This window comes from Pongo pygmaeus, chromosome 18, assembly GCF_028885625.2.
Source record: "Pongo pygmaeus isolate AG05252 chromosome 18, NHGRI_mPonPyg2-v2.0_pri, whole genome shotgun sequence".
Lineage (NCBI taxonomy): Eukaryota > Metazoa > Chordata > Mammalia > Primates > Hominidae > Pongo > Pongo pygmaeus.
The window spans coordinates 43,907,435-43,978,658 of NC_072391.2; the positions used below are offsets into that span (position 1 = coordinate 43,907,435).

At 50.4% G+C, this 71,224-nt stretch overlaps 1 protein-coding gene across 2 annotated transcripts; it reads left to right on the top strand.

The window, feature by feature from the left end:
* Positions 1-8,660: 8,660 nt before the first annotated feature.
* Positions 8,661-57,884, top strand: GPT2 (glutamic--pyruvic transaminase 2). 2 transcript variants are annotated; one of them, XM_054452890.2, is made up of 12 exons: positions 8,661-9,800; positions 10,027-10,291; positions 22,980-23,069; positions 25,922-26,030; positions 32,106-32,239; positions 34,892-35,135; positions 43,244-43,323; positions 45,217-45,353; positions 48,849-49,023; positions 50,990-51,145; positions 53,502-53,614; positions 55,483-57,884. In XM_054452890.2, the coding sequence occupies exons 2-12, from the start codon at positions 10,049-10,051 to the stop codon at positions 55,571-55,573; spliced, it is 1,572 nt and encodes a 523-aa protein (XP_054308865.1). In that variant the 5' UTR covers positions 8,661-9,800; positions 10,027-10,048; the 3' UTR covers positions 55,574-57,884. The 2 variants fall into 2 exon arrangements, with proteins under 2 accessions (XP_054308865.1, XP_054308868.1); XM_054452893.2 differs by lacking the exon at positions 8,661-9,800 and adding an exon at positions 10,799-10,909 and having other exon boundaries at positions 10,159-10,291.
* The last annotated feature ends 13,340 nt before the right edge of the window (positions 57,885-71,224 follow it).

Sequence of the window (71,224 nt, forward strand, 5' to 3'; positions counted from 1 at the left end):
TGTAATCCCAGCACTTTGGGAGGCCAAGGCAGGAGGATGGCTTAAAGCTCAGGAGTTTGACACCAGCTTGGGCAACATGGCAAAACCCCATTTCTATTAAGAAAATTTATTTTAAAAGTCTAATAAATATTACCTATAAATGTTATATAATATTATTATTAATAAAGCTGGGGGTGGGGTGGAAAGAGAGCATAAGGAGGAATAGCTAATGGATTAACACCTAGGCTTAACACCTAGGTGATGGGTTGATCTGTGCAGCGAACAACCATGGCACATGTTTACCTATATAACAAATCTGCACGTCCTGCACATGTACCCCGGAACTTAAAATAAAAGTTGAAGGAAGAAAAAAAAGAAAGCTTTGTGCCAGGACTACCTGGTGCTAAACCCAAATCATAGATAATACTCTAGGTAAATATTTCTGCCTGTTTCTCCTGAAGAATGAATAAGAACTAGAATTCACACTTTAGGAGACTGAGGTGGGAGTATCACTTGAGCCCAGGAGTTTGAGACCAACCTGGGCAACATGGCAAGACCCTGTCTCTAAAAATTAAACATAAAAAAATCAGCCAGGTATGGTGGCAAACTCCTATAGTGCCAGCTACTCAGGAGGCTGAGATAGGAGAATTGCTTGGGCCCAGGAGTTCAAGGCTGCAGTGAGCCAGGATCATGTCACTGCTCCAGCCTGGGCAACAGAGCAAGACCCTACCTCTAAAAAAACAAACAAAAAAAGAGGCCAGGTGCGGTGGTTCATGCCTGTAATCCCAGCACTTTGGGCAGCCGAGGCAGGTGGATCACGAGGTCAGGAATTCAAGACCAGCCTGGCCAACATGGTGAAACCCTGTCTCTACTAAAAATACAAAAATTAGCTGGATGTGGTGGTGCGTGCCTGTAATCCCAGCTACTCAGGAGGCTGAGGCGGGAGAATTGCTTGAACCCGGGAGGTGGAGGTTGCAGTGAGCCGAGATCATGCCACTGCACTCCAGCCTGGACAACAGAGCGAGACTCCATCTAAAACAAAAAGAAAAAAAAAAGAAAAGAAAAGAAAAGATACCAAAAAACTAGAATTCAAAAAAATAAAAGTATAGGCTGGGCGCAATGGCTCACGCCTATAATCCCAGCACTTTGGGAGGCCGAGGTGGGTGGATCACCTAAGGTCAGGAGTTCGAGACCAGCCTGGCCAACATGGTGAAACCCCGTCTCTATTGAAAAAACACAAAAATTAGCTGGACATGGTGGTGGGCACCTGTAATCCCAACTACTCGGAGGCTGAGGCAGGAGAATCACTTGAATCCAGGAGGCAGATGTTGCAGTGAGCTGAGATTGCACCATCGCACTCCAACCTGAGCGACACAGTGAGACTATGTCTCAAAAATAACAAAAACAAAAAAATAAAAGAATAAATGAGAACTACAAAGCATAGGGCTTATGGTATTGTATGATTATTTTTTTCTCCTGTTTCTAGGTCCCAAAACTATTTTGTGAGCTTCTCTAGTTGAAAAATTCTGTGGCTTTATGAAAATATCTAGGAAAACTAGATAAGTAAACCTTTTGGAAATACTGATTTGAGCCATTGCTTAGTATTTTGTCCGTGTTTTAGCACATTCAACAGCTGAAATCACTGAGTTTGCAGATAAGGATTCTATTAGTCCCTTGGGGTGTTTCTGAAATTGTTTCCACATGTCTTCCATGGTGCAAATAAGAGTCCTCAGATCCCTAAAGATCAGGAAGCAAGAAATCAAGGAATATGGAACAACAAACATCCTCTGAATGAAAGGTTTTATGTGCTCATGAAGCTTATACAATTGTTCATTCGCTACAGCTCTTCCAGCCTCTCCTCATTCTCCGAAACCACCTGGATTTGGTTGAGCGCACTGCCAAGACCGAAACGTGCCTGCCAGTGCTTTGAAATGTTATCAATGCAGTACTGAATTGTAAATACCACTTTTGTAAAATGTCTTTACTCAGTTTTAACCTCTGTAAGTTACATAAGAATGTGTCCCTTGTTTGTGTATAGCTTAGCTTAGTATCATAAGTTTATCTTTAATCCACTTTGAACGTCATGGTGAGAGAGTTGGGATACATGTGTCCTGGCTATTAGCTCACCTAAACTAATATTTGCTTGTTAGAGGCAATGATTTGCTTCAAAGAGACTCAGAGCAAGTAGGATCTCAACGAAATTTCCCTGACCATCCCCTAAAAACTTGAGCCTGACTTAAATTAAAAAAAAAAAAGAAGGCCGGGCGCAATGGCTCACACCTGTAATCTCAGCACTTTGGGAGGCCAAGGCGGGTGGATCCCTTGAGTCCAGGAGTTCAAGACCAGCCTGGGCAACATGGCAAAAACTTGTCTCTATGTAAAAACAAACAAACAAAAAAAAATGAGGCCTTCATTTAGAAAGAAGAACATGGGCCGGGCCCGGTGGCTCACGCCTGTCATCCCAGCACTTCGGGAGGCCGAGGCAGGCAGATCATGAGGTCAGGAGATCAAGACCATCCTGGCTAACATGATGAAACCCCATCTCTACTAAAAATACAACAAATTAACTGGGTGTGTTGGTGGTGCCTGTAGTCCCAGCTACTTGGGAGGCTAAGGCAGGAGAATGGCATGAACCCGGGAGGCGGAGCTTGCAGTGAGCCAAGATCAGGCCACTGTACTCCAGCCTGGGCGACAGAGCGAGACGCCGTCTCAAAAAAAAGAAAAACACGAAGGGCAAGGATTAAAGCTGACTAAAATGTAGGAGTTGGAGGGAGATTCCAAGTAAATACCCAAATACCTTCTAACACCCCCAGAAACTGCTCAGTCGCCATCTCTGAAATAAGGCCATAAACACTCTAAGATTTACACTCTTTCCCTTTTTAAATTATCTTCCATCACACAGGAAATCCTTGTTCATATTATAATATGGTAAGATGTACATTATATACATCCACATTATATACATCCACATTATTATGCAACCATAACCACTGTTCATCTCCAGAACGTTTTCATGTTGCAAACAAACTATGTACCCATTAAACAATAACTCCCAGCAGGGTGCGGTGGCTGATGCCTGTGATACCAGCACTTTGGGAGGCCGAGGCAGGCGGATCACAAGGTCAGGAGATGGAGACCATCCTGGCTAACACGGTGAAACCCCGTCTCTACTAAAAATACAAAAAATTAGCCAGGCATGGTGGCATGCACCTGTAGTCCCATTTACTTCAGAGGGAGGAGAATCACTTGAACCCAGGAGGCGGAGGTTGCAGTGAGCCCAGATTTTGCCACTGCACTCCAGCCTGGGCGACAGAGAGAGACTCTGTCTCAAAAAAAAAAAAAAAAACAAGAAACAGTAACTCCCCATTCCCCCTCCCCCCAGCCCTTGGTAACCTCTATTTTAATTTATTATTTATTTACTTTATTTTTAGTAGAGATAGGTTCTTACTATTTTGCCCAGGCTGATATCAAACTCCTGGGCTCAAGGGATCTGTCTGCTGTGGCCTCCCTAAGTGTTGGGATTACAGGCGTGAGTCACCACACCTGGCTGGTAACCTATATTTAAATTTCTGTCTCTATGTATTTGCCTATTCTGGGTACCTCAAATAAGTGGAATCACACATATTTATCCTTTTATATCTGGTGTATTTCACTTTATATAATGTCTTTAAGTTTCATCTGTGTTGTAGCATGTGTCACAATTTTCTTCCTTTTTAAGGCTGATTAATACTTCTTTTCCTTTTTTCTTTTTGAGACAGAGTCTCGCTCTGTCGCCCAGGCTGGAGTGCAGTGGCACAATCTCGGCTCACTGCAACCTCCACCTCACGAGTTCAAGCAATTCTCCTGCCTCAGCCTCCCGAGTAGCTGGGATTACAGGCACGCGCTACCATGCCTAGCTAATTTTTGTATTTTTAGTAGAGACGGGGTTTCACCATGTTGGCCAGGCTGGTCTTGAACTTCTGACCTCGTGATCCGCCTGCCTCGGCCTCCCAAAGTACTGGTATTACAGGTGTGAGCCACCACATCAGGCCTGACTAATATTTCTTGTGTATATATACCACATTTTGTTCACCCATTCATCTGTCAATGGACATTTGGGTTGTTTCCACCTTTTAGCAGTTGCCATAATGCCATGATGAGCATTAGTTTATAATGATCTGTTCAAATCTCAGCTTTCAATTCTTTCGTGATATACCCAGAAATGGAATTGCTAGGTCATATGACAATTCTAGGTTTCTTTTTTAAAATTTACTTTTATTTATTATTTTAAAAATTTCTTAAAACTTTGAAAGCACATTAAACAAAAAGAAAAATTAGTTACCAATAATCCCACCACTCAAAGATAACCACCATTAACAACAGTCAGGCATGGTGGCATGCAGCTGTAGACCCAGCTACTTGGGAGGCTGAGGAGGGTTAATGGCTTGAGTCCAGGAGTTCGAGGATCTAGTAAGATGATCATGCCACTGCACTTTAGCCTGGGTAACAGAGGGAGACCCCATCTCAAAACACACACACAAACACACACACACAACAATAGAGTGTTGATGCTTTCAGACTTCCTAATCTAGCCAAACATCCATAAGAAAAATAAAAATTTAAAATATCATCTCTAATTTTCTCAGCAACACTTTGAGGCATGTACTGTGGTCACTCTCACTGGCAGGTGAGGAAACAGAGGCTCAATGAATAGAGGCAGGGGCTGTGACTCAAGGAGTCAGTTGAGTTGGAAGGGGAGGCTGTAACATCTTCAAGCTTCTCAGAAGAGCAAGTGACTAGAAGTCGGGCAGAAGTGTAGGCAGTGCTGCAGAAGAAGCAAAGGCTACAAGGCAGGGGCTGTGACTCGAGGAGTCAGTTGAGTTGGAAGGGGAGGCTGTAACATCTTCAAGCTTCTCAGAAGAGCAAGTGACTAGAAGTCGGGCAGAAGTGTAGGCAGTGCTGCAGAAGAAGCAAAGGCTACAAGGTGAGGATAGAACTCGCTCCAGGTCATACCGGAGATTATTAACAAATTTGGAATCAGAATTCAGACCTCCCTGATCTGGATTTTTCCCAAAGAGACACACCCTGCACCTGGTCCTGCACCTGGATTTCTCAAACTTTAGTGCATATTATAATCCTAATTATAGGAAAATTCCTGGGCCAACCCACCCCTGGAATTTCAGAATCAGCAAGTCTGGGGCAAGACTCTGGAATCCACATTTTAAGCAAATGCTCAGGTGATCCTTGGACACTTTAGAATCACTACCCTGGACCATGAGCCAAAGCATTTGATTAATTACACGCTAATTTTTTTTTTTTTTTTGGAGACAAGTTCTTGCTCTGTTACTCAGGCTAAAGTGCAGTGGCAAAATCATGCTCACTGCAGCCTAGAACTTCTGGGTAGAAGCGATTCCCCTGCCTCAGCATAGCTAGTCCTCAGTATAGCTAGGACTATAGGTGCACACCACCACACCCAGCTAATTTTTTAATTTGTAGAGATGGGTCTTGTTATGTTGCCCAGGCTGATCTCCAACTCCTGGCTTCAGTGATCCTCCTGCCTGGGCATCCCAAAGCACTGGGATTACAGGTGTGAGCCACCACAACTGGCTGAGAGCACTAACTTCCATCAGGCTCCCTTGAGAGCAAGAGACTAAGAGTTACCTTTGAAAGAGTTCCCCAAGCCTCCAGACCAGGCATGATCTGGCATTCTGGGAGATTAGCTGTCCCTCCTTGCAGCCCCACAGTGCCCACCTGATCTCAGAAGATTCTCTCACTTTCTGTTCTGCTCTGTGGTTATTTATGAACAGACCTCCCTGCCTCCAAGGATGGGGTAGCCTGCATTCTTGGGGGCTGCCCTTAGGATACTTACCTACGCCACTCAGGTCCTGCTGGACTGCAGATATCTGGAGAGCATGGACCTTACAGAATCTACTTCAACATCCATTCAACATTTTACTGAAGACCTGTGTGTCAGGTAATATGCTGGGTGTTGGGGATACAGAAGAATCTAGCCACTTCCCATCCCCCACACCCTGGTCCAGGCCAACGATGGACCTTGTTGGAGCCACAATTAATCCTCCTGCAACCTCCCTTGCACACCTCCAATCCATCCTCCATGCAACAGAATTTAAAATAGAAATCTGATCATGTCACTCCCCTGCTTTAGGCCTTCCAGACGCTTCCATTTATTCTTAGGATGAAGACCAAAATTCTTACATTCAGGACCTGGCCTGCCTGTCCTGACACAGCTCACCTCACTGATTCCCATTTTGCTTAATTGTTTGCCCTGCAGTCACTATGGCCTTCTTAGAGTTCCTCAGGGTCTTCAGTGGTCCCAGACCGGGAAGCTGTCCATCTCACCACTGACACTGAGATGGGGTATAAGGTGCAAGATGGGTATTAGGGATCAACTCTTGCAAGAGGAAGTGGGAGAATGTAGGATTGGGCAGGGAATGAAAAATAGGCCTGACAAAGCCTCAGGTAACCTGCTGGGGAAGCCCCGAAGCTATGGAAACGGCTGGATCCTTACATGCTGAGTACCTGCCTCTTCACTTAGAGTGCCACGGCAATCCCAGGCTAGGCGCATCTCCACACTGGCCAGGAGTAATGTCTCTTATCAACCTTCCAGGGCTGGGGTGGGAGCAGCTCATGGGCCACCTCATTTGGGAAATCTTTGCGCAGACCTCTGAACTCTCAGAAAACCCCATCCTTTTTATCCCCAGGGGTTATCACAGTTTGTAATCGCGTGTGATGACCTCTGCCTTCCCTAAGAAACTGTATGTTCTACACAGATAGGAACAGTCAGCTTGACTCTTTGTAGTCCCAGAACTCAGCCTCATGCCTGGCACAGGGTAAGTGCCCAAGAAGAATCTGTTAAACTATGGAATAAAGACGGGTATTATGTCTTGCAAACATATGACTCTCCAGCTATGTGGGTTGATAGGAGCTTGCTGTGTATTTGAAGCTCTCATTTGGCTTATAGGGAGGGCTTTAATGATCATTTCAATCAGGTTTTAGCTTTAATATTTAGGAGCCAGCTCCTATCCATCCTCACCTGGTCTATAGGGCAAAATAAAAGCAAATCATTAGGCCAGGTGAGGTGACTCACCCCTGTAATCCCAGCATTTTGGAAGGCTGAGGTGGGTGGATCACTTGAGGTCACGAGTTCGAGACCAGCCTGGCCAATACGGGAAACCCTGTCTCTACTAAAAATACGCCCCCCTCTCCCCTCAAAAAAAATTAGCCAGGCCTAGTGATGCATGTCTGTAGTCTCAGCTACTCAGGAGGCTGAGGCAGAAGAATCGCTTGAACCCAGGAGGCAGAGGTTGCAATGACATGAGATCATGCCACTGCATTCTAGCCTTGGTGACAGAAACAAGACTCTGTCTCAAAAAATAAAAATAAAAATAAAATTAAAAAATCAGATGAGAACAACAAAACAAAATGAACACACACACACACACACAAGCTCTTGGACTGGGTTAGCTGTGTACAAAAATAAAAAATCAAAGCAAAGTTCATGCTATTGCTACCATCGTCATCACAACCACCACGCAGGAACTTTTCAAAGGCTCTGTGCATTGTAACAGCAAGCTCGAATTTCCAAACCCAGAGAGCTACACAAGACTGGTCCCTGCATGCATGGGCTGTAGCACTGGGTTAGAAATCACAATTCCTGCTCTCCTTTTAGCTGTACCACCTGAACAAGTCACCTAACCTCTCTGAGCCTCATCTATAAAGTGGGAATAATACTGCCTGTGCTTTTGGGTAAGAAAGTGCTTTGCAAATTGTACAGTGGTTCGCAAGAAATCAAGGAAGCTTTTTTCCTCACGCAATCTCAGAGAGAAGGGTTGGCAGAGGGCATATTAGGCACTCGACTTGTTTTTCACAGTGATGACGTGGGAGCACACATAAGAAGGCTGTGTGCTTGTTGTTCTCAGTTGTGGAAATAGATTTGTGATCACCTCTCTAAGCCCCTCCTCCCCTGTCCCTACTGATCAGAGACAGAGATAACATAAGAGCATAGTACACTGACCCGTGAGTGGGCAGCAAGGGACCGCATGGACATCACATGCAAGTCAAGGTCAAGCGTGTTTTGGAGGTGGAGGGTTATGTTTGTGTCTCAACTGGGCAGTTGATAACGACGACACTGGAGGAGCTAAGCTCACTGGGGAAGACTCTTACCTGGAGACTGAATACCTGGCCATCAAGACCTAGTGTAGACAAAGGTGCGGGGGTGGAACCAGTACATGAGAAGCCCAAATAACTTTCCAGCTCCTTTGGTGGACCAAACCAGTTTGCAGACATAGGAATACTCAAAGATATCTTCGGTTTCTGTTGTTCTCCCCACCTCCTTTCCTCTTTTATTGGCAACCAATGTATTTAATCACAGTATGAGGTAGGTGTTACCCTGACTTTACGCATGGGGAAACTAGGCTTTACGAAGACGAGGTAGTGCAAACTCGGTTAAGCAGTGCACGGCTGTATGCAACTGTGGATATTCCGACTCAGGTCTACCTTCTCCCCTACACCGCTGCCCCAACCTTCATAAACCTAATGTGAGTGTGTGTGTGTTGGGATGTGGGAGCTCTGGGCTGTTTTTCTGCTTGAAAACACTCAGACTCACAGAATTTCCAAGGGGGAGGACCTTAGAGGGTATTTAACCCATTTTGCCCATGGAGAATCTGGGACTGAGACCGGATTTTGTAGATTCTGTATTTGTATTTTTTGATTTTGTAGATTTTGGTGTCTCCATTAGACCTCAAGTCTTCCAGAACTCCCTTTGCGCCACCCTACGCCACCTCCTAGTCTTGCCCTGTTCTTGCTCTGGGCAAGCCAGGAAGCTTTTCGCCAGCAGACACCGTTACTAAACATAATAGCCCCCTTGTGCTGAACATTCATTCTTCAACAAATATTTACTGAGTGGCTCCTCTGTGGCGGGAACTGTTAGAGGTGCTGCGAATGCCATGAACAAGAAAGACACTGCCCCTGCCCCTCTGGAGTTCGCACGGTTAGTCGGGGGAGGTAAACCATATGCCAGTAAAAAGTAACCGAAGATAATTTCAGATGGTAGGCAGAAAATAAAACGGAAGTGATGGAGGTCGGGGGTCAGATGGAGTGGTCGGGAAAAGCTGACCGCTTGGCAGATGGTCCTTGAAGTCTCACAACAACCCTAGAGGCCGTGGGCAGATCCCCGTTTTGCTGAGAAGGAAGCTGGCGTTCGGGAGTCAGGGCGGCGTGGCCAAATCCCAGACTCCTCACCCGCCTTCCTGCCAGCTCCGGTGGGCAGCCGCAGGCACCGTGTGGCCTTGGATGATGAAACTCGGGGCGATGACTGCACCATCCAGCAGCCCGCGTCCTCGCAGGTGCTGGCAGTGAGGGCGGTGGGGGGCGGACGCGCCACTGGGGAGAGGCTGCCAACAGCTCTCTTCGTCTCTTCGTCTCTGTCGTCTCTTCGCAGACGCGACAGAGAGCACGGCCCCTACCCGGCCCCTCCGGGCTCTCCAGCCCCTCAACTGGGACAAAGAGCCCGCCCAGCCCCGGCCACGTTCGGACTAGCGCTCCCGCCTACTGTCCGGTCCCCGTCCGGCCCGGCGCGGGGCGCTGTGGGACTTGTAGTTCGCTTCGCTCTCCGCAGCCGCTCCGGAGCGGCCAGGAGAACTACAGGGCCCAGGAGGCAGCGCGCAGGCCCGGGGCGGCCCCGACGGCGGTGGGTGTGCGAGCGCAGGGGCCGGGCGGCGCGGGCGCCGGGCGCGGGGATGCGGCTGCGGGCGCCGGGGTCGGGTAGCTGCTCCAGGCGCGCGAGCTAACCGGGCGCGGCGAGGGCCTACCAGGGGCGACAGGCACGTTGCATGCATGCCTTGGGCGCAGCCTTTGCGAAAGCCGGTTGGGTGCGCGTTGGTGCTTCAGCGGCGCGGTGGAGGGTCCGGGTCGCCGGGGGATGGGCACCAGCGCCGAAGCCAGGCTGGCACCGCTCGCTGAAAGAGCCCTTGGCTGGGCTTGTGTGGGGGAGTGCTGCACGCCTGGGCAGTGCGCGACGTGTTTGTTCTCTTTATCTTTTTGTGCCAGGGTTTCCCTCCGCAAGCGCGCGATGCAGCGGGCGGCGGCGCTGGTCCGGCGGGGCTGTGGTCCCCGGACCCCCAGCTCCTGGGGCCGCAGCCAGAGCAGCGCGGCCGCCGAGGCCTCGGCGGTGCTCAAGGTGCGGCCCGAGCGCAGCAGGCGCGAGCGCATCCTCACGCTGGAGTCCATGAACCCGCAGGTGAAGGCGGTGGAGTACGCCGTGCGGGGACCCATCGTGCTCAAGGCCGGCGAGATCGAGCTCGAGCTGCAGCGGGTGAGCGCGCGCCGGGCCCCGGGGAGGCTGGGGCCGCTGAGCAAGGGAAAAACCGCAGCAGCCCCAGCTGGGGTCCTTCCCACGACGTCCACCCCCGTGGCCAGCTTCTCAGTCAGCCAAGCCTGGCTAAAACGAGAGAATGCCCCCTCCCGCCCCTTCACTTACTGGTGCCCAGCACCCGGCACTCAGTGAGGCCTTGCAATATGGTTCACTTGTTGAATTGAATTCGTCAATTGTTGAGCGGGCCGTGCTGCCAGGCACCGCACGTTGTGTGTCTGCCCTGCCCTCGTGGAACCAAGGTCCAGTGGAGGGAGGAACATAAGCGAATGAAGAAAGAAGCAATAGAGTCTCAGTGATAAGTTCTTGGAAGAAAGTAAAACGGAAGAGAGTTGGGATGGGGGTGGTGGGAGGGAAACCATTTTAGGTAGGAGGGAAGACGGGGGGCGGGGGCTCTGCGGAAACCTGGGTCTGTTCCCCAGTCTCTTTCTCCGTGTCTTTGGCCTTTAGGGTCTTTGCCAATCCTGATTCCCGGAAGAGAGTCGGCAGAATTCCTTCCTTTAGGCCTCTCTGGAGCCTTGGCCGACCAGCCACTTCTGTGGTCTGGGGACAGTCACCGAGGTGGGGAACCAGAGAGTTGGGCCTGTCGGGCTTTGGTAAGGGGGCCCTGGGACTTTCTTCATCTTGGTGGTCGGCCGGCTGGCTAGGATCTTGGCTTGAGTTTATAGCTTCATGTAAGGTGACCCCACAGCCAGGAAGGATTTCTGCCTCCCCAAAACCAGGATGTCTGGGGTGGGTGATAGAGGAGTCCCTAGGACCTAGGAGAGAGTTCTAGCCTGGGTGGAATTCAGGAAGCAGAGCCAGGAGGGGTTATCTTAAAAAGTAAATACACCTAAGATTTGTAAGAAGCTAATAATCACCCAGCTGCTTGCTAGAGAGAGTCTGACTGAGAATAGAAGTGGGAGGGAGGGTTCCTTGATCTTGCCCTCACCCGGGTCACTAGTGTCCCATGAATGCATGGCAGTAAGCTTCAGGGGGATCATGACACTTGATCCAATTCCAGTGGGGACTTGGGGGTTTTAATGAGCTCCTGGGCCTCCTGAGACCTTGTTGAGACACTCAGTTCTGCTGACTCAAAACAGTGAGCTGGACAAGTCAGAGTCCAGTCTCCTGCGGACTCCTTGCAGGGCTAAGTTTAAAGCTGGTGGGGAGGAGGCTGGCTTTGTTTCTGTGCCTCCCTGGCCCAGAGGTGGGCCGGGCAGAGAACATAGGCTGTTGCTGTCTGGCAGGCTGGAGCTGTCCCTCCTTGACGCAACAGCCTCCCTGCTAAAACACAGCTGGGATTAACGCGTTCCTGGTTTATCACGTTACAGCTGATTTCTCTGGTTCCTGAGCTGGCGGGGGTTCCAGGAATTACCTCTGCCTTTTGCTATATAGCAACTCCTGTGCTGGCTCCATGAGGCTTGAGGATGATGACAGAGGGACACTGTCTTTGCTTTGAGGAATCTGACTGCCACGTTGTTCTCTGAGCCTGAGTCCCCTTCCCCCGAGTCTTTAAGAACGTGTTGGGATTTTTTAGCAGGCAGAATATGTGAGAGCCTTCCAAGTGGGAGCAGTGCTGTGAGCAACCGCAGGAAGTTGGGGAGTTCTGGGCATTTGGGGAAGGGGGGCTGGTGCTGTAGTGGAACACTAACAGAGGGATGTGGGAGGTGAATGAGACAGAAAAGGTGGACTGGAGTCTTGTGTGCTGGGATGAGGACGTCATGGTGCATTTTGGCTGGAGGTGGGAACCAGGAAGGGTTTCCAGCAGGGGTGTGTATTGATGATTGCAGGTGGGCAAATTTCTTGGTCACTGGGCCAGGGACATCTCTGATTTCTGAGACAGAAGCTCCACACCCCCATATCCTACTCCTGAGTTAGTTGAGTTTTTTTGGCCACCTACATTCTGTGGTAGTTTCATTCAAGCGCATCCCTTCTCATTCTCTTCTCACTGTGAGTCTCAGTTCCCCGGCTGTGGGTGCTGGCCAGACCAGCTTAGATAGCCTCATTGAAACCCTTCCTTCTTGGGAGACAGCCTTGCTTCCCCTTGCCAGCTTAAACAGTGCCCTTCTTGCGAGAGCCACATTTCCCCAGTCCTTTCTTTTTATTTGTTTCTGGCTTGCCTTCTCCTTGTGCAGCCTTGGTTTTTCGGCTTCTGTTTTGAACTGTCGTGATCAAAACTGGTTGGTTAGAGGCCGGCCATGGTGGCTCACGCCTGTAATCCCAGCGCTTTGGGAAGCCAAGGTGGGTGGATCACCTGAGGTCAGGAGTTTGAGACCAGCCTGGCCAACATGGGGAAACCCTGGCTCTACTAAAAGCACAAAAATTAGCCGGGTATGGTGGTACACACTTGTAACCCCAGCTACTCGGCAGGCTGAGGCAGGAGAATCGCTTGAACCCGGAAGGTGGAGGTAGCAGTGAGCCGAGATGCACTCCAGCCTCGGCAACAGAGCTCAGAGCGAGACTCCGTCTCAGAAAACAAACAAAAACTGATTGGTTAGAGATGGGATGGGCTAGGATTTGTAGGGAGTAGGGTGACTTGGGGTGAATCCTATATTCATTCTGGGCCTCAGGTTCCCTAGAGTATAAACAGATGTGGCCTGGCTGGGCCAGGGTTCCCCCTGCCCTCAGTTTTATACCTCCTTGTCCATTCAAAACTGCCCTTGGGGACTCAGGGTGACTCTTGGTGGTACCAAGGCCTTCATGCTGTCTATGGAATTCTTTCACCAGGTGTTCTGCAAACAATGCGGGCCGTTTGGCTGGACATGTGGCTCTGGTGTTTGACTTTGGGTGGCTGGCCGAGCTGAGTCCCTATCCTTTTTGCTTCTCTGGTAGTGGAGCCTGAAGGAGGTGGGGAGGTGGGCTAAGGGCTGTGAAAGGGGCCATTCTCCTGCAGCCCCAGCTCTGTGCTCTTAGAGGGGCCCTGCTTCTCCCTGACAGCAGCTCCAAAGGGGAGAACCTGTCTTAGCTTTTCAGATCCTGGTGTTCACTGTGAGCAGCACTTAAAAATAAGCTGCAATTAAAAGGAGTTTTGAAAAGATCTGACAGTTCTTCCTCAACCTACTTTTCCCCTTGCTTTATTGGGGGATGGGGGTTGGGGATTGGTGCAAGTGGAGACAGGAATGGCTTTGCTTCTAGTCATAAGGCAACAGTCAGGGCAGACATTCAGAACTGAGGGGAAGACTGACAATTACTGGTTACATCAGTGTGTGTTGCATCCAAACAAAGGTGAAAGCAGAGGGTGCTAAGGCACGCGGCTATAGGTAGCTAAGAACTAAGATTGGAAATCCTGTATGTGCCAAGCACATGTGGTGAATCTCACTCGTTGTTTTCTGTGGCATTTAGATGCTACTTTATTTATTTATTTATTTATTGAGACTGAGTCTAATTCTGTCACCCAGGCTGGAGTGCAGTGATGCGATCTTATCTCACTGCAACCTCCGCCTCCTGGGTTGAAGTGATCCTCCTTCCTCAGTCTCCCTAGTAGCTGGGATTACAGGTGCCCGCCACCACACCCAGCTAAATATTTTGTATTTTTAGTAGAGACGGGGTTTCACTGTGTTGGCCAGGCTGGTCTTGAACTCCTGACTTTGTGATCTGTCCGCCTCAGCCTCCCAAAGTGCTGGGATTACAAGCGTGAGCCACTGCGCCCGGCCAGATGCTGCTTTATTTTTTTAAAGACAGGGTCTCGCTCTATTGCCTAGGCTGGAATGCAGTGGCACAGTCATGACTCACTGCAGCCTTGAACTCCTGGGCTCAAGCCATCCTCCTATCTCAGCTTCCTGAGCAGCTTGGACTACAGGTGTGCACCACCATGCCCAGCTAATTTTTAAATTTTTTATAGAGACCAGGTCTTCTTATGTTGCCCAGGGTGGTCTCAAACTCCTGGCTTCAAGTAATCCTCCCACCTTGGCCTCCCAAAGTGCTGGGTGGGTAGGTATGAGCCACCACACCCAGCTACTTTTTATTTTGTAATTATTATTAAATAATAATACTAATTGTTAATTATAGCTATTCAGCCAAACAGCCCATACTGTTTGCAGAGCACCTGGCGAAAGGATTCCATAGGTCTGTCACCCAGGCAGGAGTGCAGTGGCGCAATCTCAGCTCACTGCAGCCTCGACTTCCTGGGCTCAAGCGACCCTCACACCTCAGCCTCTTGAGTAGCTGGGACCACAAGGCGTATGCCACCACGCCTGGCTGATTTTTGCATTTTTTTGTAGAGACAGGGTTTGCCATGTTGCCCAGGCTGTTAATTTTTTTTTTTAAGAGACAGGGCCTTGCTCTTTCTCCTAGGCTGGAGTGCAGTGGTGCAGTCATAGCTCACTGTGGCCTCAAATTCCTGGGCTCAAGTGATCCTCCTGCCTCAGCCTCTTCAGAAGCTAGGACTACAGGTGTGTGCCACCATGCTGGCTAATTTCCTTTTTTGTACAGGTGGGATCTCGCTTATGTTGTCCAGGCTGGTCTCAAACTGCTAGCCTCGGGTGATCCTCCCACCTCAGCCTCCCAAAGCGCCAGGATTACCTGTATGAGCCACTGTGCTTGGCCTAGATGCTACTTTAAAATTTGTAGTGCAGGCTTCCAATAGGATGAACCCTCCGCCTACCCAGCCTGCCTGAGTCAGTCACCACACATATGCTGGGCTCTGCCTTTGTGTGTTATGGGCCTTAGACAAGTCATTTAGCCTTGGTTTACTCTTCTGCAAAATGTGACCAGTTTATTTCTCTGAAAGACTAGTTTGAGATGTTAATGATAATGCTTTGAACAGCTGTGAAGCTAATTAGAACTGCCAAGTCTTCCTTCTCAAGCTAATGAGAGTGGTCTGGGGATAAGAAGTGCTGAGGGTCCCTTGTCTTTCCCACTTACTGAGGCTCTGGGTCTGGGAAGTGCTCTGTGGGGCTTACTCTTTCCTCCTGGGCCTCTGCCTTGCTGTTTTGAGCAACTCCCACTATCCTGTTTGGAGTTTATTCAGCTTTTGCCCCTGCTTCTGCCTTGGAATCTGGGCTTCTATAGTTGACCACCCCATGGATGCCCAGAGTTCAGGGGCCTACACCCTGCCTTCCCTGCTTCAGTGATCTGGCAGCTCAGCCCTGGAGGCTCTCGCCTGCGCTCTCAGTCACAGACATGTGTAGCTGCAGCTCCAGTTTCTTCTGGTTTCACTTGTCTTTCTGTTTTGGGACCAGATCTTGTGCTGAGCCTCAGCTGTGAAATGGACCTATTTTCTGGGACTGTGGGGTCTAGTTGATGTTTGTCTTTGGGGCCTCTTGCTGGAGCTCTCTGTAGGACTTTCTGCCTGCCCTAGCCCCAGTCAGTGCCCTTTTTGGGATCAGGAGCCTGGGAGCATTTTCACATCGTGCTCCTAGGCCTGGGGCCTGCGGGTCCTCTCTCCCACACCCTGTCATTCTCCTTCACTGCACCCCGTTCTTATTCTTAACCAGCCTGGGCTCAGGAGGGCGGCAGTCTCATCTGTGCTGCTCATGGCTGTCACTGGGGCATGGGTGACCAGTATTTGTTGAATTGGAGGAAAGTTCTCTGCCATCCTTTCTGCCCACAGGCCATGTGAAGTGACCAGAGCCATCCCTTGCATAAGGAAACAGCCTTGGGCCTGTTTTTTTCTCCCCATTTTTATTGAGGGGCAGACAAATATAATTGACAAATAAAAATTGTATATATTCAAGGGACATAGTGTGGTGGTTTAACATTTATATACATTCTATATGTAATATGACATGGAAATGATTACCACAGTCAATTATTAATACTCCATCCTTTACCACACATAGTCACCATCTGTGAGTGTGCGCATGAGACACTTAAGTCCTGTTCTCAGCAAATTTCAAGTAAAAAATACAGGTTTTTTGTTTTGGCTTTTTTTGTTGTTGTTGTTTGTTTTGTTTTTGAGATGGAGTTTCGCTCTTGTTGCCCAGGCTGGAGTGCAATGGTGTGATCTCGGCTCACCCCAACCTCTGCTTCCCGGGTTCAAGCAATTCTCCTGCCTCAGCCTCCCGAGTAGCTGGGATTACAGGCATGCGCCACCACACCCAGCTAATTTTGTATTTTTAGTAGAGATGGGGTTTCTCCATGTGGGTCAGGCTGGTCTCGACCTCCCAACCTCAGGTGATCCACCCGCCATGGCCTCCTAAAGTGCTGGGATTACAGGCATGAGCCACTGTGCATGGCCGAAAATACAGTATTATTAATTATAGTCACCATGCTGTACATTAGATCCCCATAACTTATTCATATTTTTTAAAATTATTATTTTTTGAGACGGAGTCTCGCTCTGTTGCCCAGGCTGGAGTGCAATGGCACAATCTTGGCTCACTGCAACCTCCGTCTCCCAGGTTCAGGTGATTCTCTTGCCTCAGCTTCCTGAGTAGCTGGGATTACAGGCACCTGCCACCACAGCGCGCTAATTTTTTTTTTTGAGATGGAGTTTCGCGCTTGTTGCCCAGGCTGGAGTGCAGTGGTGCAATCTCAGCTCACTGCAATCTCCGCCTCCTGACTTCAAGGGATTCCCCTGCCTCAGCCTCCCAAGTAGCTGGGATGACAGGCGCACGCCACCACGCCCGGCTAATATCTCCTGACCTTGTGATCCGCCTGTCTCAGCCTCCCAAAGTGCTGGGATTACAGGCGTGAGCCACCGCGCCCGGGCAGTAGATGTATTATTTATGGGGTACACGAGATATTTTGGTACAGGCATGTAGTGTGTAATAATCACATCAGGGTGAATGAGGTATCCATCTCCTCCAGCATTTGTCCTTTGTCTTACAAACAATCCAATTATATATACTCTTTTAGCTTTTTTTTTAATGTACAATTATTATTGACTATAGTCACCCTGTTGTGGTGTCAAATACTAGATAATTCCTTCTACTTTTTGGTACCCATTAACCATCCTCACTTCCCCCGACCTACCCCTACTGCCCTTCCCAGACTCTGGGAACCATCCTTCTACTCTCCATCTTCATGAGTTCAGTTTTTAAAATTTTTTAGCTCCCACAAATAAGTTAGAACTTGCAAAATGTGTCATCTTACAACTGAAAGTTTGTACCCCTTTGCCCAACATTGCCACATATGCACTCCCCCAACCCCGCTGCTGGCAGCTATCACCTCTGCTTTTATTAGTTCAACTTTTTTAGATTAGTTTAACTTTTTTAGATTCCACATATGAGTGAGATCATACAGTGTTTGTCTTTCTGTGTCTGGCTTTTTTCACTTCACATAGTGTCCTCCAGGTTCATCCATATTTTTGCAAATGGCTGGATTTTCTTACTTTTTAAATGGCTGAATAATAGTCCATTGTGTATATGTACCATATCTTTATCCATTCATCTGCTGATGGACACTTAGGTTGGTTCCATATCTTGGCTCTTAGGAATAGTGCTGCAATGAACAAGGGAGTGCGGACATCTCTTCAAGATAATGATTTCATTTCCTTCAGATCTCTACCCAGCAGTGGGATTGCTGGATCCTAGGGTAGTTCTATTTTTAATTTTTCGAGGAACCTCCATACTGTTTTCCATAATGGCTATACCAGTTTACATTCCCACCAGTGGTGTGCAGGGTTCCCTTTCCCCACACCCTCACCAACACTGATCTTTGAACTTTTTATAATAACCATGCTAACAAGTATGAGATGATATCTCATTGTGGCTTTGAATTGTGTTTGATTAGATGTTTTGCATCTTTTTCATGTATCTGTTGACCATTTATGTGTCTTTTGTGGAAAGTCTCTTCACATCCTTTGTCTATTTTTAAATCAGGTTTAATCAGTTTTTTTCTTGAGTTGTATGAATTCCTTATTTGCATATATTGGATATTTGGATATAAGGATCCTATTATCAGATATTTTGTTTACAAATACAGTTGTCTCTCATTATCCAAGGAGGACCTCCCTCGGATACCTAAATCCAAGGATGCTCATATAAATGGCGTAGTATTTGCATATGACCTATGCACATCCTCCTGTATAATTAAATCATCTTTACAGCCTCTATAGAGTACATATAATACGTAGTACATATTGTGTAAATAATGGTTCAACTCTATTGTTTAGGGAACAATGACAAGAAAAGTCTGTATGTGTTTAGTACAGGTGCAGGGTTTTTCCTGAAATTTTTTTTTTTTTTTTTTTTTTGAGAGGGAGTCTTGCTCTGTCATCCAGGCTGGAGTGCAGTGGCGTGATCTCGGCTCACTGCAGGCTCCACCTCCCGGGTTTACACCATTCTCCTACCTCAGCCTCCCAAATAGCTGGGACTACAGGCGCGTGCCACCACGCCTGGGAAATTTTTTTGTATTTTTAGTAGAGACGGGGTTTCACCGTGTTAGCCAGGATGGTCTCAATCTCCTGACCTCGTGATCTGCCCACCTCAGCCTCCCAAAGTGCTGGGAATACAGGCTTGAATCACCGTGCCCGGCCCTTTCCTGAATATTTTTGATCCACGGTTGGTTGAGTCCGCAGATGCTGGAGCCACGGATGCGGAGGCCGATGGTGTTCCCTGCCGTGGGCTGCCTTTTTGTTGATTGTTTCCTTTGCTGTGCCTTGTTAGAATATCCATCCGCCTGTGACCCTCATGCTGGTGCGAGGCCTGTGGGCTGGGGAGGACAGTTATTCTCCCTGCTAAAACCCTATGAAATATGCCGTCCCTAGAGCTGGGGGGGTGGTGCCCTCCCCTGATCCCTGCTTGAGCCAAAGTGGCGGGAGGGGAGCCCTCCCTGGGAAGGACCTTCCGTGCATCTGTGCCACACAGGGGAGGTGGCTCTGGGCGGGATGTGTGCAGGCGGATTCGAAGGTGGCTCTAGAGTGCCGTGAGAGGAATCAGGATGCTGCGGCTCCTTAGTCCCTCTGAGCTGGCAGAGCCCTGAGGGCAGGGCAGGCGCGAGGTTCCCATGGGTGCTGTGCCTGTGGGCTCTGGACCAGTCACTCTGGGAGTCTACCCCAGGGCTCTTGGTATTTCCCGTCCCATGTAGACCTTGAGTTCCCGGATGCAGGAGTGTGCTCAGAACAGTCTCTTCTGCATGGTGGCCCTTGGCTGGGTGGGCTGGTTTCTTCACCCATTCAGGGTAGCCAGTGTCCTGACCCCCAGCTCATCCATCATAGCAAAGTGTCCGGGATCTGCAGGCACCAAGACCCAAGAATGGAGATGCTGTGTTCCCAGGCTTCGCGGCAGCTGCCCTGCATTGGTCGAGCAGTGCGGGGGGAGGGCACGGGAAAGGAACATTCAGGGCTCTGTTCCAGGCGTTATTCTCTCCCTGTGTTGGGCTGGCCCAGGGCCCACAGCTGTGTGTTGGTTCCTGTGCCTCACAACTGTGACAGATTTACTCCCTGTGAAGAATGGGCTGTATCCACACCCCAGAAATCACCCAGGTTCAGAGAGCTAGGCCTGGGGTCTGCAACAATTCAGTCAGGCTGAGCAAGGACCCCATGCCAGGAGCCCAGGCCAGTGCCAAGCAGTGGATCGGGCCCGCCCCTTTGCACACAGAGGCTTGGGTAACTGCCCACACCCTCAACCTTTTGGGATCCTGGCTGTGGGATCAGCGCGGGGGCTGCACACTCCTGCAGCCAGAGCCTCTCCAGAGTGCCTGTACCCCCATGCAGTGGGCAGTGCTGCCCTGGCTCTCCAGACACAGTGGCTGCGTCTGGATGCCACTGGGAATCTTTTTTTTTTTTTTTTTTGAGACGGAGTCTCGCTCTGTCCCCCAGGCTGGAGTCCCAGGCTGGAGTGCAGTGGCGGAATCTCTGCTCACTGCAAGCTCAGCCTCCCGGGTTCACGCCATTCTCCTGCCTGAGCCTTCCGAGTAGCTGGGACTACAGGTGCCCGCCACCATGCCCGGCTAATTTTTTGTATTTTTAGTAGAGACGGGGTTTCACCGTGTTAGCCAGGATGGTCTCGATCTGCTGACCTTGTGATCCGCTCGCCTCAGCCTCCCAAAGTGCTGGGATTACAGGTATGAGCCGCTGCACCCGGCCGCCACTGCAAATCCTTATCCATGTTGGCCAGACACTGAAGAACTCAGCAGATGGGCTGCAAGGGGCTTAGAGGACCCCCTTCCCCGAGAAACATAGCTTGTAGGACTTAGGCCCTGTTTATGATGGTCCAGAGCCACTTCCGAGACATCTTCTTCAGTCCCCCATGCCTCCTTGCTTAGGGCTTAGGGGTGGCACACTAGGGCCAGAAAAACATGTTTGGCTGCTACTTTTGTCTCTTAAGCCCGCTGCTTTGTTGTTGTTTTTAGGACACAGGGTCAGGCCAGGCGAGGTGGCTCACACTTGTAATCACAGCACTTTGGGAGGCTGAGGCGGGCAGATCATTTGTGCTCAGGAGTTCAAGACCAGCCTGGGAAACATGATGAAATCCCGTCTCCATTAAAAATACAAAAATTAGCTGCGTGTGGTGATGCTTGTCTGTAGTACCAGCCACTTGGGCGGCTGAGGCATGAGAAATGCTTGAACCTGGGAGGTGGAGGTTGCAGTGCACTGAGATCACACCATTGCACTCCAGCCTGGATGACAGAGGGAAACGCTGTCTCAAAAAAAAAAAAAAGAGGGTCTCACTCTGATGCCCAGGCTGGAGAGCAGTGACGCGATCATAGCTCACTGCAACCTTGAACTCCTGGGCTCAAGTGTGATACTCCCACTTCAGCCTCCCCAGCAGCTGGGGCTATAGGCATGTGCCACCATGCCTGGCTAATTTTAATTTTTTATAGAGACAAGGTCTTGGGCAACTTGAAACTGTTGCCCAGGCTGTTGTTGAACTCCTGGCCTCAAGGGATCCTCCTGCCTTGGCCTCCCAAAGTGCTGGAATTACAGGTGTGAGCCACCACGTCCAGCCACTAGTTTTTACTTAAAGTGTACATTACTGGTTTTGAAAAGGCCATGCCTTCTAAAGTTGCTTTTATTCACACATTGCATGAAAAGGAGAAAAGATAAGTGTCACAAGCACAGAGTTATATCTGTAAAATTTGTATTTGGGGTACCTTTGGGGAAGGGGCAGCTGGAGACAGGACAAAGGCCAGGCCCTCCCACCCGGGCTGTGGCCACCAGCTTGCTGAGCCCGTTTTTCCTCCCACTGTGACCCCGGTGACCTTGTTCCTGGGCCGGCTTTTGTAAGATGATATTTGTACTCTGCTAAGGGCTTTCACGCTGTTTGTTTCAGGTAATCCTTTCAGCTGCCCTGGGAAGTCCTTGAACCTGTTGTTGACTGCATTTCTCCCAGTGGCTGATTGGGTTTATCAGGGAAATGTGCAGGATTCCCACGTTTCCAGGTCCCCATAATTCTCCATGTCAAACTCTGCTTTCGCCTTTGCAGCAGCCAGGGTGTCCTTCTGTCACCTCCCCAGTGATGTCGCAAGGGTCTTGGACTTCTCTCTGTAATCTCTCTTCTGTGCTACCCACACTGCTCAGGCAGTGGCCTCAATTTGCTCTTCAGTCAGTCTTTTTAATCCCTGATGCTTTTTTTTTTTTAATGTGAAAATCAGCCCACATTTTTCATTCTGCAAAGAATGGTTTGCAAGAAAATGACCCTGAGGATTCCCTGCTGATCCATGTCTTCTGATGGGGAGGGTGTCCTCAGTGTCCCTGGCTAGTCATTTAGACCATTGCGGTAGAGCTGCGCCTGGGGCAGGAGGCAGAGGAGTCTGGGACCCTGTGTGCCTGACATTTGGCATGTTCTGCTGCTGACCCCTGCCTCCCTCCCACACATCTGGCCCAGGGCTGCCTTTTAGACTTCCTTGTGTGGTGGCAGTCAGGCAGCGGAGCAGCAGCTGTTTGGGATGCTTGGGCAGCCAGGAAAGCTCTTCCAGCCCTTCTGGAAAGTGGGAGGCAGAGGAGGAGCACAGTGGTTAAGAAAAGTGACCTTGGAATCTGGCTTCCTGTACTTATATTCAGTCCCAGCACTTACATTAATCAGTTATGTGGCTGGGCATAGTGGTTCACCCCTGTAACCCCAACACTTTGAGAGGCCAAGGCGGAGGATCGCCTGAGCCCACAAGGTTGGGGATGCAGTGAACCATGATCACACCACTGCACTCCAGCCTGAGTGACAGAGTGAGACCCTGTCTCTACAAAATGGTAACAATAAGTAATAAATAAAATTATGTTGGTCGGGCGCGATGGCTCACACCTGTAATCCTAGTACTTTGGGAGGCTGGGGTGGGTGGGTCACATGAGTTGGAGACCAGCCTGGCCAACATGTTGAAATCCTGTCTCTACTAAAAATACAAAAATTAGCTGGGCGTGGTGATGCACGTCTGTAATCCCAGCTACTCGGGAGGCTGAGACACAAGAATCACTTGAACCCGGGAGGTGGAGTTTGCAGTGAGCTGAGATGGCACTACTGTACTCCATCTTGGGCAAGAGAGCAAGCCTCTGTCTCAAAAAAATAAAATTATGTGACCTTGAGGAAGTTTCTACCCTTTAAGAGCCTTGATTTCCTCATCTGTCAAATGGGATTAATACTAGTTCTTCCTCATGGGGTGGCTGTGAAGGTTAAATGAGACCAGGCATGTCAAAGGCCTGGCACCAAGTCAGATACTTGGTAAGGCTCAAAATAGGGCTGTTTATTAATATCCTGCAGGAACCTTGCCTGGCCTCTGGAATCCAGGGTTTAAGAGTTTCTAAGTAACCACCTGTTGCTTTCTTTCTGCTCAGGGTATCAAAAAGCCATTCACAGAGGTCATCCGAGCCAACATTGGGGACGCCCAGGCTATGGGGCAGCAGCCAATCACCTTCCTCCGGCAGGTGAGCCGCCCCCAGGAGCAGAGGCTGCAGGAAGGCAGGGCCCTGGGCTGGGCGGGCCGTCATAGGGGCCGTCCTCTGCCCCCTCGATGTCCAGGCCCTCCCAGCCTGATGCCCTCTGGCTGTCTCCCTTAGCCTCCTTCCTGCCTTTCTGAGGTTGTTGAAAATTCCCAGACCTGTTTTGGGGTTGCTCTGGTGTAGGAGGCTCCCAGGGAGACTCTTCCACGGGGCGGGGTCCTGGGAGCTGAGTTAGGAACTTGGTGGGCAAAGGCAGTGGTGGGGTAGGCAGCAGCCCAGGGGACAGGGAAAGGCTGGCTGGGCTGGGAGGAGGCGTCGGGGGGCAGCAGGAGGTGTCATGGCGGGGGCAGGATGTGGCTTCCCACTTGAGGCCCTCCTGGGTGTGAGTGTGGGCTCTGCTGCGTACCAGCTGGGTGGCTTTGGGCAGGTGGAAGTTGGCAGAGTGCCACCTCGGGAGATTGCCAGGCCTTGGTGAGGTGATGAGTGCAGAGGCCTCCTGGGGCCCAGCACAGGAGCTCCAGATTGGGGACGGCCACTGTGAGCCGCTGCACCCCTGGCTGCCTCTGCAGTGACCCAGCTCCCTCCTCAGGCTCCAGGAGAAGGCGGCTTCCATGTTTCAGTCTGAGCACTACTAACCTCAGTGCTGCCTGGGCTGGGATTGTGGGATTATGGGATTGGTGGGCTGGAGGCGGTGGCGTGGGAGATGCCCCAGGACAGAACAGAGGCGGGAGACCCAGTGTGTGACAGCTTTTTCTAGAAGGACTGAGGCCTGTTTTGTTTTATTTAGGTTTTGTTTTTGTTTTTGTTTTGTCGCCCAGGTTTGTTTTTGTTTTGTTGCCCAGGTTGCAGTACAGTGGTATGCTCTCAGCTCACAGCAACCTCCACCTCCTGGGTTCAAGCAACTTTCCTGCCTCAGCCTCCCGAGTAGCTGGGATTACAGGCATGCACCACCACACCTGGCTAATTTTTGTATTTTTGGTAGAGATGGGGTTTCTCCATGTTGGCCAGGCTGGTTTCAAACTCCTAACTTCAAATGATCTGCCCGCCTCGGCCTCCCAAAGTGCTGCGATTACAGGCATGAGTCACCGCACCGGGCCTGTTTTTTATATATATATATATATTTTACATATATATATATTTTTTATATATATATATTTTACATATATATTTTATATAACATATATATTGTGTATATATATATATTTTTTGAGACAGGGTCTTGCTCTGTTGCCCAGGCTGGAGTGCGATTGTCACGATCACTGCTCTCTGTAACCTCAAACTCCTGGGCTGAAGCAATCCTCCTGCCTCAGCCTCCTGAGTATCTGGGACTACAGGTGTATGCCACCACACCCGGCTAATTTTTAAAATTTTTGGTAGAGATAGGGTCTTGCTGTGTTGCCCAGGCTGGTCTCGAATTCCTGGGCCCAAGTAATCCTTTCCTGCCTCAACCTCCTGAGTCACACTGGGATTGAGGCCCATTTTGGATCAAAATGCAGTGCTGTGTGTGGTTAAGGTTCATGGGCTAGGGCCATCAGGGAAGTTGAGCCCCGGGAACCCCAGTTCCCTGTTCCCTGCCTTGTTCTCTGGGGCAGAGGGCTGAGGAGGGGCTGGGAGGGCTCAGCCCACAGCTCCTGAGGGAGTTGTCACAGAGCAGTGAGGGAGAGGAGCTGAGGCTGGCCCTGGTCTGGGGGGCGCTCACTGGGCCTCCCTCCCACAGCCACTGCTGCTGACCCTCGGAGCAGGCCTGCAGCCCTGGATGTTAGAGTCCCCATGCTGGGCCCAGGAGGGGGAAATGAATCAGACCACACAGAGTGGCTCTGCCAGGGAAACGAGGTGGGAGGAGGCCAGAGGGCCCTGACTTCCCTGGAGCGTGAGCTTTGAAGGGGAGGGCCAAGCGAGAGTGGCCTCTCAGGAGAGGTCCCCTCATGGACCTGGGTTTAAGTTGTGGCAGGCTTCAGAACAGGCCTTACTCAGCCTTATTTGCTGGAGACGTGTTCCCAGGTCCAGCCCTGCCATTGTGCATGGCAGGCCCAGCCTCTCCAGCCTGGTGCCAGCTGCCTCCAGCCTTCACACATCTCCTCTGACCTGCACGGGTGCCCCTGGGAGGCGGGCAGGCCAGCTCATTGCCCATTGTGCAGATGAAGAGAAGCCAGGCTCCATGAAGCCAGGCGCTCACTGAAGTCACCCCACTGGTGTCAGAGCCACAAGTCCTGACCCCCTCAGTGCACCTTGCTTGGCTCCTCGGTGCCAGCCTCAACTTGCCGGGCGAGTTGGGGTTACTGGCACTTTTGTACACATTTGCTTGCTTAATCCTGTTAATTTGTGGGGTTGGGGTGATGTTCTCTGTTACAGAGAAGAGAAAGCTGGTCCAGTTTTCATCTAGGGAGGAAAGGGGGTGATGAATGCAGGGGGAGGGGGCCTAGGGCGTTGGGGGAGCTCAGGCTGGGAGTAGGGGGTTCTGCAGCCATGCTCCACCCTGCTGGGCATCGCCTGCCCGCTGCTCTGCAAACCCCTGATTGTGCCTTGGGTGTGTGAGCCCACTGTCCCTAGCGGAAGAGCTTGGGCCAGGGGCGAAGTAGCAGCCTCATTCTGATCGTTGGCTCCTCTTCCAGCAGCCCAGGTCATAGTGCATCCCAACTCTCAACTTCTCCCCTTCTGCTACAGAGAGCCCAGCGTTTTCCCCTCCCGCTCCCAAGCTCCCACAGGCTGAGTCCTCGCAGAGAGGCTTGCGTCAGCCCCGTCCCTGGGAGCTGTCATCCTCCCAGTGGCCTCTGTGCTCCTCCCGGAGCTCTAGGAGTGGGGGTGCTGGGAGCTCAGCCTGTGTCTTGTTCCCCCAGGTGATGGCACTATGCACCTACCCAAACCTGCTGGACAGCCCCAGCTTCCCAGAAGATGCTAAGAAACGCGCCCGGCGGATCCTGCAGGCTTGTGGCGGGAACAGCCTGGGTGAGGCCCCAACTTGCCAGGCCCCCAGGCGTGAAATGAATGAGAGTTCCCAGGCAGCCCCAGCCTTGAGCGGAGGGTCCTGCGTGCGAATGGGTGTGTGAACGTGTGTGGGTGGCTGACAGTGCGCAGAGTAAACAAAAAATAGCATCCTCTTCCCACTCACACCTTGCTGGCCTCCAGTTTATTAAGCAGGTGGTGCCGTTGCCACCTTTAGGTGCAAGTGCCTGCATCATGCCGGGTGTGGGTCCTCCTCCTCGGAGCCAGCCTCATTGGACGGCAGCTGAGCCTGCCTTCGTCACAGCAGGTTTCAACCAGCAGCTGGAGGCCGGGTAGAAATGCAGTGCCCAGTTTTGTTCAGCATCCTTGCCTTTCTGTGGCCTCCAGCTCTGAACATGTCCCTGCACTGTCTTGGAGATGGCAGCCAATTGCTGGGGAAGGGAAGCACCTTGGGACCCCTCCAGCCCCTTTCTGTGGCTTTCTTCAGTCCGATGGTGCCAGTACCCCCTGGTACTTCATGGTGTTCCCCTCAAGCTGGCCCTCACTCATCCTTTCAGGGACCCATGCCCCAATGTCTGCATCCTGACGTGGCACCAGGCTTCAAGAGTAGACCTGGAACTTGGCCCCTGTAGATATGAAGATGATTCTCTCCCTCCCCTGCGGTGATGGAGTTCCAGCCCCTGGGCCTCCAGCTTTTTGTTCTGTCATTTTCCTTCCTCTGTTTATTTCTGCTGGTTCCTTCATGCAGCACCCACGCTGGGAATCTGGCTTCCTTCGCCCTGAGGAAAACTGCTGTTGTTCTTAGAGTCTTCCTAGGATACGAGCCCTGATGTTCCCGAAAGTGGAGCTGAGGGTGGGGACAGATTCTGGTGGCTTGCTCAGCAGGGGAGTGGCCCCCCCTTGTTGTCTCCATCTCCTGCCACCCCTGCCAACTTTTTCTGCTCCGTCCCTTATTGACGGCCCTGTGCTTACCCTCCTGGCTGTGGCCCCCCTGCCCTCCCTCTGAGTCTGGGCACTGTCTCTCTCAGGAGGGGGCCAGCTGCCCCTTGCTTTCCCACCTGCCAGCCTGGATGGGGTGTGGGCTGGGGCCTTGTATGCCAAGACCTAAACCACAAGCTGGCAGAAAGCAGCCCTGCAGCCCAGAGGCCCGGCTTCCAGGCTCGTTTTCCCCCTGCACCCTCTGCCTGGCCCCGAGGGCAAAGGTGTTTCCCAAAGACCCCATGGCCATAGGCCTAAAACTCCTGGAAGCCCCCAACTGAGAGGCAGGGGGAGGGGAATGTGCCTTTTGTGTGTCTGATGTGAGTGTCTGGGGACCGGGTACGGATTTTTGTTCCACATGCTAAGCCTCATCAACAGGTTTTTGCAACTTCAGGTGAGCCAGAGCTGGGGTAGTGGGGATGAGAGACTGTGTCCCTGTGAGTTCCCTTGTGGGGTGTTACAGCAAAATACCAGTTGGCCCTCATGGTTTTTGGGACCCACCCTGAGCCCTGTTCCAGGACCTCATAAACACAGGTGAGGTAGGAGTGCTTGGAGTCTCTCTCATCCTTCAGCCAGGAAGTACTTTGTACCCACCTCCTGGGCTTGCAAGGAAGGTTCATGTGTGCTAAAGCCCCTTGTTAGCTGTAGTCAAGCCCTGCCCATTCCAGGGGGCAGGACAGTGTGGTCCTTCGCGTGACAGGGACATAGTGGTGTTGCTCTCTGTTACCTACGCTCTGGGCAGCCTGAGCACTTTTCTGCCTACAGGAGTAAAAAGAAATGGGGCATGTCACTATGCTCCATGGCCACCCTGACCCACAGGGAGATTATTAAATATGTATACAAAGTCTTGAAGCTCACCCAGGAGATTTTATTTATTTGTTTTTTTGAAACAGAGTGTCACTCTGTTGCCCAGGCTGGAGTTCAGTGGTGCGATCTTAGTTCACTGCAACCTCTGCCTCCCGGGTTCAAGCGATTCTTGTGCCTCAGCCTCCTGAGTACCTGGCGCCACCACGCCTGGGTAATTTTTGTATTTTTAGTAGAGATGAGATTTCACCATATTGGCCAGGCTGGTCTTGAACTCCTAACCTCGTGATCTGCCCACCTTAGCCTCCCAAAGTGCTGGAATTACAGGCGTGAGCCACCGTGCCTGGCCACTCAGGATGTGTTTTTATCATATCCTTTAAAATTACTTCTTGGGCTGGGCGTGGTGGCTCACACCTGTAATCCCAGCACTTTGGGAGGCCAAGGCAGGTGGATCACCTGAGGTCAGGAGTTAGAGATCAGCCTGGCCAACTTGGCAAAACCCTGTCTCTACTGAAAATACAAAAATTAGCCAGGCATTGTGGTGGGTGCCTGTAATCCCAGCTACTTGGGAGGCTGAGGCAGGAGAATTGCTTGAACCCGGGAGGTGGAGGTTGCAGTGAGCTGAGATCATGCCATTGCACTCCAGCCTGGGTGATGAGAGTGAGACTCTGTCCCTTCCAAAAAAAAAAAAAAAATTATTATTTCTTAGCAGGGCTTCATGTTTTTTTTTTTTTTCTTTTTTTTCCTTTTTAAGAGATAGGGTCTTGCCCTGTCACCCAGGCTGGAGTGCAGTGGTGCAATCATAGCTCACTGTAACCTTGACCTCCTGGGCTCAAGCAATCTTCCTGCATCAGCCTCCCAAGTAGCTGGGACTACAGGCACATACCACCACACTCGGCCAACTTTTATATTTTTTGTAGACATAGGGTCTCACTGTTGTCCAGGCTGCTCGTGAACTCCTGGGCTCAAGTAATCATCCTGCCTCGGCCTCCAGAGTAGTTGGGATTACAGGCATGAGCCACCACACCCAGCAACTTCATTTGTGTTCTGTTTGATGAGCAATTTGGTTCTCAGGTTTGTCCTGGATCTCAATGGGGTTGAGGTAAAACCTAGCACCTGCCTGGGGTGGGGCAGGAGCTGTGTGCCCTTGTCCAGCCCCTCCCTGAGCACGTACCAGGCTGTGTTCTAGACACCAAAGACACTGGTGAGCAAGGTGGGTGGAGCTTCTGTGCTCACGAAGCTATCAGATTTGGGAGAAACAAACATGAAAAAGAATTTATACGAATGTATAATCACTAGTTCTCACGAGATCTTGGAGAGAGCTGCAGGATTATAACGAGGGGCTCTAATGGAGAGGAAGAGCTTAAGGGGAAACGTGGCATTCACGCTCATGGGGAGGATGAGTAAGAACCTGCAAATGCATGCCGGACCAGCGAACAGCGTGTGCAAAGGCCCTAAAGTTGGGACCTCCGTGTGACTGAATGAAGGGGCCCTAGGGCAGTGATGTTCGATGAGGTGGGAGTTTGGCAGTGGGTCCTCAGCAGGGTGTAGTGGAGCGCAGCCCGCAGTGGGCAAGGTGCTCCGAGAGAAATGCACAGAAGAAACGGGTAACAGCCCCTGCCCTGGAGGAACCAAGAGTCAAGAGTCAGCATGGGGAGGGCAGGGCTGCTTCTGTACAAAATACCTGGAGGGGCCAGCACAGTGGCTTACACCTGTGATCCTAGCACTTTGGGAGGCCGAGGTGGGAGAATTGCTTGAGCCCAGGAGTTGAAGGCCGCAGTGAGCTATGATCGTGCTGCTGCACACCAGCCTGAGCAACAAAGTGAGACCCTGTTTCTTAAAAGAAACTAATAAATAATAAAGTAACTGGAGAAATTATAGGCTGAGAGATTGGCTGGAGGTGGAGCAGAATCTTTAGGGCAGGCCTCCTGGAGACAGACTAGAAATGAGCCTAGAAGGGTCAGTGTGGTTTGGAGCATAACGTGAGATCTGAAGAAAAAGAAACCCAGGAGCCTCCTTGGAAGGGTAGAAAGTCTGTGATCCGCAGAAGTAACATTCAGAGAAGCAGAGGGCTTGCTAATGGGTGAAGGCCTGGGCGTTCAGGGAAGTGGATGCTCTTAGAGGCACGAAGAATTGGAGGCCCTGAGGAGTAGAAGGTGGGGCATTGAAAAAGGGTGAAGGGAAGCAAGGAGTCCTAGAAGGTCTCTCTTACAGAAGCTCAGAAATAGCAACTAAATCACCTAGTGGGGGAGGGCTCTAACACCAGCATCTGCACCTACCCTTTTTTAAACTTACAAAATACTCTAAATGTATTAGAATACTCAAAATAACATGCCAGAAGCCCATGCCCACCACCCAGAGTGACACAAGTTAACGTTTGCCAGTTGGCACCTTAGAGTGTTGGTCTGGCTGCTCCTTTTACAGCTGTGCAGAGCCCAATGCTGCACAGAGAGGCTGAGGCAGAGCTGGGGGATTCCAGTTCAGGGCTTTTTTTTTTTTTTTTTTTTTTTTTTAAAAGACAGGGTCTCAATCTGTCGCCCAGGCTGGAGTACAGTGGCTCAATCTTGGCTCACTGCAACCTCCACCTCCCGGATTCAAGTGATTCTCCTTCCTCAGCCTCCTGAGTAGCTGGGATTACAGGAACCTGCTACCACACCCGGCTGATTTTTTTTTTAGAGATAAGGTTTCACCGTGTTGGCCAGGCTGGTCTTGAACCCCTAACCTCAGGTGATCTGCCTGCCTCAACCTCCCAAAGTGCTGGGAGTAGAGGCGTGAACCACTGCGCCCGACCCCAGTTCAGAGCATTTGACTGTGTTCCTCCTCGATGCCAGGCCTGGACTGATGCATGCTGAGACCCCAGAGGAGAATCTGCTACTTCCAGTTGCCATCCTGCCTCCTGGGGGTGGTTTTTGCAGTAGCCACAGAAGGAATGGTTTGGTTTTCTTTAAATGTGGTGTAAAATTCAAAAGGTCTAAAAGAATATACAATGAAACGTCTGCCTTCTACATCTGACGCCCAGCCCCCATGCACTTCCACAGGGAATTCACCTCACCAGTTTGAGTCTTCTTCCAGAGAGGTCTTGCACCTGTACAAATACATCTTTCCAGTTTATTTTCAAAAACCTAAATAGCGGCCTGACATTTAAAAAAGTCTTTTTTAAGGGGGTAAAAATGTTAACGTACAGCTGGAATGCATTTCACACATGCACACATCGATGTCTCCCCACCAGGCTCTGGATATGGAGCTGCCAACCCCCCTGTACACTCTGTCGTGGGTCTTTCTAGTCAATACCCCCACCCCAGAGCAGTTAACCACTGCTCAGCTTCCGGGACCATTCGTTAGTTTTACCTGTTTTTGAACTTAATATAAATGACTTTCAACCCTAAATGGCAGCGGGAGGGTATGTTCACATGGGACTGGGGGCTGGAGGATGCCTTGCAGTCCCAGGGATCTGTGGTTGGTGCTGGTCAGAGCCCTGGGTGCCTGGGGCTGGCCAGTGGTGCTATTGTGGGGTTTTTATTTTTATTTTTATTTATTTTTTTGAGACAGGGTTTCACTCCAGGCTGGAGTGCAGTGGTGTCATCATAGCTCACCGTAGCCTCTACCTCCCGAGCTCAAGTGATCCTCCCAGCTCAGCCTCCAAGTAGCTGGGACTATAGACGCACGCCACCGCACCTGGCTGATTTTGTATTTTTTTGTAGAGCTGAGGTTTCACCACATTGACCAGGCTTGTCTCAAACTCTTGGGCTCAAGTCATCCTCCTGCCTGGCCTCCCAAAATGCTGGGATTACAGGTGTGAGCCACTGCACCCAGCCCAGGGGGTGCTATTTTGGAGCCTAAATGTTGGCCCACTCTCAAGTCCTGTGGAACCATGTGTAGGCAACCATGGTAAAGGCATGGGAATCCCAGCTCTAGTGACTGACATTGTCACAGATCACATATAAATCCGAGGAGGGTGGGTGGAACAGGTGTGGACACCATTTGACTGAGTAGAAGCCAGGGCCTAGAATAATGTGTAACACATAGTAGGTACTCAGTCAGTACTGGGTGAGTGAGTGGATGAGTGGATGGATGTGTGGGTGGATGAGTAGATTGGTGGATGGATAGAGGCGTGGGTGGATGAAGCCGAGACAGGTGGTTAAGCAGCTTGCCACAGTTCCAAAGCAATGGGAGTTGGGCTCCGCCCGAGACACTCACCCCAAACAGGCATCCCTCTGATTATATGGTTATTAATTATATTGACCCTGTGGAGCCAGACATCCTGCCTCTGTTACTGTCTTGCCTGCTGTCTTACAGGGTCCTACAGTGCTAGCCAGGGTGTCAACTGCATCCGTGAAGACGTGGCTGCCTACATCACCAGGAGGGATGGCGGCGTGCCTGCGGACCCCGACAACATCTACCTGACCACGGGAGCTAGTGACGGCATTTCTGTACGTGTGAGGGTGGCTCGTTGTTATCCGGTGTTTACCCACATGAAGAGCAGCCTTGCCTGTTAGGGCCCAGCATTGGAACTGGCTAGCAGGGAGGGTGGCAGCACAGGTGGCCACCCTCTGGTCCCCCTGCCCTGGCAGCCTGCAGTCTTTGCCTCTTTTAGTCTTCATGAGCCTGGACGCTACTGCAGCCTTGATTTCAGTCCGGAGTGCACACCAGCAGGTCCAGCTGTAGAGAAGCCGGGGGATACCCGAGGGTAGCCACTGGCCTTTCTGTGGTTCTGCGCATATTGGTGTTCCTCCTGTGTCAGGTGCTGGGGAGACAGTGGGAAACCAAACACATCATTTGGCCTCTGCCTACACAGGCAGAGCAGACCAGCTGATATCACAAAAATAAATGCACATCACAAGCTTTTAGTTTCTCTTCTGCAGTAGAGAAGGACAGGGTGTTATGGGAAGGAGCAGTGGGAACTCCGACCTGGTGGAGCGGGGGCAGGAAGTCTCCAAGGAAGGCTGAGTAGACACCGACCTGAGGGACACACAGGAGTGAACTGGGAGAGGGGGTGTGCTCTGAGCTGAAGGTCACTGTGTGCAGAGGCCAAGAGCTGGCAGGAATCTGAGTGCTGGGAACTGGAGATGCTGGGGGATGAGTGCACAGCAAGGGACGGAGTTACCAGGCTTGGTCTGGCAAGGCAGCTGGCGCCAATACAGGGCCTTAGAGGCCACGCTGAGGATTTGGGTCATTGTGCTAAGAACAACAGGGAGCCACTGAAGGGTTTGAAGGAGAAGGAGGTGGGGCAGTTAGATTTCTGTTCCTAAGTTTAAATTTTGACTGGGAGGGGCACAGGAGGCAAGAGGAGGTGGCTTGGGCTGGGGTCAGCTACCGATGGGGTCGGGGAGGGCTGAGGCCAGTGGTTACCTGCAGTCTGGAGTGCAGTGGAGTTACTTGCAGTGGAGTCTACAGTCCTGGGCTTGGGGGACTGGTGGAGCCTGCAGTCCTGGGCTTGGGGGACTGGTAGAGCCTGCAGTCCTGGGTTTGGGGGACCGGTGGAGGTTTCAGTCCTGGGCTTGGGGGACTGGTGGAGCCTGCAGTCCTGGGCTTGGGAGACCGGTGGAGCCTGCAGTCCTGGGCTTGGGGGACCGGTGGAGCCTGCAGTCCTGGGCTTGGGGAAGTGGTAGAGCCTATAGTCCTGGGGTGGGGACTGGTGGAGCCTGCAGTCCTGTGTTTGGGGGACTGGTGGAGCCTGCAGTCCTGTGTTTGGGGGACTGGTGGAGCCTGCAGTCCTGGGCTTGAGAGACTGATGCAGCCTGCAGTCCTGGGCTTGGGGGACTGGTGGAGTCTGCAGTCCTGGGGTGGGGGACTGGTTGCCTGCCTGTCCCTTTCTGCACACCCCTCCCAGGGCCTGGCATGGTGCTGGGTGCTGTCAACTCATCTATTCTCAGGGAGCCATGTGCTGTCTGAACCCTTCCTTTAATGGGGCTGTCTTTGTTTCCTGACCTGTAAGGCTTTTGTTTGTTGAATGCTTTTTTCCTTTCCCAAAGCGTTGCTTACACATTAAGCTCTTATTGGAGCCCATGGGAAATGGAGGCCCGGAGACATTAAGTGGTCTACCTGCCTTGAGTCAGTTCTTGTGACATTTGGGACTCTAACATTGGAGCTCCAGCTACCAATCACATCATCTTCCATTGTCTTCTGCTGTCAAGGCCTTTCTTGAATCCCAGAAATGCCCAGTGTGGGAAGAGGTCCTGGAGGAGGGAAGGGGGCGTGTCCACAAGATTCAGCGGAAAGAATCAAGTCATTGTACTTTAAAATCTCGTGGCATTTTTGTAGCAAGGAACTGAGTCTGAAAAAGGACCTATGCCCGTGTTTAAGGTGGAGACTCTCCCTGCAGAGGGTTTTGGCTAATTAATTCAGTAAATTACTGGCACCTCAATACCCCAAAGGAATCCCATGGCCTGGTTTCTCAGAAATTAACTTAAACAAGCATCCTGCTCAGCTTGGAAAACAGGTCAAAGCGCCACCTGGTGGCAGTAGATGGGTATTTTATCCCATTTTAAGAGTCCCCTGTTGGGGTGGGTGTGGGGTGGGGTCTTTCCAGACTTGGGCACTAATACTGATAACACACATTCCTGGGCCCCACCCCTGACATAGGGAATCAGGATTACAGGAGCGGAGTCAGAATAATTCTGAGACAGGGCTAGTGTGAGAACTATTTTAGAAGTATTAAAAATACAAGTATTGAGTCTTTTTAAAAATATATTTTTTTAAAAGAAAAATAATATTTTTAAATTTTTAAGTAGGGAGGTGGAGGTCTCACTATGTTGCCCAGGCTGGTCTCGAACTCTTGGCCTCAAGCGATTTGGCTGCCTCAGTCTCCCAAAGTGCTGGGATTTTAGGCGTGAGCCACCGTGCCCAGCCTGAGTACTGAGTCGTTGACTACATGTACTGCACTGTGCTGAGAACTTTAGAATGTTGTATTTTGCTTACTCCTCGCAGCTGCCCTCATTTTACAGATGAGAAAACTGAGACTCGGGGAAGTAAAGCGACTTGCACAGAGTTGGACTGGAGGCATGCAGTGGGGCCACGGGTAAAAGGCTGGGTCAGGGATGGGAAGTGGTGCTGGCTTTCTAGATGTGACTTCTCTGTTGCAGACGATCCTGAAGATCCTCGTCTCCGGGGGCGGCAAGTCACGAACAGGTGTGATGATCCCCATCCCACAGTATCCCCTCTATTCAGCCGTCATCTCTGAGCTCGACGCCATCCAGGTGAACTACTACCTGGACGAGGAGAACTGCTGGGCGCTGAATGTGAATGAGCTACGGCGGGCAGTGCAGGAGGCCAAAGACCACTGTGACCCTAAGGTGCTCTGCATAATCAACCCCGGGAACCCCACAGGTCTGCACTTTACTTCCTCGCCAGTTTCGTAGAGGGTGGGGGTGGCTGTCTAAAACACTGGCTGTCTAAAATACACTGGCTGTCTAAAAACCAAAGAGTTAAATAATTGGAGGTTCTCTCTGCCCCTAGTTTCCCTTCCAGATTTGCTAACCTAAAGCCATAAAATTTGCCACAGGCCACCTCAAGAGGTGAGTAGGCCAGGTACGGTGGCCCATGCCTGTAATCCCAGCACTTCGGGAGGCTGAGGCACCTGGATCACCTGAGGTCAGAAATTGGAGACCAGCCTGGCCAACATGGCGAAACCCTGTCTCTTCTAAAAACACAAAAATTAGCAGGGCATGGTGGTGTGCGCCTGTAGTCCCAGCTGCTCAGGAGGCTGAAGCATGAGATTTGCTTGAACTTGGGAGGCAGAGGTTGCAGTGAGCCGAGATTGTGCCACTGCATTCCAGCCTGGGCAATAGAATGAGACCTTGTGTAAAAAAAAGTCAGTAAATGCAGATGTTTTCTTGGGCAGTTTGAATAATAATTATTATTTTATAGAGATTGGGTCTTACTCTGTGGCTTCAGGCCTGGCTGAAGTGCAAGTGGTATGATCATAACTCACTGCAGCCTTGAACTCCTGGAGATCTTCCTGTCTCAGCCTCCTGAGTAGCTCAGACTACAAGCAGCACCACCACGCCCAGCTAATATTTTAATTTTTTATTTTTATAGAGACAAGGTCTTGCTGTGTGTCCCAGGCTGGTCTTAATTCCTGGCCTCAAGTCATCCTCCCAAAGCACTGGGATTATAGGCATGAGCCACTGCACCCAGCCAGGGTTGTATTGTTATTTTTAAGACTGGTTTTTTGGGTGTTTTTTTCCCTGTTCTTACATTTGCAAAGACTTGCCTCCTTGAGATTATTTACTCACAAACTTACCATTAATCATAGGCCTCATTTTATCGTCACTCCTCCTTATTTTTCTGAACCGGTTTTGAGAGTGCTGGTGTGTGTGTTGGTTTTTCTTTGATACAGCACTGCTGTGTACCTTTAAGGTCTGAGAGGAAAATGTCATATTCAAAACAAAAGCAACTAAACCAAAAAAACCACCAATTTCCAGAAGTTGAAAAGCACCCCCGATTTTGCATATTTTTCTTTAAAAAAAAAAGTCTGCAGTCCTGCCTGTGTTGATCTTTCTGGGCCGCTGGCTTCATATGCTCCCAGTGCTATTTGGACACAGGGAACAAGGGCTCCTCTCTCCTCCTTTGTTGAGATAAATTGGGTCAGGGCCAAAATGCATTGGAGTTGGTTGTGGAATCTGTTTCTCGGGAACATCAAATGATGCTTCAGTCAGCTGAAAACACCCCTTGAATTCCCGAGTGCAGAAAATGGGTGCAGCTGGCGATACCACTGGCTTGTTTACCCCAGCTCCTGGGAGTGTGGGGGATAAAGATTCAGTAGGAAAATAACATAGAGCTGGTTTCTCAATCCTGGTTGTACATTAGAATCACAAAGGGAACTTTGAAAAATCTCAAAATTGAGGCCACACCCTAGGATCTCTGAGATATCGGTAGCCTGTGCTGCCGAGGGTGAGATCCACTGCCTCAGAAGCATGGTGCCCAAGCTGCGGGGCCCCACTTCAGACACTTGGATGTAATTGGGCCGGAGTATGGTTTGAGAGTTTGCATCTCTAACAAATTCCCGGGTGATACTGATGCCGGGCCCAGGACCACACTTGGGGTAGCAAGTTCTGCAACATCTTGGGAAAGATACTGTACCTAGTCCACAGAGTCAACACATTCTTGGCCAGGTGTTTACATAAATCTTTTCACCTGACTGAGAAGTCATTGTACCAGAGACTCTCCTGCTCTGAGTGAAGAGGTCATTTTCTATTAATCTGATATATTAACATAAGTAATTTTTATAAAGAATAACTTTATGAGTGGGCAGGACCTGGCCTTGCTCCCGGGGTCTTCACTGTGTGAGAGTCAGTCAGCTGTGAGAACAGGGTCTCTGGAAAATAGAAAACCACCTGTGGTGACCATATGTCTTGTCTGGACCACACACTGTGACCAGGGTGGCTTAAAGGTGTCAGAGTGGACTGGGTTCTTAAACTGGGGCCCTTTTGGTTTCAAGACAGAAACCCAACTTGAGACTGAAGGGATTGGAGGGTGGAACTGTGGAGTGCAGGGTTGAAGCAGTGCACCTGAGTCAGAGTCCGTGTCACAGGAGCCTCAGTCCCCTCCTCGGCTCTACCTTTCTCTGGGTTGGAGTCTTCAGGAAGAATCCATCCTTGGAGTGGCTTCAGCACTTTCAGCCATTGCCATCAGCTGAGCTACCTTACAGCAGAGCCTCTTCCAGAGTTTTACCATTCCCAAGTTGGGTCACCTGCCCATTCCTGAACCAGTCAAATCCCTGGGACTCTGATTGGCAGCTCTGTGTCCCAGGCCTCCCGCTGGAGTTCCCCATAGGACAGTGGTATTAGGCCATTCTTGCATTGCTATAAAGAAATACCTGAGACTGGGTAATTTTTAAGAAAAGAGGCTTGATTGGCTCACAGTTCTGCAGACTGTACAGGAAGCATGGTGGTATCAGCTTCTGGGGAGGCCTCAGGAAGCTTCCAGTCAAAGCGGAAGGTGAAGGGGGAGCAGGCACATCGCATGGCAAGAGCAGGAACGAGAGAGAATCAGGGTGGGGCAGGGAATGCCGCAGACTTTCAGGGTCCGCCCCCATGACCCAAACACCTCCCACTAGACCCACCTCCACCATGGGGAATACATTTCAACGTGAGATTTGGGTGGGGACAAACATCCAAACTACGTGAACAGTCGTGATCTGTCACTCAAAGGAGGATGCTCAGTCACCAGCTACAGATGTTCCCATCAGCTTTTGGGGAATTAATTTGGCTCAGCCTCGAAAGGTACTTGGGAGACCCCTCTCCAGCCTTTGGGGCCTGTATCAAAGCCATGTCTCATGTCTCCCCCAGCTGGGCACAGCTGTGCCCTGGCCCCTCTAATGCCATATATGACATTCCCTCCTCCTGCACCACTGTTCATGCACTTATCTGTTCACTGGCTCAGCGGGCATGCTCTGAGGTGCTGGAGAGAGGATAAGGCACTGCCCTTATCCTCACGCTGACGTGGTGTGTATGTAACAGCAGAATTATTTGCACACACTGGGTCTCATTTCCTTTACTGGGCTGAAGTCTTTTTAAGGCTCTGGTTCTTGCTTAGTCCCTTGTGTTTCCTTTAGCATTTAGTGAACACAGCTTTTCTGGTGCTCAAATCCTGATTTGCATTCCAACAGGATAAAGTTTGTGGCATCACAAGCATGGAAGGGCAAGACCAGGAGGAATTACAGGCAGGTTCTGCTGTCCTCAGAAACCAGCCCTTCTCTGTCTGTGAGAATAGTGGCTGGTTTCTTATAGAAACTGGGGCCTGCCACCCTGCTGGCATCCCAGAACCCTGAGCTTTTTAAATAGGAAGCCTAGTTGGTGCTTTCTTGGCAGAAGAAAAGTTGGTCCGTTAGTAAAGGAATTGGTTCATTGCTTAGCTAGTTCAAGATAGAAATTCTAATGGAATCATGCCACAGTCTTACAAGGTACGTGTGTATGTTTTTTCCAGGCATATTTTTTATATTTTTCCATAGACCAGAATATAGGTATTATTAACAAAAAGGTAAGATACTCTATATACTGTTTTGCATGTGTGTATATGTACATATATATATATATATATATGTACACACACACACACAATAATAGGCTGGGTACAGAGGCTCATGCCTGTGATCCCAGCACTTTGGGAAGCTGAGGTTGGTGGATGGCTTGAGCCCAGGAGTTTGAGGCTGCAGTGAGCTAGGATCATGTAACTGCACTCCAGCAAGAGTGACAGAGCAAGACACTGTAAAGAATATACATACATGCATGTATAGACACATACGTACACACACTTAGATATATATGTAATATACACAGGCATATAGTAAGCAAACATGGCCCTTGTTAAGAAGTTAGCAAGCCTGATAGTAGTGGTGGTTTTCCAGAGGATATTGTGAGCACATCAGATATTCCTGGTGCCACACTCAAAGCAGGTCTCAGGAAATACTGAGGGAAGGTCCCATTTCTACCTCGTTGCGTTTACTCCTTCCCTCACCTGTACCCATGGCATTTCACGTGAACGGATGGATCACCATCTTGCTGTTTGCACTCATTTCTCTAAAATGGGGGCTGGGTGCGGTGGCTCACGCCTATAATCTCAGCACTTTGGGAGGCTGAGGCGGGTGGATCACTTGGGGTCAGGAGTTCAAGACCAGCCTGGGTACATGGTAAAACCCCTTCTCTACAAAAAATACAAAAGTTAGCTGGGCATGGTGGCTCACGCCTGTAGTCCCAGCTATTCAGGAGGCTGAGGCAAGAGAATCACTTGAACCCAGGAGGCAGAGCTTGCAGTGAGCCGAGATTGTGCCACTGCACTCCAGCCTGGGTGACAGAGTGAGACTCCATCTCAAAAATTAAAGAGAAATAATAAAATGTGTTGTAAGTGTTCTCTGTTAGCGTTGAGTCCTGCAGCGTGCTCGTCTTTAGTGATGCATGGTAGCAGCTGACAGGAGACACCAAAGCTGGTGCCCAGGCCCATTCACTTAGCATTTATTCTGCAGTTATTTATTGAGCATCTGTTGAGTGCTGTCTTCGAGGGCAGACGATGAGTGGGGAGAGGCCTTGTCTCTGCCTTGTGGAGCTCATGGGTGCCTCTCTGGGGAGAAAGGGGCTAACTCTTCACCCGGTGGCCACAGCCAATGCGAGTCTCTTCACCATCTGCTGCTGGTGTGCAGTAATGGGGGGAGGGCACGAGCTGATAGATTTAACTCCTGCAGTTGTATTTTCCTGCTCTTTGTTTTATTTTTGAGACAGGGTCTTGCTCTGTCGCCCAGGCTGGAGTGCAGTGGCACAGTCATAGCTCACTGCAGCCTCAAACTCCTGAGCTCAAGCGATCCTCCAGCCTCAGCCTCCCAAGTAGCTGGGACTACAGCCATAAGCCACCACACCTGGATAATTTTTATTGTAGAGTTGAGGTGTTGCTGTGTTGCCCATGCTGGTCTGGAACTCCTGGGCTCAAGCGATCCTCCCACCCTGGCCTCCCGAAGCCACTGAGATTACAGGCGTGAGCCATTGTAGCAGGCCTTTTCTCCCTGCTCCTTATGATGCTTCCATGCCTTTCTGTTCTGCAGCACAGACATACCACACACACACCACACACACACACCACACACACCACACACACACCACACACCACACACACACACACCACACACCACACACCACACACCACATACACACACACACACACCACACACCACACACCACACACACACCACACACACCACACACACACCACACACACACACCACACACCACACACACACACCACATACACACACACACACCACATACACACACACACACACCACACACCACACACACACACCACATACACACACACACACCACATACACACACACACACCACATACACACACACACCACACACACCACACACCACACACCACATACACACACCACATACACACACACCACATACACACACACACCACACACACCACACACACACCACACACACACACACCACACACCACACACCACACACCACACACACACCACACACCACATACACACACACCACATACACACACACACCACACACACACCACACACACCACACACACACACCACACACACACATACCACATACACACACACACCACACACACACCACACACACAGCACACACACCACACACACCACATACACACACACACCACACCACACACCACATACACACACACACCACACACACACACCACATACACACACACACACACCACATACACACACACACACACCACACACCACATACACACACACACCACACACACACCACACACACACACCACACACCACACACACACCACACACACACCACACACACCACATACACACACACACACACCACACCACACCACACACCACATACACACCACACACACACACACACCACACACCACATACACACACACCAGAGACACGCACACCACATACACACACACACACCACACACACACCACATACACACACACACCACACACACACCAGAGACACGCACACCACATACACACACCACACACCACACACACACACACCACATACCTACACACACACACCACATACACACACACACCACACACACACACCAGAGACATGCACACCACATACACACACACACCACATACAAACACCAGAGACACGCACACCACACACACACACACCACATACACACACACACACCACACACCCCCCCCCACACACACACCACACACACACCACACCCCCCCACACACACACCACACACACACACACACCAGAGACGCACACACACCACACACACACACCACACACACACACACCACATACACACACACCAGAGACACGCACACACACCACACACACCACACACACCACACACCACATACACACACACACCAGAGACACGCACACCACATACACACATACCACACACCACACACACACACCACATACACACACACACCACACACACACACCCCACACACACACACCAGAGACACGCACACCACATACACACACACACCACATACAAACACCAGAGACACGCACACCACACACACACACACCACATACACACACCAGAGAGACACGCACACCACACACACCCCACATACACACACACACCACACACACACCACACACACACACCAGAGACACGCACACCACATACACACACACACCACGTACACACACCAGAGAGACACGCACACCACACAGACACATATTACACACACTGCACACAGACACCTACACATGCACATGTGTGTGTGCACACACATACCCCACCACACCTACACGAATACCACATAGACACACACCCCACCACACCTACCCACACACCAAATACAGACACACACACCCCACCACACCTGCACACACATTACACACCACACACAGTCACCCCAACACACCTACACACGCAACATATACAGACACACACCCCACCACACCTACACACCAAATACAGACATACCCCACCACACCTGCACACATTACACACCACACACAGACACACCTCAACACACCTATACACACACCACACCTAGACTCACACCCCCACCTACGCACACACTACAGACACACACACACCTCACCACACGGATACCCACACACACCACATACACACACCCCACACACAAACTCATACACCCCACCACACCTACACACACACCCCATCACACCTACACACACACCCCATCACACCTACACACATACCACACAGACACACACCACACTACACCTACCCACACACCACACAGACACACCCACCACACCTACACACACACCTACACACACACACCCCACCATGCCAACACAGCACACATAGACACATGCACATGTGAGTATACGCATGCACACACCCCACCACACCTACACATACCACACCACACCTACACACAAAGCCTTCATAAAAATAAGAGCCGGGCCAGGCGCGGTGGCTCACACCTGTAATTCCGGCACTTTGGGAGGCCAAGGCGGGCGGATCATCTGAGGTTTGGAGTTCAAGACCAGCCTGACCAACATGGAGAACCAACATGTCTCTACTAAAAATACAAAATTGGCCAGGCATGCCTGCAATCCCATCTACTCGGGAGGCTGAGGCAGGAGAATGGCGTGAACTCGGGAGGCAGAGCTTGCAGTGAGCCGAGACTGCGCCACTGCACTCCAGCCTGGGTGACAGAGCAAGACTCCGTCTCAAAAAAATTAAAAAAAAAATAAGTCAGGTGAGAACCCCTTCTCCCTCGCATAAGTGGCTGAGGAGAGTCAGACACACAGGCTGTTCTTCTGGGCGTCCCTGGAGGCCGACTACACCATCATGCATGGCAGCTGGGGAGGGGGGGCCTCTGGGGGGGTGGTTCTATGGGTCTCAAGGGAACACGGCACTGAGTGATTCTGGATGGCCTTCTGACCTGGGGACAATTTAAACAGCATTGCAACCGACATTTTGGTTTTCTTGGGGATTTTATAGGCCAGGTACAAAGCAGAAAGTGCATAGAAGATGTGATCCACTTTGCCTGGGAAGAGAAGCTCTTTCTCCTGGCTGATGAGGTAAGAGTGTCCCCACTCAGAGGGAGCGGGCACTAGCTTTCTCTTCTAGAGGGAGGGACCCAGCCCCCATTGTTCTGCAGCCAGAGAGAACTGTCTTGGTGTTGGAGGAATGATTCTGGCCTAGGGTGAGGATATTCATTGTTACAACTTGTGGGACTGTGACTTAAATTACCCCTTTATTGGTTTGTACTCTTGGTTGTAAATTTCAGAAATTCAGCCCAAATCACTTAAGCTCCAAAAGAAAAAGGAAAAAGAAAAAATGCCGGTGGGGTCACAGGTGCGCAGCTGGATCCAGGGGCTTGGACCTTATCTTTCAGGTCCTCTTTCCCTTTTCCACCCCTCTGTGTTGGCCTCATACACAGGCTGATTATCTTCCCAGCCTAGAGATTCCCAGCCTAGAAAGAGGGCTTTTTGCCCTGGTGGTTCCAGCAAGTCTCAGAATTGAGCCTCATTGGTTCAGCCTGAGTCACACACCCATTGCTGAACCAATCACTGTGATGTAGGGGTTCCAGTATGCAGATTGGCCAGGCCCAGAGCATAGGGTGGGCCCTCTGCTTTCTTCTCCCAAACCTCCAGATAGAGAACCAAGGAGGGTTATTCCTTGAGGGCCAACTGAGCGGCTCCTACCCAACAAAGGAGGGTGGGTTCCCAGTGGCAGAAATGACTGACGCCCACTCCTCATACAGCTGCAGTTCTGTGCCTCCCAGCGCTTCTGTATCTACTGTCTCATTTAATTCGCTTACATCTCAGGAAGGGATCTTAACCCCATACCTGTTGCTTCTTGAACTCCAGTTCTGGAACCAAGGTCTGCTCATTCTTTTTCTGCTTTGTAAGAAAGAAACTGAGGTTCCATCAAATCCTCTTTTTATTTCCTCTTCATTTCTGCATGGTTTCTGGCGAGCTGCAGCTTCTAGCCCGCTGCCTTCATTTCTTTGCTCCTTGTCACCCCCCCACACATGCCACACACATTAATGCAGACACACACACACGCATACACACAGACATACAGACAGACATACACACATATACATACGTACATACAGACACACATAGACACACGTACATAGACAGACACACATACATACACACACAGCTTACCCATCAAATTGTTGCCTTAATAGTAGATGGGCCTGATATCTTCATTTCTAAAGGAGAGAAAGGGCAGCAGAGAGACCCATGGTTTTCCTCATGACCTGGTATACAGAACTTCCTTCTGGGTCTGGGAAGATGAGGACGAGGAGGACAGGGCCTGGCTTGGCAACGGAGCCAGCTTGAGCCTCCGACTGATCCCCAGGGCCCCAGAAAGGCTCAGTTTCTCTGATCGCCAAAATAGGTGGGGAATTAACCTCAAAGGCCAGGGTGGGTGTCTGCCAGCTGTGAGTGCTGGACTCTGGGGACTGGAAAGAACCAAACGGGTGTAGGTGCTGCTCTGGCAGGGAAAAGTGGGCGGAAGAATACAATGAATCCACTCTGGGGGGGTTAAGTGTTGCAAAGGAAACCCAACAGGGTTAGCTCTTCAAATAGGAGGTCAGAGGAAAAGGGCACTAATGCCGTCGTCACCAGCGTTGGTAAAGCAAGGAAGCACTGTGCTTTAGGAGGAGAGTCTGCTTGGGAGGATGGGGTGGAAGGGAAGTCTGGGGATTGGATGGGGATGAGTGTGAGAGAAATCAAGTGAGCTCCTGAGCTGTCTCAGCATCCAGCCTGAGGCCTTGCCTCCTTGCTTATTCTAGAAAGTTCCTTCAGGCACACTTGGCTCATCCCTGGAATGGCACAGGAGGCTGGGCCGGCTGGGCCTCATGGCCCACAGCACCTGTGCCCTCCCTTGCCTTGGCCACACTGGGCAGCAGCCTCTTTGAGGGCCCTTTGGTGACCGTCCCTGCCGTGCCCCCGCAGGTGTACCAGGACAACGTGTACTCTCCAGATTGCAGATTCCACTCCTTCAAGAAGGTGCTGTACGAGATGGGGCCCGAGTACTCCAGCAACGTGGAGCTCGCCTCCTTCCACTCCACCTCCAAGGGCTACATGGGCGAGTACGTGGGCCTCCCTTCCCTCCTGCCACTGCTGGGCCCGCCAGATCCTCACACTGCCGGCTCCTCTGCCCTGCCCCATGGTCCACCCACTTGGATGGAGAGAAGGCTGCCCTTATCTGTTGCTTCTGCTGCATCTCCCCAGTGGGAGAGCCATGGTGTGAGAACAGCCCTAGTACAGGGGCTCAAATAAGGGCGTGCTCAGAGAAGCCAGACAACGGACAAATGGAGTGGAAACAGGACTACATGGCAGCTTGCGACACCTGGTGTTTTCTCTGTCACCGTTGTTCCGAGGTTGACTGATGTCTGACGGGTCAGGGAGGGCAGATGGAGCAGATAAACAGATGCTGTTAGGCTGACTGGCTGTGCTCTGGGTGCAGGGCTGCCTTAGGCACTGTGTGACCTCAGAGGCTAAAGGGTCAGCTGTAATCCTGTGTCTGTTCATTCAGCCTATGTTTACTGAGCGCTTAGGATGAGTCCAGCACTGATCTCAGCGCTGGAGATGCCGCAGCGAACACCCTCCTGCTAGCACAAAGCGTGGGTTCTAGTGAGGGGAGAGAGCTGTAGGCAAATGAGTAAATCGTGCGTCCCACGGAGAACAGTCATTAGGAGAGGTAGGGGTGGGGTCGAAGGCTGAAGTGGTGCAGCCTCACTGAGGAGTTGGCTTCTGAGTTAAACCCTGAAGGAGTGTGGTGGGGAACTGTGCAGATATCTGGGGGAAGAGCGTTGCAGGCAGCGGGAGCAGCCTGGGCAAAGACCCTGTGGTAGCAGCACACCTGCTGTGCTGGTGGAACATAACCTGCCATGTTGGCGGAACAGCCAGGAGCTGGAAAGGAGGGGGCACGGGAACAGTGGCAGGAGCGGAGACCTGAGAATTATAGGAGGCTGGGTCACCTGGTTCACTTTGGTGATTGTATTTTTCACTTGTGTTCAGCATGAGGTAGGAGCTGTTGGAGGGGGTGTGGCCTTGCTTAGCTGGTGTGTTGCTCCTTCTGGCTGCTGTGTGGTGGGGGATGGAGTACAGATGGGGACAGAGGCCAGGAGGCTGTTACAGTCTCACAGGTGAGACATCGTGCACCAGACAGAGATGGGGAGAGGATCCTGGATGTATTTGAAGGTGGAGTTGATAGGAATTGTGGGTGGAAAAGACAGGTGTGGGAGAGAAGAGTCAAGGATGAATCCTGGCCAGGTGCAGTGGCTCACGCCTGTGATCCAAGAACTTTGGGAGGCCGAGGTGGGAGAATCACTCAAGGCCAGGAGTTCGAGATCAGCCTGGATAATATAGCAAGACCCCTTCTCTACAAAAAAATGTTTTAAAACTCAGCCAGGTCTGGTGGTGCGCGCTTCCAGCTACTCAGGAGGTTGAGGTGGGAAGATTGCTTGAGTCCAGGAGTTCCAGGCTGCCGTGAGCTGTGATTACGCCACTGCATGATGAATCCTTAGTTGTTTGTTCAAACAACAGGAAGGATGGTGTTGCAGTCAACAGATGAGGAAGGCTGAGGGTGAAGCAGATTTAAGGGGAAAGAGCAGGAGTTTGGTTTTGGACCTGTTAAACTGAAACATGCCAGCTTGGCGTCCAGGTGGAGGGAGATGTGTAAGTCTCCAGGCAGGCTGACCTCTGGTGGGTGGTTTAAGTTTGGGAGATGTCTGGGTGTGAATTGTAAGACTGTTGGAGCTCTAAGCCTGGACACATCTCATACTTACATGGAGTGAGGCCTGGGCCTGGGCCCCCACTGCTGGGAGGTTAGGGGAAAGAGGAGGAAGCCACAGAGACTGAGGAGACACCAGTGGGTTTGCAGCAAAGGGCGTGTGTTCCCAACGTGGTGGGGTCCTATTCTGTGCCAGGGGTCGGCGTGGGGAGGGCTCTTGGTTGTTAGGCTGGAACAGCGTAAGCATGAAGCTCGAAGGAATACTTCCGCCTAGTCAAGGGAGCAGTCCCCTTGGGATGGCTGCCAAACTGCTCTTGGGCTTCTTTGATCTGGGCGCAGGCTAACGTAGGCTGGTCTTTCTGGTCTACCCTGTAGCAGTCCTGGCTCCTTGCTTGACTTCCTTTTGCTCTGTAGCTCTTTTCCTAAACAAATCTGTTCTCGGTGAACTCAGTTTTCAAACTCAAGCATGTTTACCACACACTTACCCATTGCCCCATCTCAGTTATTGATTACGCTACCAGTCAGTGCCCTGATGTTGGGATCCTGAGTCGTGCCCCGTGTTCTCAGATATGGATGAATTAGGGTCTGACTGCTTTACTCATTTTGATTCTCTGCTCATCAGCAGAGGATTAAGCAGAAAGTTCTTTCTTTCCATTTTTGTTACGGGGCACTTTTCTGAGATGTTAGAATTTATCTTCCCACCTTGAAACGTCCGGTCCAGGGATCAGATGGGAATCTTTGTCAGTTCCGTTCAGCAGTGTGATCCCAAAAGCCTGGTTTTTTTGATTTTTGTTTTGTTTTGTTTTGTTTTTTTGAGATGTAATCTCGCTCTGGAGCCCAGGCTGGAATGCAGTGGCGCGATCTTAGCTCACTGCAACCTCTGCCTCCCGGTCTTGATTCAAGCAGTTCTCCTGCCTCAGCCTCCCAAGTAGCTGGGATTACAGGCATGTGCCACCATGCCAAGCTAATTTTTGTGTTTTTAGTAGAGACGGGTTTCACCATGTTGGCCAGGCCAGTCTTGAACTCCTGACCTCAAGTGATCCGTCCACCTCGGCCTCCCAAAGTGCTGTGATTACAGGGCTGAGCCACTTCACCCGGCTCCCCCAAAAGCATGTTACTAAGCATCTCATCGTGTCAGGTGCTCTGAGGCTGGGGGTGGGGGATGCATGGAGGAAGGTGACCAGGTTCCTGCCTCGGGGCATCTGCGTGAACATTTGCAGCCACACACCAGAGAAGGAGATGTATGTTGCTGATTGGGTCTGGAAAGATTTTTTTTTTAACTGGTCACGTGTCCTCAGCTTATTTTCATATGATTTGATTTATAATTTGGCTATAAATTGCAGAACTTGGCACGGTGACTCACGCCTGTAATCCCAGCACTTTGGGAAGCTGAGGCGGGAGGATCGCTTGAGGCCAGGAGTTCAAGACCAGACTGGGCAACATAGCAAAACCCTATCTCTACATACATAAAAAGTAAAAAAATTAGCCAGGCATGGTGGCACACACCTACAGGTCCACCTACACACAGGTGTGGCACACACCTACAGTCCCAGCTATTTGGGAGGCCGAGGTGGGACTACTGCTTGAGCCTAGGTGGTTGAGGCTGCAGTGAGCTATGATCATGCCACTGCACTCCAGCCTGGGTGACAGAAAAAGATCCTGTCTCTTAGAAAAAAATAGGAATTTGTACACAATCATCACTGTTGTTCACCTTCCATTGGCAAGAACTCAGCCACACCTGGCCATTAGGTGTTGGGTGTGGGAATGCTTTTGATTCTGGCTGTCCAAATGGCACTTTGTTGAGGTCTTTCTATAACTGGTGGTCCTCTCCCTCTCTTCGGCCCTCCAGGTGTGGTTACAGAGGAGGCTACATGGAGGTGATCAACCTGCACCCTGAGATCAAGGGCCAGCTGGTGAAGCTGCTGTCGGTGCGCCTGTGCCCCCCGGTGTCCGGGCAGGCCGCCATGGACATTGTCGTGAACCCCCCGGTGGCAGGAGAGGAGTCCTTTGAGCAATTCAGCCGAGTGAGTCCACTGTGATGCGTTCGCACCCCTGTGGCCGGGGTCACGAGAGTTCCTGCTGGGCCGGTGGCCAGCCTGTCTCCAGATGGCCAGACAGCAGCCTCCTGAGGGTGTGGCCTGCAGGGGCGCTCATAGCTTTTCAGAGCCTGAACCACCCCCATGAGTTGAAGTCCGGAGGTGCAGCTGGGCATTGTTTGGAAGTAGGAGGACTGTGAGTGTGTGTGGGCAGGTGAACCCTTCCTCTTCCTCACGGAGAGTGTCGAGGAGGGAAGGGAGTTGTGTCCCGATAACACACTGGGGGGACTCATGAAACTGAAAAGAAGACAAGGAGGTGGAGGGGCGCAGCATCGATCCCAGGCCCCCGCCTGCCTCTGCTAACCTGTGTCCTCACAGCTTGACAGGGTCCTCCAGCTCTGACAGCTTTGACCAGTTCAAACAAAGGAATTTATGGGTCAGGTAACCTAGAAGTCAGCTCCCAACTGGTCCAGGCTCACTTCTTTTTTAAAAAATTGTGATAAAATGCACATAAAGTCGACCTTTTTAACCTTTATAAAGTGCTCCGTTTTCTGGCATTCAGGACATTCACACTGTTGTGCGGCCATCACTGCCATCCATCTCCAGAGCTGTTCCATGATCCCACACTGAGCTCTATCTGTTACCCACTACCACCCTACCCTGCCCTCCCCTTAGCCCTGGCAGCCGCCCTTCTACCCCTTCTCTCTGCACTCACCTCCTCGAGGTTCCTCATAGATGGAGTCATGTTGGCCGGGCGTAGTGGCTCACGCCTGTAATCCCAGCACTTTGGGAGGTTGTTGCGGGCAGATCACCTGAGGTCAGGAGTTTGAGACCAGCCCGGCCAACATGGTGAAACCTCATCTCTACTAAAAATACAAAAATCAGCCGGGGATGGTACATGCCTGTTATCCCAACTACTCGGGAGGCTGAGGCAGGAGAATCACTTGAACCCGGGAGGCGGAGGTTGCAGTGGGCTGAGATTGCGTCATGGCACTCCAGCCTGGGTGACAGAACAAGACTCCGTTTAAAAACAAAAAAAGCAGAGTCATGTCTTATTTGTCTGTTTGTGACTGGCTTATTTTCCTTATGATGTCCTCCAGGTCCATCTGTGTTGTGGCCCGTGTCGTGATTCCAGGCTAAACCATGCTTCCCACGTGGACAGGCCACATAGTGCTTATGCCTCCATCTACAGCCCACACCTTCCATGCCACTTGGCCGGCGGCACCTGTGGAAGCCCTGGACGGCGACTCTGCTCCAGCCGTGGACATACGCCCAGCTCAGGCCCAGTCACTGACCCTGACTTGCTCTGCCTGGGTCCTGTGCTGCATGTACACCACACAGACAGAGGGTGGGGCGCGCTGGTCCCCCCAGATGCATTGGTGGGGCCCGTCTGCAGAAGAATGGGCATGTGTCCTAGAAGCACGTTCTGAGGAATTCCGTCCAGAGCCAAATCCATACAGACTGACAGGCAACAACTGGTTTTCCTCATTTTCTGGAAAGACATCCTGGTACAAGAATAGAACCCATGACACAGGCTGCCGGGCTCTACCCTTTGGCCTAGAACTCCCTGGTGTCTGTGTGCCCCACACCCCAGGGCACGTGGCAGCCTCCCAGGGTGAGCACTGTGGAAGAATTTGTGCCGGGAGACGTGTTCCACCCACCTCCCTGTTTTGCTGTGCTCAGGCTCACACAAGCTCTTCTGTGGTCAGTCTGTCTGATACCCCAGTGTTGAAGGAACAGACCACCCTGCCCACTCCGTCTGTGTGGTGTGCATGGGGCATGTGACCCGGGCAGAGCAAATCCGAGTCAACGCCTGGGTCAGAGGGGACATGTGTTCAAAGCTGGAGCAAAGTCATCATCCGGGATTTCCGCAAGTGCTGCAGGAAAGATCAGTGGCTGGAGTGAATCTTTATCCAGAGATACTGACTGCTGTGCTGTTTACGTCTCTCATCAGGAGAAGGAGTCGGTCCTGGGTAATCTGGCCAAAAAAGCAAAGCTGACGGAAGACCTGTTTAACCAAGTCCCAGGAATTCACTGCAACCCCTTGCAGGGGGCCATGTACGCCTTCCCTCGGATCTTCATTCCTGCCAAAGCTGTGGAGGCTGCTCAGGTCTGGGGCATGGGCTGGGCTGGCTCTCTCTTACCAGCTTCACCTGAGATGCTGGGTTGGGGGCCCCTGCTTATCTTGCGGAGCAGAAGTGCTGGCCCTGGAGGCTCTGAACTGTATGCACCTCTCGGCCAGATGGTGTTGACCGTGTAAAGATGACAGGTTCTTGGAGGCCCAGCTGTGTGCTGTGACGATGGGCAAACATGAGGTGGGCCCCAGGGGAGAGGAGCTGATCTGGTGCCCGGGTGAGATGCCTGTGGGGGAAGCAGCAGGAGCTACCACCTCCACCCAGCCACTGCATCCTGGAGCAGCGCTTCCCAAACTTCAGTGTGTGCACCCATCACCTAGGGCCTTTTTTTTCTTTTCCTTTTTGTGGAGAACGGGGTCTTGCTAGATTGCCCAGGCGGGTCTCAAACTCCTGGGCTCAAGCTATCCTCCTGCCTCTGCCTCCCTAAGAGTTGGGATTACAGGCTTGAGCCACTGTGCCTGGCTTGTTTGTTTTGTTTTAATTACATTTTTATAGAGAGCGATGGGGTCTTACTGTGTTGCCTGGGCTGGTTGCAAACTCCTGGGCCTCGAGGGAACCTCCCATTTCAGCCTCCCAAAGTGCTGGGATTGCAGGCATGAGCCACTGCCTGGCTTGTTTTTTTGTTTTTTGTTTTTTGTTTTTTGAGATGGAGTCTCGCTCTGTCACCCAGGCTGGAGTGTAGTGGTGCGATCTTGGCTCACTGCAAGCTCGGCCTCCCAGGTTAGCACCATTCTGCTGCCTCAGCCTCCCACGTAGCTGGGACTACAGGCGCCCGCCACAATGCCCAGATAATTCTTTGTATTTTTAGTAGAGATGGGGTTTCACCGTGTTAGCCAGAATGGTCTCGATCTCCTGACCTCGTGATCTGCCCGCCTCCGCCTCCTGAATACCTTGTTAAACACCCAAGTCTAGGCCCCACCCTAGACCTACAGAATCAGAATTCCTAGTGTTAGGCTGGGTGCAGTGGCTCACACCTGTGGTCTCAGCACTTTGGGAGGCTGAAGTGGGAGGATCATTTGAGCCCAGGAGTTTGAGACCAGCCTGGGGGACATAGTGAAACCCTCTCTACAAAAAATTTAAAACTTAGCTGGGTGGTGCATGCCTGTGGTCCCAGCTCCTTGGGATGCTGAGGTGGGAGGATCGCCTGAGCCTGGGAGGTTGCAGCTACAGTGAGTTGTGATCATGCTACTGCACTCCAGCCTGGGCGAGAGCAAGACCTCTTCTCTTAAATAAATTTTAAAAAAAAGAATCCCTGGGCTAGATGTTGTGGCTCATGCCTGTAATCACCTTTGGGAGGCCAAGATAGGTGGATCACCTGAGATCAGGAGTTCAAGACCAGCTTGGCCAACATGGTGAAACCCCCATCTTTAAAAATATAAAAAAAATTAGCTGGGCATGGTGGTCTGCAGTGTAATCCCAGCTACTCCGGAGGCTGAGGCAGGGAGAATCGCTTAAACCCGGGAGCTGGAGGTTGTAGTGAGCCGAGATCACACCATTGCACTCCATCCTGGGCAACAGAGTGAGACTCTGTCTCAAAAAAAAAAAAAAAAAGAATCCTTGGTGTAGTCTGAGCGCAGTGGCTCACGCCTGTAACCCCAGCATTTTGAGAAGCTGAGGCAGGCAGATCACTTGAGGTCAGGAGTTCGAGACCAGCGTGGCCAACATGGCGAAACCCCGTCTCTACTAAAAATACAAAAATTAGCCAGGTGTGGTGGCGCGTGCCTGTAATTCCAGTTACTCAGGAGGCTGAGGCAGGAGAATTGCTTGAACCCAGGAGGCGGAAGTAGTGGTGAGCCGAGATCATACCACTGCACTCCAGCCTGGGTCACAGAGAGAGACTCTGTTGCAAAAAAAAAAAAAAAAAAAAAGAATCCCTGATGACAGAACCTGAGAATCTGTAGTTAACAGGCTCCGCAGGTGGTCATGCAAACCAGTGTGTGGGAAGCAGTGTTGAGAGTGCCTCAGAGAAGCTCGTTCCATGAAAATTGTGTGCAGACCCCAGGGCCCCATTTTCAGAGGATTGTGCAGCTTGACCTGCAGGAAGCCACTGCTGATGCCTGTTGAGTGGCTGCCTGGGGATGGGCACTGCCCGATGGCGGGCAGGAGCACCACTACCTACACCTGGCTGTCCTGCAGTAGTTTTCAGGTGTCTGTGTCCGGCACCGGCCACCAGCAGTATCCCAGCGTCTGGCCCTGGTCCTCTAGGAGCGGAAGGGGAGAAGGGCACTGCCATGGGAGAGAGACCTGCCATTTAGATTACATTTGGCTTTGAGGGTTGAATGGTGTGTTTGCAAAGCCAGGAATGATCATGAGCTCTGTCTGCTCCCATAGGCCCATCAAATGGCTCCAGACATGTTCTACTGCATGAAGCTCCTGGAGGAGACTGGCATCTGTGTCGTGCCCGGCAGTGGCTTTGGGCAGAGGGAAGGCACTTACCACTTCAGGTATGACTTCCTCTCTGCACTAGGGGCTGGTCCGGGTCTTGTCCAGGGAAATGTGGACTTCTCGACATGGAGCAGAGGACTACTTCGAAGAGAGAGGTGCGGAGACCCTGTCCTCCCTCGAGTCACCCCCACTCTGTCCTGCTGCAGAGCCAAGCTCAGACCCTGCCCAGGGATTAAGAAAAACTGGGTGGTTGTCTGCTCAGGGTTGTATTCCCTGAAAGGTCTTCCTTGACTACTCTGTCTCTCCCCTCCGCCATCTGTCCCATCGTTGTCTGAAATGTTCCTAGTAGGGTGTTTTCTTATTTCGCTGTCCGTTTTCAACTTTGCGATGGCAGCACACAGCTGCCAGTGCCTGGAGTGGTGCTGGCATGTGCTCAGTAGCTCCTGGCAGCACCCTGGGCCATGGCGCTGCCTGTGATCCCGGAGCCTGCCTAGGAGCTGCAGTGGAATTTGCTCCACTCATGCCCAGGGCATACCCCGTTCTGGCCCTGCATGGATGGGAATGCCGGTGCCCAGAGCTGAGCTGGCTGGAGCAGAGGTTTTCCACTGAGGCCAGTTCTCTTCAGAACAACATCTTCCCCGCACATGTTGCTCTCAGATGTCTCCTGCGGCAGATGCTTAAAAAAAGAAATGGCATGAGCTGTTAGCACCCGGAGCCAAGTCTTGACTTAGGCAAGGTTGTGGGTCATGTCCCCTGGATGGACAAACCTTGTCCGGTTGGCCTTCCCACCCCTGGTCAGGCTCATCTCAGTGGTTGATGGCTTGATGAGAAAGTGATTTAAGCAAGAGGGCTGCCAGGAAGACCAGGGAGCATTTTGGTGGACCAGAGGGAGGTGTTAGTTACTGTGGCAACTTGGAAATTCCTTTGGAGCAGAGTTGTGACTGGAGGGTGTCTCACTGTCAGACTGACCAGAGATAAAAAAGGCCCCTCAGGTAGGAGTGAAATCTCTCTCTGAAACTCTAGGAAAGCCCAAGAGTCATACTCTAGAGAAAGTTCTGTTCAGTGGTCAAAATGTTCCAGAGGGCCGAGTGCAGTGGCTCACACGCTTTGGGAGGCCAAATTCAGGATGGCTTGAGTCCAGGAGTTCAAGACCAGCCTGGGCATCATAGCAAGACCCTGTCTCTACAAAAAATTGTTTAAAAACTAGCCAGGGATGTTGGCGCATGCCCGTAATCCTAGCTACTCGGGAGGCTGAGATGGGAGGATCGCCTGAGCCCAAGAGTTTGAGGCTGCAGTGAGCTATGATCACTCTACTGCATTCAAGCTGGGGCAGTAGAGTGAGACCCTGTCTCCAAAAAGAAAAATGTGGCTGGGTGCAGTGGCTCATGCCTGTAACCCCAGCACTTTGGGAGGCCAAGGTGAGCGGATCATGAGGTCAGGAGTTCGAGACCAGCCTGGTCAACATGGTGAAACCCCGTCTCTACTAAAAATACAAAAATTAGCTGGGCGTGGTGGCAGGCATCTGTAATCCCAGCTACTCCGGAGGCTGAGGCAGGACAATTGTTTGAACCTGGGAGGTGGAGGTTGCAGTGATCATGCAATTACACTCCAGCCTGGGCAACAAGAGCAAAATTCCATCTCAAAAAAAAAAAAGTGATGCAGGCCCTCTGCAGTAATGGGTGGATATGTCTTAGCCTAAATGCTGCTCCAGTTTATTGCTTTTGTTCACGTGTATTACTTGGGTGAAAAAACCAACATATGAATGAAGGGGAAAGTGGTCCAAGTGCTGGGCACTGTCCGGGCTGGAGCTGTCGAAGCAGACCAGGCAGACGTCCCTCCTCCATTCCTAGAGGCAGTTGAGCCGCTGGATTCGTTCCTCTCCCATCTTGCAGAGCAGCCAGGCTGACACTGTTGTCTCTCCTGCCAGGATGACCATCCTCCCTCCAGTGGAGAAGCTGAAAACGGTGCTGCAGAAGGTGAAGGACTTCCACATCAACTTCCTGGAGAAGTACGCGTGAGGACGCCTGAGCCCCAGCGGGAGACCTGTCCTCGGCTCTTCCTCCCAATGCCCGCCAGGCTGAACTCGCCTCCCCCGTGACTCTGCCTCGGGCCTCGCAGAGGCTGCTGGTCACTTCGTCATCATTTTGCCCCCGGAGACGTCTTTCTTTGTGCCTTGATGTTGAGAGCGCCTCTCTTTTGAGCAAACAAGCATTCTATATGCAACCAGAGTAGAGGGGACCTGCTCAGCAGGTGTGGCCAGGGTTCTCTGAATCTGTTATTGTTTTTGCTTCTGGAAAGTTCATTTGGGGTTTACTAGGGTGTGTTGGGTGAGATGTTTCAGATCTGGAGAAATGAGCAGTTGTCGGGAAATGTGTGACTTAACCGTGGTGAGGGCTGGAAATCCAGACTCACCACCATGATCTGTGAAATAAAGCCCTTAGCGGTGTGAAGCATCCGGTCCTTTGAACAGAAGGGCCTGGAGGGCCCCTGCGGCTGACAGAGGGTCCGCCCGGTGGCCTGGAGGCAGGTGCGGGGAGCACAGTAGCACGTGGACTGGGCAGGATGTTGCACTAGCTTGGGGTAGATGCTGGGGGCTGCGGCCACGGTCAGAGGGCCCCACGGTGAGGCGTGGGGGTGAGCGAGGCTGCAGGAGGAACCGGGTCTCCGCTTCCCAGCAACGCAGCCAGGCCTGAGAATTCTGTGCGCCCGGCGGGCTTTGGGAATGAGGGGTTCCCTTGAACATGCCATGCGTAGGCTGGAACCCCGTCTGAGAGGTCTCCCTGAATTTCAGGGACACAGGGTGCAGCCCGGCAGTGTCCCAGTTCCGTGGAGAGAGCTGCTGGAATGGTGCGGACCCATCCCGCGGGTGACCGGTGCCTGTTCTCCCTGGGGCCTGACTGAGCCTGTGTGCACACCGCCCCCTGCTGGCGACAGCGGGGAAACGAGGGCTGAAAATGTCCTCCCCACAAGGGCAATCCCCGGGACCTGCCGAGCAGCCAAGGCCCTGTCCTTTCTTGATGGTGGCGAGCTGAATCTGGTCGGTTTCCTAGCTTTTAGGTGGTAAAAGTGCCTGGCAGCTTGGCTGCTGTGGAGGAGTCAGTGAGTCGTGGTTGGAGGTTCATTGCCGTGCTTTCATGCTGTGTTTTGCCTTCATGTTAGCTTCCGGCTCCCCTCGCAGGCTGCAGACTCTGTCCTGTGGCATCAGGCTTCTCCCAGGACAGGAGGGTGCCATCCCCCAGCATGCGGCTTCTCTGCCATTAGCAACCCTGGGCGGGCCGACCACACTCGAGGCTGCGGTGCTATGGGCTTAGCCCTCGCCTCCCTCACTGGGAGCCTCCCCATCCTCCCTGCCTTCCCCAGTGGGAAGTTAGGGAAGCTCAGGAGCCTGGGACCCCGCATGTCCCAAAATGGGATTGGAGGAGCTGGAGAGAAAGCAGAAGAGGCCGAGGAGTGAGACAGCAGCCTCTATGCTGTGATTTCCACACCGGGTCCGTGCAGAGGAAACAGTCAGAAACTCCAAACTGTCCTTACCCACCGACATCACAGCCCCTACGAAGAAAGTAGCCACAATCTCAAATAACAAAAGGGAATGTTCTAAAACTTTTCCTTCCTTAAAAAATGGAGAAAATTGCACTTGTGCTTGCTGTGTGGTATATAAACCAGGATGAGTCCCAGAGTCGTGAGGTTTCTGGTGGAAAGGTTAAATCGTAGAAGCTAGTATATTTTTTATATTTTTGTAACAATTGCTTTTTTCATGGGGGAGGCGGGGTTAGTATTTATAGTCCTAACAAGTCCAGTAATTTTTTATAAATCTCTTCAGATTATAAACAGCCCCTAAAAACTTTACAACGTTTACACAATTTTTTTAAAAGAGACTGTATACACTTGATTTGCTTTCAAAATAAATAAGGTCAGCTAGTCTAGGAGGTTAACGTCGGGTAGGAGTGCTGATCATGATAGGTTTGGTTTTCTACAGATTCTGTTCCGGTGCCTTTCCTGTCCAGGCACCACCTGAGAAAGTTGTTTGTCATTTGAGGTCGCACTTGGAAGTTACATCTGTGAAGTTTCTGTCATTCGTCCAGATCTGTGTGTGTAGCATGTGCTGAGGAAGCACGTGCTGGGCTGTGCCTCAGACAGGGCGTCACCGCGCGCCCAGAGGCTTGCCTGGCTGTTCCTGTTCTGGTGTGTGTGGAGTGTTGGGGAGGAACAGATGCAGATCAACCTGTGGCTGTTTTCCCGTCTAGCTTCTCACAGGCATCTCCTGATGACAAAGGTACTTAACAATGGCTCTGCTGGAAATTTCTATAAATAAAATGTCCAAAATGGTGACTGCGTTTAACTTTCATTGTAGTTTGAGTCTAAACATTGAGGACATTACTAACTTTACACCTTCACTCTTTGTAATTTATGTGCCCAGCACAATAACGGGCATTTTCCCCAAACATGACAGAACTCCAGGCACGGCTTCTCAGCTTCCATGTCTTCTTTTTTTTTTTTTTGGAGACCGAGTCTTACTCTGTCACCCAGGGCCCAGGCTGGAGCGCAGTGGCGCAATCCCAGCTCACTGCAACCTCGGCCTCCCAGGTTCAGGCAGTTCTGCCTCAGCCTCCCGAGTAGCTGGGATTACAGGCGCGTGCCACCACACCCAGCTAATTTTATATATTTAGTAGAGATGTGGTGTCACCATGTTAGCCAGGCTGATCTTGAACTCCCAACCTCCGGTGATCCACCTGCTTCAGCCTCCCAAAGTGCTGGGATTACAGGCATGAGCCACGTCGCCCGGCCTCCATGTCATCTTAGGGCTTGATCCTAAGACCCCTGCGCTGCTTTTTTGTTCACTTGTGGTGGAGAAACTTAATGGATTCTTTGAAATAGAATGTGATTAAAATGAACACAGACTGTGGCTCCCTGGTGGAAGAGAAATAAGAGCAAACAGCCTCTTCACCAGGGCTGGGGAGGGTGGGCGGGCGAGGGAGCACTGGAGGCCCGTGGGCAAAGGGGGAATTGTCTATACGAGGGAGTTCTTTCATTTCCCATATCGACGTTTGATTTTGATGTGTGATTTTGGAATTCAGGACTTTTTCTCAAAACTCAAATTTCTGTGTCTTCACTAAAGAAAATTTGGTGGCCAGGTGCAGTGGCTCATGCCTATGATCCCAGCACTTTAGGAGGCCAAAGTGGGAGGATTGCTGGAGCCCAGGAGTTCAAGACCAGCCTGGGCAACCAAAAAAGATGCTGTCTCTATAAAAATTCAAAAAATTAGCTGAGCATGGTGGTATGCACCTGTGGCCCAGTCTGCATGGGAGGCTGACACAGAAGGATCACTTGGGCCCAGTACGAGACCAGCCTGGGCAACATAGACCCTGTCTCTACAAAAAAAATTGAAAAAATTAGCCAGGGGTTGGGGCACACATGTATAGTCCCAGCTACTTGAGAGGCTGAGGTGGGAGGATCACTTGAGCCCAGGAGGTTGAGGCTATAGTGAGCCTTGATCATGCCACTGCATGCTAGCCTGAGTGACACAGTGAGACCCAGTCTCTTTTTTTTTTTTGAGAAGGAGTCTTGTTGCCCAGGCTGGAGTGCAGTGGTGTGTTATCGGCTCACCGCAACCTCTGCCTCCCGGGTTCAAGTAATTCTCCTGCCTCAGCCTCCCAAGTAGCTGGGATTACAGGCATGCTCCACCATGCCCAGCTAATTTTGTATTTTTAGTAGAGACAGGGTTTCTCCATGTTGGTCAGGCTGGTCTCAAACTCCTGACCTCAGGCGATCCACCCACCTCGGCCTCCCATAGTGTTGGGATTACAGGCGTGAGCCACCATGCCTGGCTGACTCAGTCTCTTAAAATTTGGAAAATATAGAAAGAAAAAATTACTTCAGTTGGAAGTGATAGAAATCCACTCAGAGTAGCGTCAGCAGAAAGAGGAAGTATGGCCTCGTGCACCTGGGAGGGAAGCCTGCTTCGGTTTTCAAGTTCACTCTGTTAAATGCAGTCTGTCTTGTCCAACTCCACTTGGAAAAATCCCAAGGGAGGATCCTGATTGGCTGCCTGGGCTCATGTGCTTTTCTCTGAGCCTGCCTCTGACCCATGAGAATAAGGAGCTTGGGTGGCCCTGTTCACAGAGCAGGAAGAGATGGAGCCCATTGGGACCATAACACTGAAGAGCAGACGCTGCTCCCCATAGGAAAGGGAGTGGGATGTGGTGCTGCCCCAGCAAAACCCATTTACCACAGGACCTTTTCAGAGAGGGATAGAGGAGGGAGGGGTAAGTTCAGGGTGGGTTGAGGGGCTGAGCGTGGTGGCTCACACCTGTAATCCCAGCACTTTGGGAGGCGGAGGCGGGAGGTTTGTTTGAGGCTGGGAGTTCAAAACCATCCTGGGCAACAGTGAGAACCCACCTCTACAAAAACTATTTTTAAAAATTACCCAGGCATGGTTACACATGTCCATGGTCCCAGCTACTCAGGAGGCCAAGGCCAGAGGATCACTTGATGCCCAGGAGTTCAAGGCTGCAGGGAATCGTGACAGCACCACTGCACATCAACCTGAGTCACAGAGCAGGACCCAGTCTCTTAAAAAAAAGTGGGGTGTTGGCGGAGGTGGAAGTGAGCCAAGATTATGTCACTGCACTCCAACCTGGGTGACTGAGCCAAACCTTGTCTCAAAAAATAAATAAATAAATAAATAAGTGGGTGATGCGTAGAAGGGAGGGGATGATGCTGTTTTCTACTGGTGGGTGCCTGACCACTTCTCAGTGCTGTCTGCTGATATCCTGTCACTCTGCCCCCCAAGTGGGGAGAACTCCAAGAAGAAGGAAGATGAACCTTACTGCCAGCCATCCATCAGCTGTCTTCCTTAGGAAGCACAGGTCAGCTGGAGAGTCATAGAGAGATTTTATTTTCCACTTTAAAAAAAGACATACTGACCTTTTGGTTCTCTCCAATTTCATCTGCCTTTGCTCTGAATGCACATATTGGGGGCATCCCTCAAAGTCCTTTTGAAGATACTAAATTTTAAAACTTTTTTTTTTTTTTTTGATGGAGTCTCACTCTGTCTCCCAGGCTGGAGTGCGGTGGCGCGATCTTAGCTCACTGCAAGACCCGCCTCCCAGGTTCATGCCATTCTCCTGCCTCAGCCTCCCCAGTAGCTGAGACTACAGGCGCCCGCCACCAGGCCGGCTAATTATTTTGTATTTTTAGTAGAGACAGAGTTTCACCGTGTTAGCCAAGATGGTCTCAATCTCCTGACCTTGTGAACCGCCTGCCTCGGCCTCCCAAAGTGCTGGGATTACAGGCATGAGCCACCACGCCCAGCCAAAACTTTAAAAATGGATTCATACACAGCTTAATAAAAACATCAACTATCTTTCTTTAAAAAACTCAGGAGTTTGAGACCAGCCTGGCTAACATGGTGAAACCCCGTCTCTACTAAAAATACAAAAAATCAGCTGGGCGTGGTGGCAGGCACCTGTAATCCCAGCTACTCGGGAGGCTGAGGCAGGAGAATCGCTTGAACCTGGGAGGCAGAGGTTGTAGTGAGCCGAGATCGCACCATTGCACTCCAGCCTGGGCGACAAGAACAAAATTTCGTCTCAACAACAACAAAAATAAAAACCAATCCACTTATGCCTGTAATCCCAGAACTTCAGGATGCTGAGGCAGGTGGATTGCTTGAGCCCAGAGTTCAAGACCAGTCTGGGCAATATGGCAAACCCTGTCTCTACAAAAACAAAAATTAGGTGTGGTGGCACATGTCCATAGTCTCAGCTACTCTGAGACTCAGGTGGGAGTATCACTTGAGCCCGGGAGGTTGAGGCTGCAGTGAGTCGAGATCATGCCACTGCTTTTAAGAGAGACCCTATCTCTTAAAAGCAAAAACAAAAAGCAACCCAGAATCCAAGTAATGTTTAGAACAAAGTCAGACCATAAAAGTGTACATTACATAAAAGTGTGAAATACTCAAAAAATATTTTATCAAAGTAAACACGTTTATATGGAAAAACCAGAAAATAAAAAAATGTGAAACCCACTGTGATCCTCTAACCAGAGTTAATCAAGTCTAACATTCTGGGAATATTTCTTTACTGTTCTTTTCCTGAGAATATTTTTATGTGGTTGACGGGGGTGCATAGTTCTGGGTCCTGTTTCCCCTTGAATGTTACAACATGTTAATAAAAATGCCTGATGAAAAACAAAAATTAGCTGGGTGTGGTGGCAGCCGCCTGTCATCCCAGCTAGTTGGGAAGCTGAGGAAGAAGAATTGCTTTAACCCGGGAGGCAGAGGCTGCAATGAGCTGAGATCACACCATTGCACTCCAGCCTGGGTGACAGAACAAAACTCCATCAAAAAAAAAAAAAAAGCCTGGTGGGCAGGTTCTATGGCTGCCTCAGCCATTCCATGGATGACTGTCATGGCACCTCCAGCATTTAGGTTGTGTACAGTTCTTGGTTTCTAAAATAATACCAGCCGGGCGTGGTGGCTCATGTGTGTAATCCCAGCACTTTGGGAGGCCGAGGTGGGCGGATCACAAGGTCAGGAGATCGAGACCATCCTGACTAACACAGTGAAAACCCCATCTCTACTATTAATACAAAAAATCAGCTGGCTGTGGTGGCACATGCCTGTAGTCCCAGCTACTCGGGACGCTGAGGCAGGAGAATTGCTTGAACCCGGGAGGCGGAGGTTGCAGTGAGCCGAGATTGCACCATTGCACTCCAGCCTGGGTGACAGAGTGAGACTCCATCTCAAAAAATAATAATAAAATAATGCCGTATAAGGAACGTACTTACATAAAGAGGGTACTTCTCTCTCCCACCCTTGTATTTAGGATCATTGCCGGCCATTCTTAGCAGTTCTATTGTTAGCGGTGGAAGGTGCCACCACGCCCAGCTAATTTTTGTGTTTTTAGTAGAGACGGGGTTTTACTATGTTGGCCAGGATGGTCTCGGTCTTTTGACCTTGTGATCCGTCTGCCTTGGCCTCCCAAAGTGCTGGGATTACAGACGTGAGCCACTGTGCCCGGCCCGCCATTTTATCTCTTAATGCACGTGCCCGGGAAGTTGCCTCTCTCTGGTGCCTGCATTCAATTAACACTTTAGGGCAACAGGTGTGGATCATCAGGAAATGGCCTCTCCCTGGCATGGGCTCCCAGTTTATCCCTTTTAGAGAGGCAATGTTATCACTTGACATTCCTAATGGGTGGGAGAGAGCCCTCTGCTGCGCCACTCAGCCCTAACTACCTTAACACCATGAACTCTTCCAGGCCAGTATTCCTTACCCGGGCATGACACCTCTGCTTCACTATGGTCTGGGAGGCAGAACACCAAAGGGACTGTCCCAAGAGCAGCGTCCAGGGTAGGTGGACCATGGCATGCACCTTGGCTCTACCCCTTACCAGCTGTAGGATTACTCAGTGTTAACACTGTAAAATGGGGCTAATACCCACTCATTGGGTAATAGAATAAGTGTGAGTGGCTGGGCACGTGGCTCATGCCTGTAATCCCAGCACTTTAGGAAGCTAAGGCGGGAAGACTGTTTGAGTCCAGGAGTTTGAGACCAACCTGGGCAACATAGTGAGACCTTGTCTCTCCAAAAAATACAAAAATTATCCAGGCATGGTGGCACGTGCCTATAGTCCCAGCTACTTGGGAGGCTGAGGTGGGGGGGTCCTTTAAGCTGGGGAAGCAGAGGTTGCAGTGAGACAAGATGGCACCACTGCATGCACTCCAGTCTGGGGGACAGAGCAAGACTCTGTCTCAACATAAAGAAACACAAATAGAATAAATATGAGAATTAAATAGGAGAAAAAAATGCGTGTGTGTGTGTGTGTGTGTGTAACTTAGCATAGCTCGTAGCAAGCAGATATGTTTGTTGAGCACTTTAGCTGATTATCTTTGGTTTAGAGCAGTGCTGATATGTGTTCAATATATGTTCAAATTGAAGGAAAAAATATGCCCTTAGTATGCCAAATACATTGTGAAAATGACATTTAGAGGCAGCTAGGGCCATTTCCCAACATTTCCAACCCATGAACGTATTCTGCTAGCCAGAGTGTCAGAGGCATTTGAAGCAGAGTGACTCTATCTTGAATAGGGACTGGGTAGAAGAAGGCTGAGACCTACTGGGCTGCGTTCCCAGGAGGTGAGGCATTCTAAGTCACAGGATGAGATAGGACGTCAGCACAAGGTACAGGACACAAAGACCCCGCTGATAAAACAGGATGCAATAAAGAAGTGGCTAAGGGCCGAGTGCGGTGACTTATACCTGTAATCCTAGCAGTTTGGGAGGCCAAGGTGGGCAGATCACTTGAGATCAGGAGTTCAAAACCAGCCTGGGCAACATGGTTAAACCCCATCTCTACTAAAAATACAAAAAAAAAAAAAATTAGCCGGGTGTGGTGGCGGGCACCTGTAATCCCAGCTACTCAGGAGGCTGAGGCAGGAGAATCGCTTGAACCCAGGAGGCGGAGGATGCAGTGAGCCGAGATCACGCCACTTCACTCTAGTCTGGGTGACGGAGCAAAACTCTGTCTAAAAAAAAAAAAAAAAAAAAAGGCTAAAACCCCCCAAAACCAACATGGCCATGAAAGTGACTTCTGGTGGTCCTTGCTGCTCATTATATGCTAATTATAATGTATTAACATGCTAACACTCCCACCAGTGCCATGACAGTTACAAATGCCATTGCAACATCAAGAAGTGACCCTATACAGTCTAAAATGGGGAACAACCCTCAGTTCTGGGAATTGCCACCCCTTTCCCAGAAAGCTCTTGAATAATCCACCCCTTGTCTAGCATATAATCAAGAAATATTCATAAAAATAACCAACCAGCAGCCCTGGGGCTGCTCTGACTATGGAGTAGCCATTCTCTTATTTTTTACTTTCCTAATAAACTTGCTTTCACATTACTCTATGGATTCACCTTGAATTCTTTCTTGCAGGAGATTCAAGAACGCTCTCTTGAGGCCTGGATTGAGAGAGACCCCTTTCTGGTAAGACAAGTACACAGGTTAGTTTTTTTTTAATTTAGTTATTTAGTTATTTCTTATTTTTTTGGAGACAGGATCTTGCTGTGTCCCCCAGGCTGCAATCATAGCTCACTGCAGCCTTGACTTCCTGGGCTTAAGTAACTAACCCACCTCAGCCTTCCGAGTATCTGGGTCTACAGGCTCATGTCACCACGCTTGGCTAATTTTTAAATTTTCTGTAGAGACAGGGTGTCACCATGTTGCCCAGGCTAGTCTTGAACTCCTGGGTTCAAGCAATCCTCCCGCCTGTGTCTTCCAAAGTGCTAGGATTCAAGCAGGAGCCATCTTGCCCCGTCTGCCTTTTTTTTTTTTTTGGTCACAGTTCCTGAAATGAAAAGTGCATTGGATCCAGTTACTCTATAATTGCAAAAATCATGTTCTTAAATTGAACCTACTGGCCATACGCAGTGGCTCATGCCTGTAATCTCAACGCTTTGGGTGACTGAGGTGGGAGGATCACTTGAGGCCAGGAGTTTGAGACAAGACTGGGCAACATAGTGAGACCCGGTCTCTACAAAAATAAAATAATTAGCCGGGCATGGTGGTGCATACTTGTAGTCGTAGCTACTCGAGACTACTTCCTGAGGCAGGAAGATGGTTTGAGCCCAAGAGTTGAAGGCTGCAGTAAGCTATGATCACACCACTGTACTCTAGCCTGGGTAACAGAGCAAGGCCACATCTTTAAACCAAATGAACAAAGAAACCCAAAATTAAATTAATTGGGCCTACCTAATGAAGACTGGTGCCATGGACATTTGTTTTTGGTGCAGATCTATATTGACACGTTGGCTCCAGTTAGGAACTAGGACCATTTGGACTCCTTGGCATTTATACAAGGTAAAGTACTCTCCCAAAAGACCTTTGTGGGGCTTTGTCCTTTTATGGTTAAGTTAAGCTGCTGTTTGCCGTTTCTAAACTAAAGCTTTAAAGCAAAATGCCCCCAGTCTTTCGGGCCAGCATCATGATATACATTGGGTGTCAAAACCCCACTCACTCAAGGAAATATGGTATATAAGTGTGAGCGGCTGGGCATGTGAACCACTGCACCTGGCCGCCTGGAGTTTAATTTAATGGCCTTATCTTTGTTACCTACCAGGGCATCTGAATGAGTGTTGGCATATTTATAGATATGCTAAAGCCTCATGTTATTCATTCATCAAACACTGGCTTAGCAGCTGTGCACCAGGCACAGGGTTAAGTGATGGGGACACAGCAGTGACTAAGACCTGGTCCCACGATTTATAAGGTTGATAATACCCCAGGCTGGTAAGAGAGGGGAAGCCAACACTGATACACTGTTAGTAGTGGTGTAACTTTATACAACTTTTTTTTTTGAGACAGAGTTTCACTCTTGTTGGCCAGGCTGGAGTGTGATGGCGCAGCCTCGGCTCACTGCAACCTCCACCTCCCAGGTACTGCATCCTCCACCTCCCGGGTTCAAGTGGTTCTCCTGCCTCATCCTCCCAAGTAGCTGGGATTACAGGTGCCCACCACCACACCTGGCTAATTTACGGGGTTTCATCATGTTGGCAAGGCTGGTCACGAACTCCTGACCTCAGGTGATCCACCCACCTTGGCCTCCCAAAGTGCTGGGATTACAGATGTGAACCACCATGCCTGGCCAAATTTATACAACTTTTTGAGAGAGCATTTTGGTATCATCAACATTCAATATACCTGTTCTAGGCCAGGTGCGGTGGCTCATGGCTGTAATTCCAGCACTTTGGGAGGCCAAGGTGAGTTGATCACCTGAGGTCAGAAGTTTGAGACCAGTCTGGACAACATGGCGAAAGCCTGTCTCTACTAAAAGTATGAAAATTAGCCAGGCGTGGTGGTGGGTGCTTGTAATCTCAGCTACTTGGGAGGCTGAGGCACGAGAATCACTTGAACCTAGGGGCGGAGGTTGCAGTGAGCTGAGATCATGCCACTGCGCTCCAGCCTGGGTGACAGAGCAAGACTCCGTCTCAAAAACAAAAACAAATAAACAAACAAAAAACCATATGCCTGTTCTAAAACTATAGTAATCATCAGCCAGGCTTGGTGGGTCATGCCTGTAACCCCAGCACTTTGGAACACCAAGGCTGGTGAATGCTTTGAGCCCAGAAGTTTGAGACCAGCCTGGGCAACATAGCGAAACCCCGTCTCTACAAAAGATAGAAAAATTAGCCAGGTGTGGTAGCATGCGCCTGTAGCCCCAGCTACTTGGGAGACTGAGGTGAGAGGATCACTTTAGTCTGGGAGGCAGAGGCTGCAATGAGCTGAGATCGTGCTACAGCACTCCAGCCTGGGCGACAGAGTGAGACCCTGTCTCAAAAATAAAATAAATAAAACCATAGTAATCAAGACAGTCTGGTATTGCTGAAAGGGCAGACAAATAATGGAACAGAATAGAGTCCAGAAATAGACTCCCATGCATTTATCACTTTGGCATAAAATAGACCACACACGTGTTGCATGCCATCACACGCACGCATATATCTTTCACACACTTATATTGACAAGTATGCCAAAGTAACACAATGGAGAAGGAAAGTCTCTTCAATAAATGGCGCTAAAACACTTGGATGCTAAAGCATCCATATGGGGAAAAAATAAGCCTCAATGCCTACCTCTACATATGCTATATTTTAGATGGATTGCAGACCTAAAATTTAAGAGCTAAAATTGTAAAGCTTCTAGAAGAAAACCTAAGAGAATATCTTTGCAACTTTGAGATCCACAAATATTTCTTTCTTTTTTTTTTGAGACAGAATCACTCTGTCGCCCAGGCTGGAGTGCAGTAGCACTATCTCAGCTCACTGCAACTTCTGCTGCCCGGGTTCAAGTGATTCTTCTGCTTCAGCCTCCCAAATATCTGGGATTACAGGTGTGAGCCACCATGTCTGGTTAATTTTTATATTTTTAGTAGAGATGGGGTTTCACCATGTTGGCCAGGCTGGTCTTGAACTCCTGACCTCGAGAGACCCACCTGCCCTGGCCTCCCAAAGTGCTGGGATTATAGGCGTGAGCCGCCACGCCCAGCCAGAGACATGCAAATATTTTTTAGGATAAAAAGGCACAAATTGGCTGGGCTCGGTGGCTCACGCCTGTCATACTAGCACTTTGGGAGGCCAAGGCGGGCGGATCACGAGGTCAGGAGTTCGAGACCAGCCTGGCCAATATAATGAAACCCCGTTTCTACTAAAAATGCAAAAATTAGCCAGGCGTGGTGGCACGCACCTGTAATCCCAGCTACTCGGGAGGCTGAGGAAGGAGAATTGCTTGAACCTGGGAGGTGGAGGTTGCAGTGTGCTGAGATTGCACCACTGCACTCCAGCCTGGGTGACAGAGTGAGACTCTGTCTCAAAAAAAAAAAAAAAAAAAAGGCACAAATCATAAATGAAAACATTAATAAATTGGACTTAACCGAAACGACAAACAGAGAGAAGCTCTCTGAAAGAAAAGATACTTATTTGGGAATAGAGCATTGCCATAGGAATACACAGGCCACAGTAAACTATGTACATATGCAGGAAGGTAAAGAAAGTCAAAAGCTTTTAAAGGAAAAAATGAGGAGGATTACTTGTTTTGAAATAATTATCCCTGGTTACAAATATCAATAACAAGGGTGATGCCAGTCTGAGGTTGGACAGGCAGCTGCTAGGTAGACATCCTTGCAGAAGTATTTTTTTGTGTAAAACGTGATGGCTTTTGTGCAAGGTTGTGGTTTTTGCTGTCTTCTGTGATAGTTTTTGTTATCAGGCATACTAACATAAAACTCTCTCTTTGTGACTTTACCTCCATTTGTCAGGGTTTTTCTTTTTTACTTAAAAATATTTTTGAAAATTTTTTCAGAAACAAGGGTCTTGCTATCCTGCCCAGGCTGCTCTTGAATTACTAGCCTCAAATAATCCTCTACCTCAGCCTCCTGAGTAGCTGGGGTAATAGTCATGAGCCACCATGCCCTGTTTCTCAGGGATTTTTTTTTTTCCAAACATTAGTGACTCCATTTTGATTCTGACAGCATTGACAAGTTTATCAAAATTAAGAATTTCTGGCTGGGCACAGCGGCTCACGCCTGTAATCCCAGCACTTTGGGAGGTCAAGGAGGGCAGATCACTTGAGATCAGCAGTTCAAGAGACTAGCCTGGCCAATGTGGTGAAACCCTATCTCTACTAAAAATATAAAAATCAGCCAGGTGTGGTGGCAGATGCCTGTAATCCCAGCCACTCGGGAGGCTGAGGCAGGAGAATCACTTGAGCCTGGGAGGCGGAGGTTGCAGTGAGATGAGATCAGGCCATCGTACTCCAGCCTGGGTGATGAGAGCGGAACTCCATCAAAAAAAAAAAAAAAAAAAAAGGAATTTCTGATCTTTAAAAGACACCAAGAAAATGAAAAGACAAGCCACAGACTGGGAGAAAACATATTTAGAACATCAATCTGATAAAGAACTTGTATCCAGAATACATAAAGAACTTCAACAACTCCATAACAGTAAGAAAAACAACTGTAGAGCCAGACGCAGTGTTGCAAACCTGTAATCCCAGCACTTTCAGAGGCCAAGGCAGGAGGATTGCTTGAATCCAGGAGTTCAAGACCAGCCTGAGCAATATAGCAAGACCTCATCTCTACAGAAAAATTTAAAGATTAACCAGGTGTGGTGGTGATGTTACCAAATGGGTTCCAATGCAGACCCCGAGAGAGGGTTCTTAGATCTCATGCAAGAAAGAATTCAGGGCAAGTCCACAGAGTAAAGTGAAAGCAAGGTTATTAGAGAAGTAAGGAAACAAATGAATGGCTACTCCACAGGTAGTGCAGCCCAGAGAGCTGCTGGTTGGCTATTTTTATGGTTATTTCTTGATTTTTTTTTTTTTTTTTTTTTGAGTTGGTGTCTTGCTCCGTCTCCTAGGCTCTAGTGCAGCGGTGCAATATCAGCTCACTGGCAGCCTCCACCTCTCAGGTTAAAATGATTCTTGTGCCTCAGCCTCCTGAGTAGCTGGGATTACAGGTGCACACCACCATGCGAGGCTAATTTTTGTATTTTTAGTAGAGACGGGGTTTCACCATGTTGCCCAGTCTGGTCTTGAACTTCTGTCCTGAAGTGATCCACCTGCCTTGACCTCCCAAACTGCTGGGATTACAGACATGAGCCACCATGCCTGGCCTATTTCTTGATTACATGCTAGACAAGGGGTCGATTATTCATGAGTTTTCCAGGAAAGGAGTGGGGATTTCCCGGAACTGGGGGTTCCTCCCCTTTTTAGACCATATAGGGTAACTTCCTGATGTTGCTATGGCTTTTGTAAACTGTCACGGCACTGGTGGAAGTGCCTCTTACATGCTAATGTATTATAATTAGGGTATAATGAACAGTGAGGATGACCAGAGGCCACTTCTGTCACCATCTTGGTTTTGGTGGGTTTTGGCCAGCTTCTTCCCCACATGCTGTCTTATCAGTAGAGTCTTTATGACCTGTGTCTTGTGATACCAGTCTTGCTGACCTCCTGTCTCATCCTGCAACTAAGAATGCCTAACCTCTTGGGAATGCAGCCAGCAAGTCTCAGCCTCCTGTTACCCAGCCCCCATTCAAGATGGAGTCGCTCTAGTTTGAACTCCCCTGACAGCGTTGTGCACCTACAGTCCCAGCTACTCGGGAGGCTGAGGCGGGAGAATCACTTGAGTCCAAGAGTTCAAGGCTGCAGTGAGCTGTGATCGCGCCACTAAACTGCAGCCTGGGCAACAGAGTGAAACTCTATCACTTAAAAAAACAAAACAAAACAGTTTAAAAAAAATAGGGAAAAGATTTGAACAGACAGTTTATAAGAGAAGATGTACACAAGGCCAGTAAGACCGTGGAAATATCTGAGCTTCAAGTCAGGGACATGTAAAAAAAATTAAATAGAAGCATGGAAAGATGCTCAACATCAGCAGTCCTGAAAAGGAATGCAAATTCAGAGCACTAGGGACCAGCCGAAATGACCAAAAGGAGAAAGCTTGACAATGTTTTTTGTCCACAAGAATGTGGAGCAATTGAAATACTGGTGTTGGGAATGAAAAAATGATAAATTGGCCAGGTGTGGTGGCCCACACCTGTAATCCCAGCACTTTAGGAGGCCGAGACAGGTGGATCTCTTGAGGTCAGGAGCTTGAGACAAGCCTGGCCAACATGGTGAAACCTCATCTCTACAAAAAAATACAAAAATTAGCTGGGCATGGTGGCACACACCTGTAGTCCCAGCTACTTGGGAGGCTGAGGCAGGAGAATCACTTGAACCCAGGAGGCAGAGTTTGCAGTGAGCCAAGATTGTGCCACTGCACTCCAGCCTGGGTGACAGAGTGAGATCCTGTCTCAAAAAAAAAAAAAGGAGGAGGAAGAAGAGGAAGAGAAGGAAGAAGAGGAGGAGGAAGAGGAGGAGGAGGAGGAAGAAGAAGGAGGAGGAGGAGAGAGAGAGAAGAAGGAAGGAAGGAGGGAGGGAGGGAAGGAAGGAAGGAAGGAAGGAAGGTTGTTAAATGGCTGGGCACGGTGGCTCACACCTGTAATCCCAGCACTTTGGGAGGCCAAGGTGGGTGGATCACCTGAGGTCAGGAGTTCAAGACCAGCTTGACCAACATGGTGAAACCCCGTCTCTACTAAAAAAATACAAAATTAGCCAGACATGGTGG

What these genes read in the sequence shown, in the direction of transcription:
- GPT2 (XM_054452890.2), top strand. Translation starts at nt 10,049, where the DNA reads ATGCAGCGGGCGGCGGCGCTGGTCCGGCGGGGCTGTGGTCCCCGGACC. An exon ending in CAACCCCGGGAACCCCACAG is followed by an intron (nt 35,136 to 43,243) that starts GTCTGCACTTTA and finishes GGGATTTTATAG; the next exon opens with GCCAGGTACAAAGCAGAAAG. An exon ending in GAAGGCACTTACCACTTCAG is followed by an intron (nt 53,615 to 55,482) that starts GTATGACTTCCT and finishes CTCTCCTGCCAG; the next exon opens with GATGACCATCCTCCCTCCAG.